Below are 72,089 nucleotides of genomic sequence, written 5' to 3' on the forward strand. Positions count from 1 at the left end.
CGTCGTCGGTAGGCGTGTTGTAGGGAAGGATTCTCTGACATAGCTACTAAGCTCAAAAAAAAAAAAATAAAAATAAAAAATAAAAAAAAATAAATAAAACCCTTGAAATGTGACATCTTCGGTGAAATATGTCCAACATTGACCGGGGGCAGCAACGAAGTGGGCGCTAGGATATCGGCCAACGCACCTGAGATATTGCGAAGTTGACCGCGCCACTGTCGTAAAATCGTACTGACGAATAACGCCCGTGCCTTTTCATATACGTTCACTAGACCAAGTCCGCCCTCTCCAGGTGGTAGCGTAAGCGTTGTGTATTGTATCTTAAACAGGTGTCCCACACTCACGTAGGTTCCGAAAGTTGCTTGTATCCGTGATGCCACTGTGCGCGTTAAAGGAAGGACATGCGCTACGTGAGTGAGTCTCGGTGCTAGGTATACGTTAACATAGGTCACCCTCTGAATCATATCCAACGCTCTTAATTTCTGTAACAGCACCATTGTCCGCATCAGCTTCAATATGCGTCGGTAGTTATCCGCTGCTGTCCGCTGCACATCCGTGTGGAACGTAACACCGAGACATTTTATGGTCTTAACTAACATGAGCGGGCCTTCCTCCCCCGGTGGTGATCCTCGACCGACATTCATGCAGCGTGACTTCTGTAGATTAAGCACGCTTCCTGTCGCCATCCCGTATCGCTGTATCCATGCCAACGCCGTACGTATTTCGTCGCCTGTCCTTGCCACCAGCATCACATCGTCAGCATAAGCGCGGCAATGAAAGGTCAGTTGAGGCAACGGCACTCCTTCCAACCGTCATCGGAGACCATATAGACAGGGTTCCAAAGCCATTGCATACAAAAATATCGAAAGGGGGCAACCTTGACGAACTGACCTGGAAATAACAATGTAGTCAGTGCCCCGCCCATTCACCGAGACCTTTGAGCGCACGCCATGTAACAGTCGCATGATCACTAGAATGAAGGCCTGTGGGATTCCCAATCTGCCCATCACTGCGTGCAAAAAGATATGATCCACTCTGTCGAGCGCATGATCGAAGTCAATAGCGACGAGTGCCTCACGCACTCAGCATGCCGCTGCTAATGCGATGATATCTCGGTAGTCACCGAGCGCCGTATGTACGTTACTCTTACCGCCGAGGCAAGTTTGATCTATGAGGAGTCTATCAGAAATTGAAGACCGCAGGCGAGCCGCAAGGATGCGCGCGAAAATCTTATAGTCGCAGTTCAAGAGTGTGAGTTGTCTATAATCTCCTGGCCTTCTGCCACCGCGTGGTTTGGGTATTGGGATGATGATACCCTCCGTGAATTCGGCAGGTATCTCAGTCTGCGGTAACAGGAGTTCGTTGTACACCTGAATCCAGGTCCGTCCCATGAGGTATGCAAAGGCGCGGTAAAATTCAATTGGGAAGCCGTCCTGTCCTGGGGATTTGTTCGGAGCCCCCCTGGCAATTGCGTCTGTCAGCTCGTCCTCTGTTATCGCTGTGATGAAAGTCTCTGCATCCAGTGGTGGTCCTCTATCTGACATTTCCGAGATGACATCATGTAGAGTCTCGTGGTTCACTTGTACAGGTCCATATAACTGGCGGAAATAGTCAGTAAACACATGCGCAATATCACGCTGGTTCACAACTTGCTGGCCAGTTGCAGAGATTAGTTCCCTGATCAATGTCCTTCGCCGTCGTTGGCGTTCACGTTCTACGTCGTGCATGGAGGGGGTTTCGGCAGTAACTGTGTCCGCCAATCTCGCCCGGACCATTATGCCTTCCATTCTTAGTCTCGTCAGCTGTAATAACTTGGCTTTTATCCTGCGCATGGCCGTGTGCCTTTCCGGCGATGGTTGTTGGGTCATCAGCTCCCTCAGGGCTGTAAAATAAAAATCAGCCGTCGTGCAGTTCCACTGCGATTTGTCCTGCCCGTATCGTATCAACGTTCTCCGTAAGGTTGGTTTTGCGCATTTGACCCACCACTGGAGAACCGAGGTGTATGCTCATTGGCGGCGAACGCAGGTCTCCCAGACCGCTTCTATCGACCGGCGACACGCAGCGTCACGTAAAAGCTCACTATTCAGTTTCCAGTGATCCTTACTCCGCCATATCTTCTGATGCGTTAGTGAAATCGTACAGACGTGCGCCATATGATCCGTAAATGCCGCTGGCCATATTTCGGCGTCCAGTATCGCCGCCCGTAGAGTTCGTGTCACATACACTCTATCAACTCTACTCGCCGAGTGTCCCGTTACAAACGTATAACCCGGTCTGTCGCCATGCTGCAGTTCCCAGGTATCCAGAAGCGCCATTTCGGTAATCAAAGCACGCAGTTCCATGCATGGCACATAATGAGGTACTTGGTCCTTTTGGTCGACGACACAATTAAAGTCGCCGCCCACTATATCATAGCGTCCAGCGAACAACGGTGCTATCTCTTCGGTGTAAAAGGTCGCCCTTTCTCTTCGTTTTGTGGAGCCAGATGGCGCGTATAAATTGATGAAACGAACGCCGTCGACAGTGATCGCTATGCCACGTGCCGAAGGGAGAGACATGACTTCCTCCAGTCCTATTCCTTCGCTGGTGAGGATCGCCACACCGCATCCACTTTCATCGTGCACTGAATAATATGCTTCGTAGCCGTAGAACTCTGGCGGCGATGTGAAACGCACTTCTTGTAGGAGTACAATATCCACATCTGCAGCGCGTAACATATCTTTCAGCATTTGAATTTTAAGCAGTGTTCGAATGCCATTAATGCTTTATCGTTGCAATGCGGTACGCCTGGCGTGTGTTCATCAGTTGTAGGGGGTTCAAATAAGAGGGGACGTGCTTTCGCAGTTCTATTGAGAGGCACCCACATACCTCGCTCATACTGTGGCATCAAGCAGTCAGGCCTGCAAGATGAGTGGTCTGCCAAGCGAGTGGATTCATTCTTATTTATCGAGTAACATGAACTCTCGTACTCACAATTAAGTCACAAATTATCCTCCTGTATGGATAATACGCAACGGAAACGCACATCTGACTATCAGTAATTTACAGAACTCTGACTGTTCACTACGCACTGGCAATACCACATTTTCTTTTTTCTTTTATTTAACGGCTTTTATCAACACGTGGCCATCGCACTGAATATGAATGGCACACACATTATAAATTCGGGACATCATGACAACATACAATTCGAAGGATAAGTCCACCAATCTTTTTCTTTTCATTATCTTATTTATTCCGATAAATTCTATAACCTAAACACACAAATTCTATAACCTACAACAATAACACATGAGAAATTCCGCCCAGTGGGCATGGCTTTACATTGGTGATTCTCTACCTTATGGTCTCATAATTATTTAACGCTATAGTGCACTTTCTGGATAGGATGGTGGATCTTTTTGCTATATCTCACACTTCGACTCTCACAACCATCATCACGAAACGTTCCTCCAGACCGAGCGGTACAAAAGGAACACGCATAACCCACTACCTCTGCAACTACCTAGCTACTCTCCCATGCAAACCACACATACCCAAATTACATGACATACACCACACTACAACATGGAATACAACACAATAAATAGTCACAACACTATCACTTTCAGCTTTCCCACTTCAATTAGTATTTATCCCAGTTTCACACGACACTGCCCCGCTTCGTAATTCTTCTTTCCTACTATGAACTCTGGAGATATATGCACGTCTTCCTGTGCAATGCAAGCCAAGTGGCGTTGCTGGATAGACGGCTGACTCACCTTGCTTCTCTCACAGAGTATTATAGTATGAATAAAGCGTCACACGGAAACATAACATGCAAAGTAATATTAACAGCATATTCATCACACACGCGAGTCCTCAACTGATACCATGGACGAGTACTTCTCTTTATCCTTTGTCTCATACACAGATTGAGACTCACACAGTACTCACCACGTGGAAGTACTCATCTCTAACTTCAAGTCCTGCACACGATATTTCTTAAATATTTCAACTTACAGTACACACGCTAGTAATTCAGCTTAACTTAATCACACAGAAGTATTTCAACTTATTGTACACATGCTAGTAATTCAGCTTAACTTAAGCACACGGAAGTATTTCAACTTATTGCTACACGTGGTTTCATTGTGACCGTTGGTCACTTCCGAAGATTACTACGATCCCATTAATATTACGTGCCTGACATTTAATTCTCCCCACAAAACTTCCTGAAATAGAGAAATTATTATCTCAAACTACTCTTAAGTATTCCACATGCATACCATGTCTCCACTCTTTTGTCTTTACGGAGCACACCTAAGACAGGTCTTAACAACACAAGATCCAGCGGCAGAGTGCTGAAACATGGCTGTTCATCAGGTTCTCTCGCACCTCTGCCGAAGTGGGGGAGCACCTTGCTACCGTATTGGTCAGCCACATTTCAGGCGCTCAAAGCTCAGGTAAATTTCATCTCTTTGATCCCACCAAAGGTGGCCAAAGGATCGTCTCAAAGATGATCATATATTCTCATTCACTATCTGCGGTTAGCAGACGACCATACATTCATTCATTTCACAGATCTCACCAAACTGGATGTAGGGATTTATTTTGTGGGAGTGCACATGTGATCAATTAAATAAATAAATTGTCATTCTTTCCCACACTGGTATCCGGCTTCGCTGTATTAATTGAAATTGAGTTATTTTTACAAAAAAAAAGTGTTGTTGTGACAAGAATAATGAACTATGTTGTACCTATTTTCAGTGTTGGGCGGTACTGTACCCTTTCACTATACGTATTTGTCTCACCGCATTTACGACGGAGTACTTGGTAAAACTCGTCCATTTTTCGGCCACATGGGATAGAACTGTACCGTATGGTCGAAAGGCGTCGATAACAAGTTCAGACGGGGCCTCAAACGGAAGTTCGAAGACTCGTATAGTGCAGATCCCCATTCCCGCGTGATCGACCATAACCGCACCAACATTCCCGTCAGCATGACAGAAACGATACCCGTTCGGTGATCGTTGTAGAAGTCTTTCGCAAGCAGCCTCGTCAACAAGCTTGACATAGACGACGCTGGAAACGAGCGATAAATGGATTCCCACGATTTCCTATGGATCGATTTTTACCTCTTCTCTTAAGAAACGTTCAATCTCGTGTACCTTTGGTAGTGTATAGTCGTTCGCAAAGTTGAACTTCAAAGTCGTTTTCCTGTACGAGTGTGCCATCTCGTTCTAGACTCACAACACCGCACACGCGAAGCCGCTCCGGCGTAAACAAACAGGCGCGCGCACCACAGCGCGGCCGGCAGGCAACACGGTCGGCACTGTGTCACTGCCGAAGGCAGACGCCAACTGAGCTACTGAAGCACGACTCACACCCCGTCCTCACAGCTTTACTTCTGCCAGTACCTCGTCTCCTACCTTCCAAACTTTACAGAAGCTCTCCTGCGAAGGAGGCGAGGTACTGGCAGAAGTAAAGCTGTGAGGACGGGCTGTGAGTCGTGCTTGGGTAGCTCAGTTGGTAGAGCACTTGCCCGCGAAAGGCAAAGGTCCCGAGTTCGAGTGTCGGTCCGGCACACAGTTTTAATCTGCCAGGAAGTTTCATATCAGCGCACAGTCCACTGCAGAGTGAAAATCTCATTCTGAATAGAAATACTTGTTTCCGGAGATAGTTAAAGAGACTGAAATTATTAACCGATAAAGAATATGGACAATGAACAGCATTGAAGTGATAGTACTTGATATTTGCTTTCTGAAATTTTAACGCAGTGAACATTACGCTTATTGGTAGTCAATTGACAGATTTTCGAAGAAAGTGACAGAATCTCTGGTTTGTCCTCCAATCAAGCAACCTGGGACAAACATTATTACACTTCATAAGATCACTAACGGTATTCCGAAAATATAGGCTAAACACAGTTGGCGGTGACGTGTTTGCTGCTGTTAGACGTACTTTATTTTAATGCAATTTTGTCATATGATGACATGGTTGGATACCGTGGCTGTTATTTGAAGACAAATGTTAATGGTGTTGAGACAGCAACCAACCACAAATCTATTTTAAGTTTCTTAATTCAAAAGGTACCGTTACCGGTTTCGAATCAGAACAATAAATCGTCAGACGGCTTTCATGCTTTCATTAGAACATGCGGTACGTTTTTTACTGACTAGTTGTCCTAAAATATAAATAATACATAATTATAAGCACGTCACACACGTGGTTGCTTTACAAATTTGCATTGGGATGTGACTCACGTAAAATTTCGGTTTGGAATACTTGTTTTCATAGTTTTCATCCAGCAGACGACGTTCGTAGTTTTCGCCACATTCTCATCATTTCATACATAAACTGGTATAATAGAGCGCTTCAGATTTGTCACTGAGTACATTTTCACCACATTCCTACCGTTGCACACGGAAATTTGTGTCACTGAGCATTTCAAATTTTTTCACAGAATAGACTTCTAACATGCACCGCATGTTTTGATAGATACAAAGTGTCTACAAACATATGAGTTTCAAAGATGTGAAAAATGTGTGTGAAATCTTATGGGACTTAACTGCTAAGGTCATCAATCCCTAAGCTTACACACTACTTAACCTAAATTATCCTAAGCACAAACACACACACACCCATGCCCGAGGGAGGACTCGAACATTCCCCGGGACCAGCCGCACAGTCCATGACTGCAGCGCCTGAGACCGCTCGGCTAATCTCGCGCGGCTGTCAAAGTTGCTATGACATATCGTAACAGTATAAAGATGTCCCTCGTTTGGAAATAGATCATATATTCACTTATGCAACTGAAACGAATTTTACACCAGTATAGAGAGACATTGATTTTGTGAATATTAGCATATTAGAGCGAATACTGCTACTTGAAATTAGATACAAAGAACACATTGATACTTTTAGGCTTGGCAACTTGAACAAATCAGCATTTGCAGCCCATATTGCTGAAGAAAACCATTGAGTGAGAAACATTGAAAAAATCTTCAAAACTTTACATCTAGCAGAAAAGGGAGCCACTATGAATATATGGAAAGAAATAGAAATACACACAACACACACAAACAGCACCGCAGACTATATTCTTAATGAACAAAGTTGGCTAACACCTCTTTTCTGAAAAAATTCCATAATTATTTTCCACCCTCTAAAGCAAATAGTATTCCTACACCTTTTTGCAGATAAAGTATCAGATTTATATGTTACTACTATTCACAGGGTACCAAATGTAAATAAATAATGTACTGTCTCATATATATACATATATATAAATTTTTGACATCGAACATCTTCATAATTAGTGTAGCAGTATTCGCTCTAATATTCTAATATTCACAAAATCACTGTCTTTCTATACTGGTGTAAAATGCGTTTCAGTTGCATAAGTGAATATATGATCTTTTTCCAGACATGGGACAACTTTATAATGTTACGATATGTCATAGCATCTTTGACACTCATATATTTGAAACACTTTGTAACTATCAAAACACGCGGTGCATGTTAGAAGTCTTTTCTGTGACAAATTTGAAATGCTCAGTGAAACAAATTTACGTGTGCAAGGGTAGGAATGTGGTGGAAATATACTTAGTGACAAATCTGAAGCGCCCGATTATACAAGTTTATGTGTGCAATGATGGGATGTGGGGAAAACTACGAACGTCGTCTGCTGGATGAAAACTATGAAAACAAGTACTCCAAACCGACATTTCACGTGAGTCACATCCCAATGTAAATATGTAACGCAACCATCTGTGTGACGTGCTTCTAATTATGTATTATTTATATTTTACGACAACTAATCAGTAAAAAACGCACCGCATGTTCTAATGAGAGCATGGAAGCCGTTCGACGATGAATTGTAATGATTCAAAACCGGTAACGGTACCTTTTGAACAAAGGAACTTAGAATAAATTTGTGACTGGTTACTGTCTCAACACCATCTACATTTTTAGTTTATCTTGTCGCGAAATTGAAGTAGATAGTTCCTGTGAGTTAGTACTGGCAGAGGTCATTTTTGGCAACCGGAATAAAATAATAAATGGATCCTTTTAGCGACCTCCCAATTCAGATGATACAGTTGCTGAAACGCCGAAGAAAACATGAGTTTGATTTGCAACACGTACCCGACACATACGAATATAGTTGGTGGTGACTAATTTACCCTCGACATGTTGGCGAAAATACATGTTTAATTCCGGAGGTACACATAAAACATCATCCGAAATTGTGCTAAACGAATTCTCTGAAAATTGTTTCGAGCAGTTAGTTCATGAGCCTACGTGAGTAGTGAACGGTTGTGGAAACACACTTGACCCCTTAGCGACAAATATTCCTGAGTTAATAACGAGCATCAAAACAGATACAGGGATTAGTGAACATAGGATTGTCTTAGCTAGACTGAATATTGTAACCTTCAAATTCTCCAAAAATAAACGAAAAATGTACCTATTAAAAAAAGCAGATAAAAATTCACTTGAAGCTTTCCTGAGAGACAATATCCATTCCTTCCAAATTAATAATATTAGGTCTACAACTTTGCTTCCGCCGTTTTCCAATAGATGGTAGTAGAGGCAAGTGGTCGTACAGATGGTATTTCGTAAGTGTTATAGAGTAAGCTTATGCATTTGTAGACATACCGACATCAAAGTATTAGTCGATTCATGTTTGCATCTTGAAGGTATTCTCGATTGATACTGTGAACTTACGAGCCCAGTCCTCGTCATTTGCGGGAGTTTTTAATTTTCTGCTTTAACATGAAGAAATCTGCTGCTGAGACTCATAAAATGATGGATGGGTATGACTTGTGGTGAGGCAACTGTTAGTGAAAGAATGTGCATAGAATGGTTTCAACGTTTTAAGAACGATGATTTTGGCGTCGAATGGCATAGTAGTGGAAGGGAGAAGTTTTTTGAAGCTACTGAAAATGACGGAATCGATCACAGAAGATCGTTATAGATAGTAACTGATGCGTTTGAGCCGAGCACTGAAACACAAACGGCCGCAATATACCGCTAGACGTGAACAGGTGATTTTTGTAGCATGGCAATCTCGATCCCATGTCTCAAAACCCGTCAAAACATTCTTGGAAACATTTCAATGGCAAGCCCTAATCGACCCACCGTATTGTTCAGACATTCCTCCCTCTGACTACCACCTTTTCCGATCAGTGAGTGACCAGCTCTTCCAGACAAATGAAGAAGTGCAAAATTGGATCCATCTCCTCAAAAGACGCCCAGTTCTTCCGCCTCGGGATTCGTATGCCACCCGAAAGATGGGAGTAAGTAGTGGCCGGCGATGGCCAATATTCCAGAATTCGAATCAAGAGCAGCTGCCAACGTGAGTAACGTAGACGTAAATATCCTCGGAGTTGTGTGTAACACCAAAAATGCAGGATGCATGGCACCCACTACCGATGTATAATTTCTTTCAATTGTATGTAAATATTTGTAATTTAAATGCTTTCTTTTAATAAGCAATGTATGTGTACATTTAGGTAGAAGTCTGTTGACGTTTCATTGTATTTATCTGTGTTTTACTGTGAAACTTATAAGCTCTGGGGAAAAAGCCAGAGGAATTGTTATTTGCATCGACTAGCAATGATAAAAGCAGTGCTTGTGCATTGTAAAATCTTTGGGTAGGGAGTTGTTGCGCAGAGCGTGCGGAGAGAGCGGGAGACGGGTTCCAGCGCTTGTAGTGTGCGAAGTGTAGTGTTAACGCTCTCGCAGTATAGAGTACAATTTCGGTATTTCGGTGGCATCATGTACGCGCGCCGGCCAGATGTATAGTAGCAGGAGTACGGACAGTGGATGGGCGGAAGAGGCTGCATGAATTACGATTGCCCGTTCCTGTAATTAACCGTGGCCCCACATGATGCTACCGTCTTCAACAACAGCAGCAGTTCCAGCAACACATATTCGTCGTCGGCTCCGAGTTTCGTCGCACGCACAGCACTGAAGTAAGATTGTTCATTGGTAGAAAGTATTAACGACTAGCCCAGCAGCACAACTGAATGTGATTTGATTAATGAACTTTATTTAAATAATAATCAGTTAAATTCAGGGCGATTGTGTCCTCATTGCCCCCCGACCTTGTTACCAAGCAGGGTCCTTGTTCCTTTTCTTCATTATATGCTAACCGAAGTTTGGGAATCTATCAGTGGAAAACATCCAAATCTAATGAAAATGCACAGATTAAGAGTGCGGAAGTTTTATTTATTTTACATATAGCTTGGAGCACATGGTTGATTGGTTTGGTATGTATTCTAGTATTTAATTCTGTTCAAGTCAGAAAAAAAGCCTCAGTTGTTCAGACAATAATGTGAAATCCAATTTGAAAATTAATTAACTGCAAAGTAAAAAGTGCTTACCTTTCTCTAAATTTCTTTGATGACGTCATGTTAAGGTCTCTGAAAGTCATTGTTCAAGTAATGAAGTTCAGTACTAACATACAGTTTAAGTGCATATTTTCAAACCATTACTCGATTGCCTTTTTCAAAATTTAATGACAAACTTAACGTAAAAGTGACATCTCAGTTTTCTTTATCGTTACATACTCACTTCAAATTAGTGTCAAAAAACGCGACAACCTGCAGTTCCCACGTCAGTATTTAATAATAAACGTTTATCTTCCCCGTCATCTTGTACAGCATTTTGGATGTAAATCGCCCCAGTGGGCTGGCGACCGTAATTATTTCCTTTTCGTTCATTAGTGTAACTTCTGATTCATGATCAGTGGTACACATTTTCTTTCCAGTGTTGTTCGTGAGTGAACGCACAAAATAACTTTTATTTTTCCAAATTGTAACCCTGTTCGGTTTAATTACTTTTTTATTTTTAGTAGACTTTTCTATCAGAAAGATCGGTTGTACACTTTCCCCCTACTTACCGGTATTACTTCTTCGGCAAAGATAGCCTTATCCAATAAGAAAAATTCCATTAGGTATACGATAGATCCACGGTCATATTTTATATCGCAGGCAGAATAGGCAGATTAGTAAGGGGGAGGTTACAAGTGAAGAAACTTAGATCACTTAATAAACAAGTCTTCTGGTCCAGACTGTATAGCAATTAGGTTCATTCAGAGTATGCTGATGCATTAGCTCCATGGTCCTGACTGTATAGCAATTAAGTTCATTCAAAGTATGCTGATTCATTAGCTCCATAATTAACAATCATATACAACCGTTCGCTCGACGAAAGATCCGTATCTAAGGTCACACCAATATTCAAGAAAGTTAGTAGGAGTAATCCACTTAATTACAGGCCCTTATCATTAACGTCGATATGCAACAGGATTCTGGAACATATATCGAGTTCGAACAATATGAATTACCTCGAAGAAAACGGTCTATTGACACACAGTCAACATGGGTTTAGGAAACATCGTTCTTGTGGAACACAACTAGCTCTTTACTCGCATGAAATGCTGCGTGCTATTGACAAGGGTTTTCAGATCCATTCCGTATGTCTGGATTTCCGGAAGGCTTTTGAAACTGTACCACACAAGCGGCTTTTAGTGAAATTGCGTGCTTATGGAATATTGTCTCATTTATGTGACTGCATTTGTGATTTCCTGTCAGAGAGGTCACAGTTCGTAGTAACTGACGGAAAGTCGTCGAGTAAAACAGAAGTGATTTCTGGCGCTCCCCAAGGTAGTGTTATAGGCCCTTTGCTGTTCCTTATCTATATAAACGAATCTGGGGACAATCTGAGCAGCCATCTTCGGTTGTTTGCAGATGACGCTGTCGTTTATCGACTAATAAAGTCATCAGAAGATAAAAAAAATTGCAAAACGATTTAGAAAAAATATCGAAATGGTGCGAAAATTGGCAGTTGACCCTAAATAACGAAAAGTGCGAGGTCATCCACATGAGTGCTAAGAGGAACTCGTTAAACTTCGGTTGCACGATAAATCAGACTAATCTAAAAGCCGTAAATTCAACTAAATACCTAGGTATTACAATTACTAACAACTTAAATTCGAAGGAACACACAGAAAATGTTGTGGGGGAAGGCTAACCAAAGGCTGCGTTTTATTGGCAGGACACTTAGAAAATGTAACAGACCTACTAAGGAGACTGCCTACACTACGCTTGTCCGTCCTCTTTTAGAATACTGCTGCGCGGTGTGGGATCCTTACCAGATAGGACTGACGGAGTACATCGAAAAAGTTCAAAGAAAGGCAGCACGTTTTGTATTATCGCGAAATACGGGAGAGAGTGTCACAGAAATGATACAGGATTTGGGATGGACATTATTAAAAGAAAGGCTTTTTCGTTGCGACGGAATCTTCTCAAGAAATTCCAATCACCTTCTCCTCCGAATGCGAAAATATTTTGTTGACACCAACCTACATAGGGAGAACCGATCACCACGATAAAATAAGCGAATCAGGGCTAAGATATAGGTGTTCGTTCTCTCCGCGTGCTGTACGAGATTGGAATAATAGAGAATTGCGAAGGTGGTTCGATGAACCCTCTACCAGGCACTTAAATGTGATTTGCAGAGTATCCACGTAGATATAGGGCACTAATTTGCCTATTGCAAGACATGCAAGGGGGATAATTCAGTTCAGAATCTCATTAATCCAACTTGAAAGAAATGAAGTGCTCCATTTTACCTTAGGCTTGGATAATCATCGATACAGCTTGTTGTGTAGCGCCGTGCATTGTGAGTTTTTGAACGATTCGGACGCATTTTAATTTTTTTTTACGCCACAACCGAAAGTGAAAAACGACGATAGAGCAGACTGTGTCTACCTGTGCCGCGGTTCTACACCGACTACACGGAGAACAGCGTGCCCACAAATACGATAGTAACTCGGCGTCGTTAGTAAGAGAGCAAGAACTTCATACATAAAATTTCACCATAGTACTACTACTACAGCAAGGAAAAGGAGGACCCGGAACGACTGAGGACGGTACGAGCGAGTGAGTAACAGTTCTGTTAAGTAGTTGTTTGGTTGACTGACGTTCGGATAATTGACATTCCGCCGTAGTATCAGAACTCTTCTTACCTCAAATAATCTTAAAATTATGTTTTAGCCTGAGATTCACAGAGCAGAGCAGGCTTTATACTAGGAGCGTAGTCTCAATCGACTTAACGGACGAAATTTTCATGTTATGTCACATAAAATTTGAGTGTAACGTACAAAAATCAAAGATATTTGAGTTAGGAATTGCTTTTTTTGAAACAATGAACAGGTATGGTAACATAAAGTTGTCCCACATTGTGAAGTCCTCATTAAAGTAACAATGTCTCATTAATTAGCAAAGATTTGTTAATTTTTTTACAAGTTATATCACACATTGCTCTGATTAGAAAAACACAAAAAAAGGGAGTCCAGTGGCACCTTAAAAACCCAAATACAATTGGCATCCAGTAGTTATGACCTAGTGAACAATATCTCTTGCATGATCAAATGCTGGCGTGTGGCAAGTGTATACAATGCAAAATAAATGAATATGGAACATTATTTACAGTACTTCGGGCTCCTAAGAGTTTTTCAAAAAATAAATTGTCTGTACATGAAATTTTTTTTACACAAATGGATTGTCTTTATGTTGGCCTAATATGCAGATTTAACAGGGGAAACTTTTTTCTCTGAGATGCAACTCAATTACATTATGTCGTTGCGCGTAGCTGCGTTTCTTCGAAAGGGCAGCCACATCTGTTACTTAAGTTCGCCGAAGCTCCTGTGTGTGTGTCAGTACCTGTAATGCGCTGGGCAACACGGCGTCAACAAAAGGTGCGTGCGAGCAGTTCGTTTGTGGCTTTGGCCGTGAGGCGGTCGGTGATCTGCTCAAGCCCAAGGGACAGGGACGACCTCCACTCTGCCTGCTTCCTGAGAATTTCCTCGCGTCTGTCTGCAGCCTGTCTGCTTCTATAGCAGTCACAACACGCAGACTGCATGGAGAAACTGTAATATGGTATCTTTATTTGAGTATCTCACGAATACAGAAATAATTGAAACAGTCACAATACTCACATACGGAAAAAGATACTAACACAGAAAGATAATTAACGTAGAGTAAATAAATTTTTGAAATACACTCTTCCAGGCAACATACTTAAGTGACTAACATTGCAGGATCACTGGATAATGTAAGAGAGAGATGGGGCATTGCAAATGTGAAATGCTGGAAAGTCAATAATCATTGTAACTGACAGAATGTTCAATGCAAGCATGCAAACGTGCATGCATTGTGTTGTGCAGGTACTGGATGTCAGGTTGTGAGATGGAGCTCCATGTCGGTTGCACTTTATCAGTCAATACAGGGGCGGTTAACACTGGTTGTGGATGACGTTGGATTTGTCGTCCGTTGATGTACCATGTATGCTCGAAAGGAGAGAGATATGGTAATCGAGCAGCCATGTCAACATGCCGACACTTTAAAAAGTGGAAAACACCCCCTGGAAGCCTGTTCATGAAATGCAGAACAGTTGGTCGAATCACCAGAGTGACGTACAAATTTGCAGTCAGGGTGCGAGGAATAACTACGAGAGTGCTCCTTCTGTCATATGAAATACACACCCTAGACCATGGCTCCCTCTGTAGGTCCAGTGTGTCTAGCACGCAGACACGTTAGTTATAGGGCCTGCACTGGCCTCCTAGCCGGCCGAAGTGGCCGTGCGGTTAAAGGCGCTGCAGTCTGGAACCGCAAGACCGCTACGGTCGCAGGTTCGAATCCTGCCTCGGGCATGGATGTTTGTGATGTCCTTAGGTTAGTTAGGTTTAACTAGTTCTAAGTTCTACGGGACTAATGACCTCAGCAGTTGAGTCCCATAGTGCTCAGAGCCATTTGAACCATTTGAACTGGCCTCCTACTAACAGACGGCCGTCACTGGCACCGAGGTATAACCCGCTTTCGTCAGAAAACACAACAGACTTCCATGCTGCCCTTCAATGAGCTCTCATTTGACACCTTTTAAGTCGCAAATGGGGCTGGTTTTGGGTCAGTGGAATGCACGCTACAGGGCGTCTGGTTCGGAGCTGGCCTTGAAGTAACCGATTTGTAACAGTTCGTCGTGTCACTGTGGTGCCAACTGCTGCTGTAATTGTTGACGCAGATGCAGTACTATGCGCCAGAGACATACGCCGAATACGACGGACAGGCCGCTGTGGCCGAGCGGTTCTAGGCGCTTCAGTGCGGAAACGCGCTGCTGCTACGGTCGCAGGTTCGAATCCTGCCTCGGGCATGGATGCGTGTGATGTCCTTAGGTTAGTTAGGTTAAAGTTCTAAGTCTAGGGGACTGATGACCACAGAAGTTAACTCCCATAGTGCTTAGAGCCATTTGAACCATTTGAATATGACGGTCTTCCCTCTCGGCAGTGTCGCTTGGCCGTCTGGAGCCCAGTCTCCTTGTGACCGTATAGTCCCATGACCACCGCTGCCACCAATCATGTACAGTGGCTACATCCCTGCCAAGTCTTCCTGCAGTATCGCAAAAGGAACATCCATCCCTTCGTAGCCCTAATACACGACTTCGTTCAAACTCAGTGAGGTGTTGAGAATGGTTCAAATGGCTCTGAGCACTATGCGACTTAACTTCTGAGGTCATCAATCGCCTAGAACTTAGAACTAATTAAACCTAACAAACCTAAATAAATCACACACATCCATGCCCGAGGCAGGATTCGAACCTGCGACCGTAGCGGTCGCTCGGTTCCAGACTGCGGCGCCTAGAATCGCACGGCCACTCCGGCCGGCTGTGTTGAGAATGACATCTTTGTCGCCTTAAAGGCATTCTTGACTTCACCAGTCTGAACGGTACGTAACGCTCACGACCGTTACAGCGTGTATTTAAAGCAAACGCGATTTGCATCCTTACAGTGGCGCTACTAGCGGCACTTCTATCCGAATAGCGCGAAATTTGAATACACGTAATCTTTATGATGTTGTGACACGCCTACAAACTTCCGTTTATGTCGAATATCTCCTTGGGTGTGTTGCTATTTTTTTCCGTCAGTGTATAGTCAAATAGGCAACTCAAGTTGTGTGTCAGAGCAGTTAAGTAGCTGACTGGACAGAATATGGACTGCAATGCTGCAGAATGCTACACTTATATTTCTCCAAGAAGAGCAAAGTTTGTGCCCATCAATACCAGATGTCGGGTGGGAAACGCAGTAGCATGACGGCCAGGAGATGAATGGTCGCTAATCGTCCTTCTCCGACCTTAGTTCATATCTTTCAAACCCCGTATGGAGGGACGACTCACTGCTCTTGCTAGTGTAAAAGATGATAATAAAGAAGAAAACAGTGGTTGAAAAATGGCTCTGAGCACTATAGGACTTAACATCTGAGGTCATCAGTCCCCTGTAACTTACAAGGGAACCTCCCCATCGCACCCCCCTCAGAATTAGTTATAAGTTGGTACAGTGGATAGGCCTTGAAAAACTGAACACAGATCAATCGAGAAAACAGGAAGAAGTTGTGTGGAACTATGAAAAAATAAACAAAATATACAAATGAGTAGTCCATGTGTAACATATGCAACATACAGGTGTATATGTACCTATGCGCGCCGTGGTCCCGTGTTTAGCGTGTGCAGCTGCGAAACGAGAGGTCCTTTGTTCAAGTTCTCCCTCGGGAGAAAATTTTAATTTTTTGTTTTCAGACAATTATCAAAGTTCAGGCTCTCACATATAATCAACTTCGCTCTCCAAAATTCCAGGACATGTTCAGATTTGCTTGGACATATGCAGGATTTGACGGTCTGCACACGGAAAAATTTGAAAACGTTAAAAACATATGTTTTGACAGAGCACAGACAAAACTGTGCGACTGTGAAACTGTTGCATTCATTTGTTGCAGATTATGTGACAAACTCTTGTGTTTTCACACTTTTTTGGGAGTGATTATCACATCCACAAGAAAACCTAAATTGGGCAAGGTAGAAGAATCTTTTTACCCATTCACCAAGTGTACAAGTTAGGTGGGTCGACAACATATTCCTGTCATGTGACGCACATGCCGTCACTAGTGTCGTATAGAATATATCAGACGTGTTTTCCTGTGGAGGAATCGGTTGACCTATGACCTTGCAATTAAATGTTTTCGGTTTCCATTGGACAGGTACGTCCTTTCGGCTACTAATCGCACGGTTTTGCGCTGCGGTCGCAAAACACAGACACTAAACTTATTACACTGAACAGAGACGTCAATGAACGAACGGACAGATCATAACTTTGCAGAAATAAAGAAAGTAAACTTTTCACTCTAGGGAAGATCTGAACCAAGAACCCCTCGTTCCGCAGTTGCTCACGCTAACCACGGGACCACGGCGCTCCTGAACTCGGACTCTCCTAGATGTTGCCTATCTTGCACGTGGACTACTCAGTTTGTATATTTTGCTTAGTTTTTTCATAGTTCCACACAACTTCTTCCTGTTTTCTCGATTGATATGTGTTTAGTTTGTGAAGGCCTATCCACTGTGCCAACTAATAACTAAATCTGAGGGGGGTGCGATGGGGAGGTTCCCTTGTTAGAACTACTTGAAACTAACTAACCTAAAGACATCACACACATCCATACCAGAGGCAGGAGTGGAACCTGCGACCGTAGCAGTCGCGCGCTTCCGGTCTGTAGCGCCTAGAACCGCTCGGCCACCGTGGTCGGCTGAAAACAATGGAATGGAGCAGAAACGTCCCACTCCTGGCTTACGAAGTGCGCTTCAACAAACACAAATTTGGTACTGGCCCGAAGCAATCTCTCCTCCGTTGGTTGGCTTCTTCTCTGCAAGAAAAGTGGGAGCGTGAAACATTCTATTGAATAAACAAAATATTTGAAGCAAAAGGAGCCGACTTTTTCACCCTGGGTGGGCAGTTTTGAGACGTCTTAACCTTTGATGTTCGTGCAGAAAAGGCAACAATGTCCTGCTCAGTTATTTTCTGGGGACGACAGTGGCTGCAAGGCATCTTCTGTCCTCAGTAAGGACATGTATTGGCTCTGCCCACAAATGCAAGAGGCAGGCCGCAGCCCCACTTCTGAAAAAATGTCCATCTACCCGGGGAGTCTCGTCTCTCCTAATAAGATTCACTAAGTGCTTTCTGTCGACAAAGAGGAACCCGAGACCACACCGTTAGCACACATTTCCAGTGAGAAAAAAGCAAAGTCTTGCGAGCTCACATGTCCAGTACTCTCAATAAAAAAATAACAGAGCAGTAGAAAAACAATTTCACTTAGCAACATGTGGCAGCTATGTCACAACGGATACGTTTACGTATTGCGAAATACTAAACTATAATCATTATACACTAAGTTCATCTCCTAACTGATCAATGTTCGCAGAAAGCGAACTTGGGATATGTGGGTGTGCCTTGATACAAACATTTCATTTGCTCAAATTCCATTACGCATGGCAATACGTAAAAATCAAAGAGTAACAAATTGTTGATTAGGATGGATGTATCACCAACTAGCACTTCATATCTCTGTTTCCTGTTTTGGATGCACCTCTGTGTATACTACTGTGAATGAAATCTCATTCGTTTTCGTTTTGCAATCCAGATGTCGTAAGTTTTCTTTTTCTACACCGAACTATTCCCCAGTTGTTGTTTCACCTCTGGCAAGTTAAAACATAAGAAATATCTTTGCGCTCAAAATTGATTCACCTTATTTAGTGCAGCAACCACGGTCTTTCGTGGAATGCTTTGGTTACGGTTTCATGTTTATCGTGATGTGGTATGCCCACGAATAATGCGCATTAAAAACCTGCTCGGACGTAAATCGTTGATAGTCGAATACCAACAAATTTAAAACGATCCGAACAATACTAGAAATCTTTTTTTCCGTTCTTGCTTTTGATAGATGTTTAACAAACTTGGTACCCACCTTGCACAAAGATTTCTCATTCATAATTTTTAATGTGACATGTTAGATTGCGTCTTTTTCTTTTACGTTTATGTATGTAACAATTTCGTGCATTTCAGCCACTGACCCTCCAGTAAGATATTATACTCTTTCTCGGTGTTTTCATCTGTGGTCGTAGTTCCCAGCTGCCCTATGAAAAGACCCAAGACTTTTGAATTCAGCTTCCCATTACTTTACCTTTTGCAACTGAGCAACATACCTAATCTTATTCTTGTGTATATGTATATTCTCCAGGTAAGCAGGCTGCCCGAGTAATTCCTATTACAGTCATTGATTTTTCAGCCAAATACCAGGCATCTGGTAGACTGGCAGAGAGAGTCACAATTGGAAATATTTGGGAGAGGATCTACATTTCCGCTGTTTGCCCAACGATCAAGGGAAATCTCCCGAAAATCTCGATCTGACCTGGGGGAATAGAAACTATTCTTAATTTAATTCTGCGACACTATGTCCAAGATAGCCTAGCGTGCCTGATGGTGTGTGTGTTTGTGTGGATATAGACATGTACAGAGTGCTGTATCTGTCTCGCTGAAATATATGACCAACATAGTGAAACAAAATTTCATATGTATCATCTTTCCACATAGCCCTCGATGGCATGCTAAACGACATGGAAACGGTTATCTAGATCAGTGGCAGTTTAAGAGTACTGGATTGATATTGATTCTGTATTGAGCGCCTTCTGTTGCTGCAATGAATGCCATGTTGATATATCTTTGTGTGTCAAAGGATGTATTCAGCGGCAGAAGACCACCAGCCGCAGCCGCAGCCGCAGCCGCAGCCGTTACACGGGGCTCTGCCGCCTGCCTACGGGGTTGGTGGCCCCTCCAGTTCGTCTCCACACACAGCTGTTGTGTTTACCACCGCGTGTAAGTACGGCTTCATAAGACCTCGGGTCACATAGGTGTGCCAACTAATTTGCATTATCTGTATATGCATGTCTGTGTGTGTGTGTGTGTGTGTGTGTGTGTGTGTGTGCGCGCGGGGAGGGGGGGGGGGACAAATGAACTAATTCACTGATTTCATATAATGTGAATTTAGTATACACCATACATCTAAACCGTTAAACAACATATACACCTATAGTGTGGGATGGTGTGTTAGGCAGTCAGTGCCTCTATTGTGCTACAAGTGAAATAATTCATTAGGGATGGCTAGAGGACAAATGTAAGGATGTAGAGGCTTATCTCACTAGGGGTAAGATAGATACTGCCTACAGGAAAATTAAACAGACCTTTGGAGAAAAGAGAACCACTTGTATGAATATCAAGAGCTCAGATGGAAACCCAGTTCTAAGCAAAGAAGGGAAAGCGGAAAGGTGGAAGGAGTATATAGAGGGTCTATACAAGGGCGATGTACTTGAGGACAATATTAAGGAATGGAAAAGGACGTAGATGAAGATGAAATGGGAGATACGATACGGCGTGAAGAGCTTGATAGAGCACTGAAAGACCTAAGTCGAAACAAGGCCCCGGGAGTAGACAACATTCCATTAGAACTACTGACAGCCTTGGGAGAGCCAGGCCTAACAAAACTCTACCATCTGGTGAGCAAGAGATATGAAACAGGCGAAATACCCTCAGACTTCAAGAAGAATATAATAATTCCAATCCCAAAGAAAGCAGATGCTGACAGATGTGAAAATTACCGACCTATCAGTTTAATAATTCACGGATGCAAAATACTAACGCGAATTCTTTGCAGACGAATGGAAAAACTAGTAGAAGTCGACCTCGGGGAAGATTAGTTTGGATTCCGCAGAAATATTGGAACACGTGAGGCAATACTGATCCTACGACTTATCTTAGAAGCTAGATTAAGGAAAGACAAACCTACGTTTCTAGCATTTGTAGACTTAAAGAAAGCTTTTGACAATGTTGATTGGAATACTCTCTTTCAAATTCTGAAGGTGGCAGGGGTAAAATACAGGGAGCGATAGGCTATTTACAATTTGTACAGAACCCAGATGGCAGTTATAAGAATCGAGGGACATGAAAGGGAAGCAGTGGTTGGGAAGGGAGTGGGACGGGGTTGTAGCCTCTCCCCGATGTAATTCAATCTGTATATTGAGCAAGCAGTAAAGGACACAAAAGAAAAATTCGGAGTAGGAATTAAAATACATGGAGAAGAAATAAAAACTTTGAGGTTTGCCGATGACATTGTAATTCTGTCAGAGACAGCAGAGGACCTGGAAGAGCAGCTGAACAGAATGCACAGTGTCTAGAACGAAGGATACAAGATGAACATCAACAAAAGCAAAACAAGGATAATGGAATGTAGTCGAATTAAATCAGGTGATGCTGAGGGTATTAGATTAGGAATTGAGACACTTAAAGTAGTAGATGAGTTCTGCTATTTGGGACCAAAATATCTGATGATGGTCGAAGTAGAGAGGATATAAAATGTAGACTGGCAATGGCAAGGACAGCGTTTCTGAAGAAGAGAAAGTCAGGAAGTCGTTTCTGAAAGTATTTGTATGGAGTGTAACCATGTACGGAAGAGAAACATGGACAATAGCTAGTTTGGACAAGAAGAGAATAGAAGCTTTCGAAATGTGGTGCTACAGAAGAATGCTGAAGATTAGATGGGTAGATCATATAACTAATGAGGTGGTATGGAATAGGATTGAGGAGAAGAGTAGTTTGTGGCACAACTTGACTAGAAGAAGGGATCGGTTGGTAGGACATGTTCTGAGGCATCAAGGGATCACCAATTTAGTATTGGAGGGCAGCGTGGAGGGTAAAAATCGTAGAGGGAGACTAAGAGATGAATACACTAATCAGATTCAGAAGGATGTTGGTTGCAGTAGGTACCGGGAGATGAAGAAGTTTTCACGGGGCATAGTAGCATGGAGAGCTGCATCAAACCAGTCTCAGAACTGAAGAACACAACAACAATACTGAAATTCCTAAATATGGGCCCAGTTTTGTAGTTTCTGCTTCCTGTAAACAATTTCGTTCTTTTAATGTGGAAAAGAAGTCATTTAGCTGGGAAGAAATTGGTCTAACTTTGCCCTAAGACCATTTATGACCAGTGATTCAGATCGGTGTAGGCTGCAATAGCAGTCGGCCATAGATTAGACTCTAATTATTATTGATATGTTACAACCACTATGCATCACATGTTAAGGAAAAAAGGTAAACATAATAACTTTGAAAAAGAAGGAGGTATTTGTTTAGTTTCTTTTTAGACTCCAATAATTTTACAAATAATTTGCGAATGTTTTTTCTTTCTTCATTTCTACAGTTCTGGAACAAATCCTTTCATGTGATCCATAAGAATTATTTTTCCAGCCCTTTCTTTAACATGGAGAAGTAGAGCATTTCTCAATATGAGGTGGTTTTTAAGTCTTCTTAAATCCTTGAATGACCTCTTAGAGGATGTTGATGATAAACTGCCATACTCAGAATGAGCTATCGGATAACTTCATAAAACAGTTCGTCAGCCCTAGAATGTTCAGGATGAAGTCTTCTTTCAGTGGAGAATACATTACACCAGTCGTAATGATTCGCAACATTTCGAACTGTGCCTGAAGACTGTCATAGCCTTCAGTTCGTTCTTCAAGCGACTCTACCAAACGTCGTAGAGCGGGAGCATACATTTGATAGGATGTAACAAGTATCTCTTCAAGATGGGATAGTCACTTTAGATCCTCTATACTCAACCAACCATCAGTCTCAATCAGAAGGAGATCAAAACTTACAAACACGTCTTCCTTAAATATTCGTGTATGAAATAATTCTTCAGGAACAGGCAATGTTATTCGTGCTTCAATCTCACTGGTATTCTTTTTGGCAGTGAGATATGTGGGGTCTTCTTATTGAGGTTCTTTGATAATTTTTACATTTCTCTGACAGCATATCAATTGCTTGTAGAAATTTTCTGGATTATTGCCTTCTGTTTGAAGCTCCTCCCCCAAAATTTGGCACGCTAGGTGGCGATGGTATAGTTCGCTCTACGATAGAGTCAGCCCTCCCAGCTCGATTAGTCTCAACCACTGTACAGATGTTTACACAAAAGTGATATCCGAAATTTGTTGCAAATACTGAGAGAGCTTGTCCCCCATTATCATTCTTTCTTGTGGGGATCAAAACGCACAGACTATAAATCAGTCGAAGCGAGAGAGAAGGAGAAGGACAGGACAAAATGTAGTCGGACTTGAAGTTTAACATTGCCTGACAGCTGATGATTGTTCCGAGGATACGATAGTTTGATTCATTCATAAAATGAATAAACCAAAATACTAATCGAATATTGGCTGACGTAAGTCTATTTTTTATCGCTTGGCTTTCCCATTAGATATTATGTACATCGATAACGATAAATGAATTTGCCCATTTGACGCCCCTCTCCATGTTCATAAGCATTTTCCGCGTAACGTGTTTGTGTATGAGGGTACAGGGTGGTCCATTGATCGTGACCGGGCCAAATATCTCACGAAGTAAGCGTCAAACGAAAAACCTACAAAGAACGAAACTTGCCTAGCTTGAGGCGGGAAACCAGATTGCGCTAGGGTTGGCCCGCTAAATGGTGCTGCCATAGGTCAAACGGTATATCAACGGCGTTTCGTAAAATAGAACCCCCATTTTTTATTACATATTCGTGTAGTACGTAAAGAAATATGAATGTTTTAGTTGGACCACTGTTTTCGCTTTGTGATAGATGGCGCTGTAATAGCCACAAACATATGGCTCACAATTTTAGACGAACAGTTGGTAACAGGTAGGTTCTTTAAATTAAAATACAGAACGTAGGTATGTTTGAACATTTTATTTCGGTTGTTCCAATGTGATACATGTACCTTTGTGAACTTATCATTTCTGAGAACGCATGCTGTTAAAGCGTGATTACCTGTAAATACCACATTAATGCAATAAATGCTCAAAGTAATGTCCGTCAACCTATATGTATTTGGCAATACGTGTAACGACATTCCTCTCTACAGCGAGTAGTTCTCCTTCTGTTATGTTCGCACATGCATTGACAATGCGCTGACGCATGTTGTCAGGCGATGTCGGTGGCTCACGATAGCAAATATCCTTCAACTTTCCCCACAGAAAGAAATCCGGGGACGTCAGATCCGGTGAACGTGCGGGCCATGGTATGGTCCTTCAAAGGCCAATCCACCTGTCATGTAATATGCTATTCAATACCGCTTCAACCGCATGAGAGCTATGTGCTGGACATCTGTCATGTTGGAAGTATATCGCCATTCTGTCATGCAGTGAAACATCTTGTAGTAACATCGGTAGAACATTACGTAGGAAATCAGCATACATTGCACCATTTAGATTGCCATCGATAAAATGGGGGCCAATTATCCTCCCTCCCATTAACCCGCCAAGGTCGCTGATGTTCCACTTGTCGCAGCCATCGTGGATTTTCCGTTGCCCAATAGTGCATATTATGCCGGTTTACTTTATCGCTGTTGGTGAATGGCGCTTCGTCACTAAATAGAACACGTGCAAAAAATCTGTCATCGTCCCGTAATTTCTCTTGTGCCCAGTAGCAGAACCGTACACGACGTTCAAAGTCGTCGCCATGCAATTCCTGGTGCATAGAAATATAGTACTGGCGCAGTCGATGTTGATGTAGCATTCTCTACACCGACGTTTTTGAGATTCCCGATTCTCACTCAATTTGTCTGCTACTGATGTGCGGATTAGCCGCGACAGCAGTTAAAACACCTACGTGGGCATCGTCATTTGTTGCAGGTCGTGGTTGACGTTTCACATGTGGCTGAACACTTCCTGTTTCCTTAAATAACGCAACTATCCGGCGAATGGTCCGGACAATTGGATGATGTCGTCCAGGATACCGAGCAGCATACATATCACACGCCCGTTGGGTATTTTGATCACAATAGCCATACATCATCACGAAATCGACCTTTTAGGCAATTGGTAAACGGTCCATTTTAATACGTGTAATGTATCACGAAGCAAATACCGTCCACACTGGCGGAATGTTACGTGATACCACGTACTTATACGTTTGTGATTATTACAGCGCCATCTATCACAAAGCGAAAAATGTGGTCCAACTAAAACATTCATATTTCTTTACGTACTACACGAATATGTAATAAAAATGGGGGTTCCTATTTTTAAAAAAACATAGTTGATATCCGTTTGACTTATGGCAGCACCATCTAGTGGGCCAACCATAGCGCCATCTGGTTTCTCCCTTCAAGCTAGACGAGTTTCGTACTTTGTAGGTTTTTCGTTTGATGCTTATTTCGTGAGATATTTGGCCCGGTCATTAGCAATGGACGAACGTGTATATGTGTGATAGGCGTCATTACAGTTTGCTCTCACTATTTGTAAGGGGAGCATTCAACATGCTGAAAAGGCAGCAAGAGTACTTGACACTGCTAAACTTTGCTAAGGACAGTCCACTCTCTGCACCTTTACGTGGTGCACCTTTGCCTTGCGTCTCCATGTCATGTGTTATGTTTGAGACACCCAGTGGAAGACAATGTGTGACACCAACTTATCAGCTGCTAACCAGATCATACATTTACGCGGAGAATACGAGTTACTAACATTCCGACGTTTCTTAGTTATCCGCCCATACCGTTGAGCGCAACTGGGCATTGTCACCGCGGATCGGTGGCACTCCCGGCCAGCCAGTTTTGTGCAAGAGCTTTCCCTCACGGTTGTGGCCTTCTTTGACGCGACAACTGTAACGGTATTCACCTAAATGGCGTACGAGAACAGAGGTTTGTTGGGATTTACGTTATAGATGGTAACATTGTTAAAAGGCCCAGATACGACGATGCTTGTGTAGATGTCGGAATATTTTTAAAGGTTGGCATGTCTTAAAACACAATATTTTGCAGGATACCACTCGATAATCGCCTTGAACAGAAATTTCAGTAGTGAAAATTCATAACCTCAACAGTCAATGGCGATTGTAACGTCTTCCAAAAAGTGTTATGTGAATGAAAACCCCAGCCATGAGAAATTTAACGAACCGTTTTCTTTAATGCGCCCTGCGTGAGGTTCAAGTACACGGGCCACCCGTGTAGAACGGTTTACAAAATTCCTAGCACGAATATGAAGTCGCTAACTTCGGTATTCTGTAAGCGATTAGGACGTTACGTGTGGACGGCCTACCCTTCACATTCCACTTATGCCACATATTGGCGTTTTGTTGCCCATTTGTACAGTACACAACTGGCCATTAAAATTGCTACACCACGAAGATGACGTGCTACAGACGCGAAATTTAACCGACAGGAAGAAGATGCTATGATATGCAGATGATTAGCTTTTCAGAGCAGTCACACAAGGTTGACGCCGGTGGCTACACCTACAACGTGCTGATATGAGGAAAGTTTCCAACCGATTCCTCATACACAAACAGCAGTTGATCGGCGTTGCCTGGTGCAATGTTGTTCTGACGCCACGTCTAAGGACGAGAAATGCATACCATCACGTTTCCGACTTTGATAAAGGTCGGATTGTAGCCTATCTCGATTGCGGTTTATCGTATCGCGACATTGCTGCTCGCGTTGGTCGATATCCAATGACTGTTAACAGAATGTGGAATCGGTGGGTTCAGGAGGGTAATACGGAACGCCGTGCTGGATTGCAACGGCCTCGTATCCCAACGGCCTCGAGATGACAGGCATCTTATCCGCATGGCTGTAACGGATCGTGCAGCCACGTCTCGATCCCTGAGTCAACAGATGGGGACACTTGCAAGACAACAACCATCTGCACGAACAGTTCGACGACGTTTGCAGCAGCACGGACTATCAGCTCGGAGACCATGGCTGCGGTTACCCTTGACGCTGCATCACAGACAGGAGCGCCTGCGATAGTGTAATCAACGACGAATCTGGGTGTACGAATGGCAAAACGTCATTTTTCGGGTGAATCAAGGTTCTGTTTACAGCATCATGATGGTCGCATCCGTTTTTGGCGACATCGCGGTGAATGTGCATTGGAAGCGTGTAATCGTCATCGCCATATTGGCGTATCACCCGGCGTGATGGTATGGGCTGCCATTGGTTACAATTCTTGGTTACCTCTTGTTCGCATTGATGGCACTCTGAACAGTGAACGTTACATTTCAGATGTGTTACGACCCGTGGCTCCACCCTTCATTCGATGCCTGCGAAACCCTACATTTCAGCAGCAAAATGCACGACCGTATGTTGCAGGTCCTGTACGGGCGTTTCTGGATACAGAAAATGTTTGACTGCTGCCCTGGCCAGCACATTCTCCAGATCTCTCACCAACTGAAAACGTCTGGTCAATGGTGGCCGAGCAGCTGGCTCGTCACAATACACCAGTTACTACTCTTGATGAACTGTGGTATCGTGTTGACGCTGCATGGGCAGCTGTACATGTACACGCCATCTAAGCCCTGTTTGACTCAATGCCGAGGCGTATCAAGGCCGTTATTACGGCCAGAGGTGGTTGTTCTGGGTACTGATTTCTCAGGATCTATGCACCCAAATTGCGTGAAAATGTAATCCCATATCAGTTCAAGGTTATTATATTTGTCCAATGAATACCCGTTTATCATGTGCATTTCTTCTTGGTGTAGCAATTTTAATGGCCAGTAGTGTATTTACACAACTGAGAATTTCTGATCGAGTGGCTCTGAGCACTAGGGGACTTAACATCTGAGGTCATCAGTCCCCTAGAACTTAGAACTACTTAAACCTAACTACTTAAACCTAACTAACCTCCATATCGGAGGCAGGATTCGAACCTGCGACCTTAGCAACTGCGCGGTTCCGGACTGAAGCGCCTAGAACCGCTTTCAGATCGATTTAGCGATGACAGACTGATCTGAAGCACAGCGGGAGGTCTATGTTTTATTGAAGGCGAGAGTCTGGATGTCAGATGGCGAAGCCAACTAATGAAAATGTGAATTTTTCGTTTTATAGACAGACTGACGTAGCGCGAGTTTCAAGTTGGGCTGTAAGCTGATAGCTTTAGTGGAAATAATATCATGTAACACCTTATGCAGCTGTACGACTAATACCTCATTTTCCGATTGGTTTCGGTAAAAGACCGTTATCTAACTCTAACTTTTGTTAACAACAAGAGCTAAAAAAATGTGTCAAAAATATAATACTCATAAATAATGTTCAACTATGCAGACACTCCATGTATCTACATCTGCTTGAAAAAACATTTTATAGATATATACTAGTTAGTCGAGTTCAGCTGCACTTCATTAAACATGTACATTGCGAGATTGGTCTGACGTTCCATGTGACTATGTATCATGTGTGTACTGCCAATGTGTGAACTATTGTCGTCTATCCAAGCACTGTCAGTGCAGCTTTAATAGGCCTGGCCTGAAAATGACCTTGGTAGTTCGAAACTAGTTGACAGCTCAATAAAATGCAACTGTGGCGGTATTACGATGAAGGATTTTTTATTACTTTTGAATACATTATGGGCACAGCAGTGATCAATGTCTTATAAATAATTACTATTAAAAACAGTCTTGATCACAATTTATTTAACAAGGTGACCGGTTTCAACCACTACTGTGGTCATCTTCAGACCATTGAGTAGGAACCTCTTTCCTTGAAGAATCACTACTACAAGGAACTTCAAGGAAAGAGGTTCCTACTCAATGGTCTGAAGATGACCACAGTAGTGGTTGAAACCGGTCACCTTGTTAAATAAATTGTGATCAAGACTGTTTTTAATGGTAAGGATTTTTTACATTATTGCTCTGCTACACACCAACAAATAATCAGTAAGTGAAATAAAATTAAGCATTAGTATCATAAAAAACCAGCTGCAAGTTAAATACGTTTTGAAATAGAAGCTGTTGGAAACACACACATTTCCATTTCCAAAACGGGTAAAACAGTTAAGACGTTAAAGAAACTCAATTCATTTGCAAGTATCGCAAGTTCTATGGTAAAAGGCCTTCTGTTTCAAGGTAGACGACGATACACAACAGAGCAAGTATGGCTTAACTGTACTATTATTATATAAATATAAATATATATAAATATATGAGATCCACATCGCGGTGGACAACGGCGCTCAGACTGATGCCGTGTTCCTTGATTTCAGTAATGCCTTTGGCACCGTCCCGCATTGCCGTTTATGAAATGAATACGAGCTTATGGAGTATCAGAGCAGACTTGCGATTGGTTTCAATACTTTCTTGCAGAAGAACTCAACACGTCGCTTTTAGTCGAACAACATCGACAGATGTAAAGGTAATATCCGGAGTACCACAGGGAAGTGTTATAAGACCGTTGCTGTTCACAATATATGTAAATAATCTAGTACAAAGCGCCGGATGCTCTTTAAGGCTATTTGCGGATGATGAAGCTGTCAATACCAAAGTAGGAAAGACAGAAGATTGCAAGAATTTGCAGAACGACGTGCAGAGAATTAATGAATGGTGCAGGCTCTGGCAGATCACCCTGAACATAAATAAATGTAACATATTGCTCATACATAGGAAAAGAAATACACTGCTGTACAGCTACACTACCGACGACAAACATCTGCAGACAGCGTCGGCCGTAAAATATCTAGGCGTAACTATTCAGAGCGACCTTTAGTGGGAAAAGCAGACACCAGACTCAGCTTCATCGGAAGAATCTTAAGGAAATGTAAATGCCACGAAAGAAGTGTCTTATAAGGCGCCTGTTCACCCTACTCTTGAGTGTTGTTCATCTGTTTGGGAACTCTATCAGGTAGGACTAATAGAGGAGATAGAGAAAATTCAACGAAGAGCGGCGCGTTTCGTCACGGGATCGTTTAGCTGGCGAGAGAGCGTTACGGAGATGCTAGACAAACTCCACGGGCAGACGTTACAAGAGAGGCGTTTTGCATCATGGAGAGATTTACTATTGAAATTTCGGGATAGAACTTTTCAGGAGAAGTCGGACAACATATTACCTCCCCCCACATACATCTCGCGTATTGACCACGAAGCGGAAATTCGAGAAATTAGAGCCAATACAGAGGCTTACCTACAATCATTCTTCCCACGCACTATTCTCGAGTGGAACAGGGATGAAGGGATCAGATAATGGTACCGAAAGTACCCTCCGCCTCACACCATTAGGTGGCATGCGGAGTATAATGTAGATGTAGACCCCAAAGGTAAAGACCTCAAATCAGTACATGGAATCGTTGGTTAGGCGGAGATGGTATTAACTTACTTTTAGTTCTGGCCTTCTGACTTACCCTGTTCTGTCCTGACGGAGATCGTCTGTAAAATTTGCAAGGAAACAGGTGGAGACGGTGCACTGAATGTTAGAGCTGTATGTTATCCAACAGACTGCGTGTACTCCGCAATCTTTCCTAATTCACTGTGATTGCTATAGGGCATTAATAATGGTTTTGGAGCAAGATACCCCTGTCCTGCAGATCAAAGCGTAACTTTAGATCCTTTGTAAGATTATTTCGTAGGCAGCAGCACAGTGAATTGATCCGGATCCGCCAATAAAAGTTTTCTACTTAACCCTCGGAGCAATATCTCGCGTAATTTGTCTTGCACGGCTACGACTCCCAGTCAGACTCCAAGCGATGCACCGGGAACTCCGAGACGGAGGCGTAACCAATGTCTCACACACTGAAACGAATCGGCGAGCCGCGCGACCTTTACGGTCGCAGGTTGGAATCCTACCGCCGGCATGGATGTGTGTGATGCCCTTAGGTTAGTTAGGTTTAAGTAGTTCTATGTTCTAGGGGACTGATGACCTCAGATGTTAAGTCCCACAGTGCTCAGAGCCATTTGAACCTTTTTTTTTTCTTTTTTGAATCGGCGAGAAGTGAGCTATATGAGTCGATAGGACGCATTTTGAGACATTAGGGAATAATTAATTTGGTGATTAAGGAAAGTATGGTGTGGGGGAGGGTCAGAAACTGTGTCCGAACACTAAGGTTCAAATGATTCAAATGACTCTGAGCACTATGCGACCTAACATCTGAGGTCATGAGTCCTCTAGAACTACTTAAACCTAACTAACCTAAGGACATCACACACATCCATGCCGGCGGTAGGATTCCAACCTGCGACCGTAGTAGTCGCGCGGTTCCGGACTGAAGCGCCTAGAACCGCTCGGCCACCTCGGCCGGCACGAACACTAAGGCTCCAAATGTAAATACATGTATGTTGCACTAGCTATGCAAATAGATGTAAAGATTTGAAAGAGTATGCCGAGCAGGAGGAAGGGATGGTGATCCCCCTACCTACCTACAGAAAAAAGTAGTCGTAATTTGAAATCGCATTGTGTGCAGCCAGTGACGCAAAATTTGAAGGTACAATCATAGTATTGTTCTTGGGTGAGCGATATGAATGTGTTCAATGACTGTGCCGCTACACAAGAATAACTGTTTTATTCATACCCTCATTTCTTGCCTAGCTGTGTTGCTTTAATCTGTCGATGGTATCGTTGTATCTACAGAACGATACTGATACAAGCGTTGATCATGGTCAATTTAGCGAGGATTTTTGTAAGTGGTACACTGTCAGAAAAATGCAAAGCTGTCAAAGGCAACGTTATTTTATTGATAAGAGATCTTACACGTAATTCATCTTTGTAGAAGTATAAGAGAATAAATTCAGACAAAATGACACACACGCCACAATAAGCGGTGTCCAAAAAGTCACATCAGCATACAGTTTACCCCCGTCTGGCGGCAACACGGGCATGTATTCTCAGATGTAAATGACTATAAAGGTGCCGAATGGCATCCTGCGATAGTATGGCCCACGCCTCTTCCCCTTTTGTGCAATTTTGCAATGGTTCTTGCAGGCTATGGAGAACGAGTAAGTTCCCTCTTTCATCTCCCACACGTGTTCAATTGTTGATCTCGCTGGCCATAGCCTTTTGTTCTCCATCACGAAAAGCACAATGCGTCTTAGCAGCTGCATGTCGGCGTGCATTGATTGGCCTGCTGAAAAAGCATTTCGCCTTCCTTTCGAAGAAATGACAGTAGTATGGGGAAACAGCCTGTGGTATGTAGCGGACACTAGTGGTTTGAACACTGCAGAAACACCATATCACCGCGAGTTGAAACTAATGGCCTGTACACAACGAAGCCTGGAAGCCTGTAATGTCTACAATCCTCCCTACTCCACTTTTTGAATATAGGGACCATTAGTACCGTCTTCCAATCGTCTGGAGTCTTTTTCTCATATGACACCACCGTCATCAGGCGATATAGTCACTATGTCCCAGCCTTCCCTTCGTCCATATTTTGTGCTTTTCCCCCTTTCATGTTGTCCAATGCCATTTCCATTTCTTTCCATGTCAGGTCCTCACCCTCTCCTTTAGTCTATTATCCTCATCTCCAAGTCCAGAGGTCGGATTTAGCAAGTGCTCAAAGTACTTCTTCTACACTATCATCATTGTCTGTTTGTTACTAACGTCTTTCCCATTTTTATCCATCATTGTTGCACCCGTTCTCAAACCTCTCCTCTTACTTTGACCATTCCATATAGTACTTTCTTACTTCCTCTTATATCTTTATCCATCATATTTGCCCATTCTACCACCCACTTTCTTCTCTCTCAGCCTCTATTTTACGTACCTATTTTTCCTTCTTTCTTATTTTCCTCTCCTTTGCTAATTCGCTCCTTTACATGAAGCCACTGTCTGAATGTCTTGTTCTTCCTTCCCACTACCTCCTTGAGTCTTTCGTTTCATCATGGCGTCTCCTTCCTCCGTTTTCTACCACTTGTTCTTCCGCATGCTGCTTCTGCCACTTCCACCTTAGCACTTTTATACTGTCCCCATTCCTCCTCTCCTGTTTTTGTTCATCCTTTGGTAATCTTTCCCTTATAATCTATTGGTATTCTCCTTGACTTCCTTTTCCTTCAGTTTCCACACTCGAAGCCTTCTTTCCTGATTCTTTGTCTTCTTCAGTTCCTCCGTGATTCTCTTGCTCATCAGCAATAGCTGGTGGTCAATATTCAATACTTTAGATGATAGCTAAGACGGTAGCACCTTTCTATCTGTTACAGTCCTCTTCGTTTCCCAATCACAGAGCATGTGACCCATCAAAGATTTTTGTGCTAGATTCCTAATTTCTTCCGAAACTAGGTGTTACATATCACTGAACCATTTCCCTTGCAGAATTCCATCAATCTGTTTCCTTCTCCATGTCTGCTTCCCAATCCTTCTGTTCCCAGAACATTTTCATACCCTTGTGTTCAGTCCCCGTATGTGCACTCAGCTCTCCTATGACTATTAACTTTTGTCCATTCAACTAGCCCAATTTCGGGGCACGCATCTGAAACACTTCCATACTTCTTCCCTTTGTCACATTCTGATTTTCATTATCCTATCGCTTATCCTCTGTATCTCTTCTTTTAGACCACCGCTCACAACAAGTCCCACTCCCTTTTGTCTTCCTTCTTGATTTCCACCCCAATACAATCTGCAACTTTCCCTCAGTCCCCTACAGCTTTCTCCTTTCCATTTTGTCCCTCCCATGCCTAACACACCCACCGTTCTCCTTTCCGTCATATCCACTATCTCCTCTGTCCTTCCTGTCAATGTTCCAATGCTCAGAGTTACAATTCGTAGTCCGTTTGCCTTGCCGGGTCGTTGTCTTTTATATTCCTCCTTTCCGAGGCTAGTTCCATTGTTGAATGCCTTTTTTTGATTCATTGACGGCAGCTAGGCCTATCACACCTTTGCCTGAGAGAGCCGCCACTTTTCGGAGTTCCTACAGGGCGTTCACAGCATAATTCACTCCTGTAGGCCATACCGTACTTTGCGGCGTTGCCTGCCTTCCATGACGTGCACGAAGGGTTGTTCTTCGGATCGTCGATGAACGAAAATTTATCATTAACATTACAACTCCACAGTATACACATATTATACCTGGGTGCCACTGAACATTGCCCTTCAGGATGTTGCTCATTTTACTCCGGCAGTGAATTTCCGCGAGGACAATGCACGTTTGTAGCTTTGTAACCTCTGTTATACCAAATTAATTCCCAGCAGGGTTAAAATATTAAAACTACAATTATGTAGAAGAAAAAATATTTACATGTGTCTGCACAGTCAATAATTTTGAATCACATACATAGTGTGATTGACTGATCTAGTCCCGTGTACATGTAAAACATTTTGATGTGGAGAAACCAAACTCTGCCAACGAGATATGAGGGATTACAGAGATGGTCATAGCACATCGACAGATTTACCGAGAGACAAACGGTCCTACAGTGTTTCATATGGTGTAAGTTTGCTGCTCAGGTATGGCACACAAGTCTCATGTCAGTAAATAGTCGAAGTTTGGCTTACAAGTTACAAACGGCTTGCACATCTGCAAAGGGAGCGCGTAATGAAGGACTAGAAAATTACTCTAAAATTTACCTGCAACAGCGTCAGAAACAGAAAGAAAACAATGTGATAGGCGAAATTCTCCGTGTACTCTTTTTATTTAACGTCTAACTGCGTGTTCTACTTTCTCAAACCCAATATTTATATAGAAAGACTGCAACCTGGTTACTAGTACGGTTGGTAATGTGGAAAACTTCAGATCTACATATTAATTTTTTATTTGGTGGAGATTGTTGTACCTAAAGGTGATTGTATCTACAAACAAATGGTGGTTTTCGTGGTATTTCAGTCAGGTGACTGATTTTAGAATCACATGAAGCAACGCGCGCTAGAGACCGACATAATTGGTGTCATTTTGTACAGTTTTGTTGTTGTTAGATACGAGATCGTGTTTCATGCACCGTCTGTCAACGTTTTACATTATATACCTTTAAGTGCTGTATAATATACTACTGGCCATTAAAATTGCTACACCACGAAGATGACGTGCTACAGACGCGAAATTTAACTTACAGGAAGAAGATGCTGTGATATGCAAATGATTAGCTTTTCAGAGCATTCACACAAGGTTGGCGACGGTGGCGACACCTCCAACGTGCTGACATGAGGAAAGTTTCCAACCGATTTCTCATACACAAACAGCACGTCTCGATCCCTGAACCAACAGATGGGGACGTTTGCAAGACAACAACCATCTGCACGACGACGTTTGCAACACCATGGACTATCAACTCGGAGACCATGGCAGCGGTTACCCTTGACGCTGCACCACAGACAGGAGCGCCTGCGATGGTGTACTCAACGACGAACCTGGGTGCACGAATGGCAAAACGTCATTTTTTCGGATGAATCCAGGTTCTGTTTACAGCATCATGATGGTCGCATCCATGTTTGACGACATCGCGGTGAAAGCGCATTGGAAGCGTGTATTCGTCATCGCCATACTGGCGTATCACCCGGCGTGATGGTATGGGGTGCCATTGGTTACAATTCTTGGTTACCTCTTGTTCGCATTGACGGCACTTTGAACAGTGGACGTTACATTTCATATGTGTTACGACCTGTAGCTCTATCCTTCATTCGATCCATGCGAAACACTACATTTCAGCAGGATAATGCTCGACCGCATGTGGCAGGTCCTGTACGGGCCTTTCTGGATACAGAAAATGTTCGGCTGCTGCCCTGGCCAGCACATTCTCCAGATCTCTCCCCAATTGAAAACGTCTGGTCAATGGTGACAACTGGCTCGTCACAATACGCCAGTCACTACTCTTGATGAACTGTGGTGTCGTGTAGAAGCTGCATGGGCTGCTGTTCCTGTACACGCCATCCAAGCTCTGTTTGACTCAATGCCCAGGCGTATCAAGGCCGTTATTACGGATGGAGGTGGTTGTTCCGGGTACTGATTTCTCAGGATCTATGCACCCAAAGTGCGTGAAAATGTATTCACATGTAAGTTCTAGTATAATATATTTGTCCAATGAATACCAGTTTATCATGTGCATTTCTTCTTGGTGTAGCAATTTTAATGGCCAGTAGTGTATATTACAGCTATTTCGAATATATTTGTGAACTCTTCAGGTAGAAAATTTTATGGTGGGTAAAATGCTATATATTTTTATAAATATTTACATCTACATCTACATTATACACGTGCATTATGGGCACGTGCACACTCACTAAACTGGAACACTCGTCTAGAAAATGGGAAAAATGACTAAACAGAATTCGAAGTCCATGTTTAGGAATTATTCTAACCTTTCAGTCTCAGAAAATTGGCTTTGTTGATAGTGAAAGATCACTAAACCCAATTACAGAAAAATAACATTATTATGAAATACCACCTCCATCAGACAAGGCACACGAATTATCCCTTACTCCCAGGAGAGCTACCATTAGACTCCAGGCGTCAGGAGCTCCAAGCAGCTCCATGTCTTTCTTTTTATTTATTTAGACGGTTCAGCGAATCACTCTGACGAACGGAATGCCAGCGTTCTAGCTGGTAATTTTCTTTCCCCACTGATAGCACTTCTCTTGAAACAGCTGCTTGCTGCCATAAAGTGTCAAAAGTTTGGTTATAACAGCAGCTGGAAGATACCTGCCTTCGTGGGAAAGTCACTATCATCAAGCCCGCCTCTTAAGATGGAACACTGGAAATGGCAACCCTTTAGTTCCAGAGTGGACAAAGGCACATCTCCCGGGTGCCACAAGCCGGCACTTGTATCCCCCATAACTGCAAGAACACAAGTTCCACACTACACAGGACACCCAAGAGTAGAGGAAACTTCAACACAAAGGGATCTCCTTACTCGCTAGATCGTCTGATGAATTCTTTCCCGGCAATTGGAATTCAGCGTGAGAAAATGTAAGATGTGAACTGTGTTGAGCAATCGATGGTCAGCAAGAGGCATACCATTGGGGTAGTCTTGATGTAGTCGATGCACTCTTTGTCACGGGAATTTGTACGTTCAGGATATTGGGATACGGTACATACGGAGGACTGTCTACAACTCCTGTCAACATTCATTCCTCATTGTTTTTTTAATATTCTCTTCCATTTCCACCGTAAAACGTGTATCACGTCGTTTAAATGGTACCTATGCAATCTAAAACGCCAAGGTTTTCTCTGTGATATAGAATTACAGTTCTGTCAGTACTCACCTCCCTGGCAAAATAGCTAGCGCTAAAACCCAATTCATAAATAGAAAAAAAGAAAAAAAAATACCAAGAAGACGACCCACTGCGCTACGGTGAGTGATAAGTTCAAACGTTTCTTTCAAGTTTCCTCGGAAATCCTACTCGTGCCCGCACTGTAGGGCTTCTTATCGATATGTGGTGCGTGAGGCAGTTCACGCGACGTGTTTCCCTGCAGATTTAGTCAGTTTCTAGGTCACGAAGTCCACCAACCTCTGACTTCAGATACTTGAACACTGTAAAACAGCAACTCTGCCAAAAGAGTTTGAAAGTCTCCTACGCCTTTTTATGTTTAATTTACGTACGTAGCAGATATGACATCTGTATCAATGCCCTGAAAATATTATCCTTCGTATACAAAAATGTGGCACATAAATGAATATTAACGTAGCTTCTCTTCATTTTATGTAGGAGATTTTGAACAAACAGATAATACATCATTATGACCAGTACAGCTAAGCCTGTTAACACAACTTGGAAGTGTACTTCATCTTCCCTTTTAGTGATGGAGCTTGCGATGGAGAAGTAAACGCAACGTTGTGTAGTCTCGCGCCTACTTGTATAAAGCGCTAGTCGCAGTTGTCGCTCTCAGCCTGCTCAGAATAGGCACGTGTCTTAGCAGTTCAAACCTACTTCATACTTTGTTGTAGTATGCATACAATCTACCGATGCCAGTTTATCTGAATAACGACTCCACTGAAGGCGGAACTTATTTACTTCAACGTGATAGCATCCGCTACGACTTTTGGCAACAAGTGAATGAGCACAAAGGAAGCTTGGTGAGTTATTTTGCCTTTGAGATCAGAAATAATTGAGGAGCAGTTGGAATAATTCTTGATTATTGCTCTAGAAAACCATTATGTATCTCATCACAGAAACTACAGATGCCCGCCATGGTATTACCATCACTATACATGACGAAAATTAGAACAAATGGTATCCCATAAAATTTATAACCCCTGTAGTAATACATACAGAGTGACCATTATTGAACTATATGAAAAAACGCAAATTAGTTACTGTAGTGGACTGTTAAGGCAGCCAGTCCACAGTGAAGTAGCCGAAAGGGCACGCGTCAACACACGCCGTCTGGCGTTAAGTCTGGAACAGGATTCGTAATGAATGTGATAAAGAAAAGAACGTAGTTACTAGAGCACTTAACTTTTATATTGTCCTTTGGTATACAGCATTCTGGATGATACAAGTGAGACTCTACCTTGAGGTACATGCAATGATACAAATGGCGCCTTGCTAGGTCGTAGCCATTAACTTAGCTGAAGGCTATTCTAACTGTCTCTCGGCAAATGAGAGAAAGGCTTCGATCAGTGTAGTCGCTAGCAACGTCGTCGTACAACTGGGGCGAGTGCTAGTACGTCTCTCGAGACCTGCCGGGTGGTGGCGCTCGATCTGCGATCCTGACAGTGGCGACACGCGGGTCCGACATGTACTAATGGACCGCGGCCGATTTAAGCTACCACCTAGCAAGTGTGGTGTCTGGCAGTGACACCACAGTTACATACTACGGCGTGCACACACTTTAACCAACAAGTGAACGTCACTTCAGGTATTCGGATTTAGGCTAAGACATCTTCGATGTGCCTACCATCATTGGCGATGATGTGGCGCAGACGAAGAGCGAAATTCTGCTTGACCCGTTGAAGTGTCGGAACATCGATGCTGTCGATGACCTCCTGAATGGCTGTTTTCAGCTCAGCAGTGGTTTTAGGTCCGGAGAATATGGCGGCCAATCGAGGCCAATGCCAGTGCCCTCTGGGTACCCCAGAGCCAGAAATCGGTCCCCAAAGTGCTCCTCCAGGACACAAAAGACTCTCCTCCTTCGATGGGGTCGAGATCCGTCTTGGATGAACCACATCTTGTCGAAATCAGGGTCACTTTGGATAAATCATCTTCCAAAACCCTCACGTACCGTTCGGTAGTCATCGTGCCATCAAGGTATATCGCACCAATTGCCCCGTGACTGGACATTGCACACCACACAGTCACCCACTGAGGGTGAAGAGACTTCTCGGTCGCGAAATGCGGGTTCTCAGTCCCTCAAATGGGCCTATTTTGCTTATTGTCGAATCCATCCACATGAAAGTGGGTTTCGTCAATAAACCAAACCATACCAATGCACAAATTTTGCTTACTGACGAACACATCCATATGAAAGTGGGTTTCGTCAATAAACCATACCATACCAATTCCCATCATGCCCCACGGCCAACCGTGCAGTTTGAACATCCTAACCTAAACCGTTCATATAGTTCAATGACTGTCACTCTGCGCTAATTAAGTGGGGTAGCAAAGTGAATCATGACCTACATTCATGAGAGAGTTAATGAAAGTCCGCTGTTGATATTTCAATGCAGAATTTTTTTTTCGCTTTGAACAATGGATTTTTGTCTTCGTCACAAAGAAAGCATATCTACAAAGCAGAAAATTACGCGAATGGAACATTACAGAAGCAACGCTCTCACCATAAACCCCATATTTTGCAGTGTCGAAATGACCATCTATATCAAACTTTAGACAAAGTCATCGAATGTGAACCAATAGAACTACGAAAAGTGCAGGCAGCATTGACATGATGCGAATAACCAATCAGTCGGCGAAAACGTAAGTGTGCTTTGTCTCTCATCACTCACCTCATAAGACTTCCTGCAAACGTTACGTCATTTTGACTGGGTCTACAAGAAATACGAGCCCCACAAAGTTCTTGTGACGTCACACTAGAAACCAGTAGGTAATTGGAAAGGTACCTTTGTCGTGTGCTAGCGAGAGCCTGCATTCATCTAAATGCGCAGTCAAGATGGAATTACATTTTCCTTGAGACATAGGAGTCCCAACTTTGTCTTCTTTAATAATAGAAGCTGAAGAAATGAATTACAATTTGTGCAACGGCTGGGGCTTTAACCCAAGGCACATCTGCCTAGTAAACAGGAGAGACGGGTTTTCCACAGGTTGGGCGACAAGTGCCTAGTATCGAATGCTAATTGATTTTATTTGTTTTAGAACACGTGCTTATTTATGTATTTAGAGTCCAATATATCGATATATTCTCCATGAAACTGTAATCACATTTCATTATGCCACCATGTTCTTCTTGTCATATTTTTGAAAATGTGCTGTGCTATAGTGCGAAATGCATCCTCAACAACATTGCACATTTTTCGTTTGCAGCGTAACGACGTACAGATATATGCGCCTTAATAACTCCCCATAACCAGCTGTCAGGTGTGGTGAGGTCAGGACTTCTTTGTGGCCATTTCAAGGGAGCTGGTATTTCCGATGGACCAAGACCTGCCCGCCGTCCTGCGAAATGTTCATTTAGGAACTCAAGCGTTACCATAGCGTAGTGAGGAGGTGCTCCGTCCTGCTGCAACCATATGCGATGTGTGAGGCCCTTTTCTTGAAACTGGGGTATTAACCATGTTTGTAACATGTGTAAATAATTTGCACCATTCACAATCGGTTCAAAAAGTACGGTCCAAGCAGATGTAGTGATGTAATCGCTGCCCATATCACTACATGAGCCGCATTCTTTCTTTAACTTGAATGTGTAATAAGGGTGCGCTTTGTTCCAAACGACAAGACTTTTAGCAGGTGAGCTGCTAGAAACGGCACATTCATATGAAAACATAAACTTGGCCGGTTCACTGTTTTTGGAAACTGAGTTAACGAAGCACGACATGTTAAAACGTGCTCATTGTGGTCTGTATCCGATACCTCTGTACTAACGTTGGACTAAAAGTTCTGATGTTAAGTTATTTGTTTCTAGTGATCTCGCATTGTTATCCTCGGCATACCGAGTTAAATAAAAATTCCAAAACTGATTCTAACAACTGATAAGAAGTAACATAGCTACCAATCTGAATAATATCGTATGATACTAAGCAGGGGTTACAGGGGTACGGCGACTTTTCACCCACACTGTAGCTGCCTTCGAATTGAAACTTCCTCTTTGAAAATTAAGAATGACAGTGCTGGAAAAACTCTTGCGATATTTGATACTGAAACAGCTGAGTAAAACTGAACGTACTCAGACAGTTTTCTCTTTACTTATTCTGATCATCACTAGACTGACACACAATATTTTTAGCGCAACGCAGTCCGACTTTCAATAATCCCTACAAGAGAATAGCCCTGATTAACAGTAACATGTACCTTTCATGAATCACTTTCCTCACAAAAATCTTCGTTACTCGAACTACTGAAATACAGCGAGCGCCAACATAAAAACCTAAACAGCCTGTTTTCAGAATGTCTGTCAGGAGACAGGCATTATCAGGGTCGCAGACCAGTCAGGTTGTCGAACGCTAACGGTTGCAAGGTCGTCACAAGAGTTTTGAAAAACAAAATAAATCAAAAGACTTTATTCAGTTATTGTAGCCCACTTTCTTGATGACGACAATAGACTATTGTGCACTACAGGCCATTAAAATTGCTACACCAAGAAGAAATGCACATGATAAACGGGTATTCATTGGACAAATATATTATTCTAGAACTCACATGCGATTACATTTTCACGCAATTTGGGTGCATAGATCCTGAGAAATCAGTACCCAGAACAACCACCTCTGGCCGTAATAACGACCTTGATACGCCTCGGCATTGAGTCAAACAGAGCTTGGATGGCGTGTAGAGGTACAGCTGCCCATGCAGCTTCAAGATACCATAGTTCATCAAGAGTAGTGACTGGCATATTGTGACGAGCCAGTTGCTCGGCCACCATTGACCAAACGTTTTCAATTGGTGAGAGATCTGGAGACTGTGCTGGCCAGGGCAGCAGTCGAACATTTTCTGTATCCAGAAAGGCCTGTACAGGACCTGAAACATGCGGTCTTGCATTATCCTGCTGAAATGTAGGGTTTCGCAGGGATCGAATGAAGGGTAGAGCCACGGATCGCAACACATCTGAAATGTAACGTCCACTGTTCAAAGTGCCATCAATGCGAACAAGAGGTGACCGAGAGGTGTAACCAATGGCACCCCATACCATCTCGCTGGGTGATACGCCAGTATGGCGATGACGAATACACGCTTCCAATGAGCGTTCACCGCGATGTCGCCAAACACGGATGCGGCCATCGTGATGCTGCAAACAGAACCTGGATTCATCCGAAAAAATGACGTTTTGCCATTCGTGCACCCAGGTTCGTCGTTGAGTACACCACCGCAGGTGCTCCTGTCTGCGATGCAGCGTCAGGGGTAACCGCAGCCATGGTCTCCGAGCCGATAGTCCATGCTGCTGCAAACGTCGTCGAACTGTTTGTGCAGATGGTTGTTGTCTTGCAAACGTCCCCATCTGTTGACTCAGGGATCGAGACGTGGCTGCACGATCCGTTACAGCCATGCGGATAAGATGCCTGTCATCTCGAGGCCGTTGGGATACGAGGCCGTTGGGATTCAGCACGGCGTTCCGTATTACCCTCCTGAACCCACCGATGCCATATTCTGCTAACAGTCATTGGATCTCGACCTACGCGAGCAGCAGTGTCGCGATACGGTAAACCGCAACCGCGATAGGCTACAATCCGACCTTTATCAAAGTCGGAAACGTGCTGGTACGCATTTCTCCTCCATCACAACAACGTTTCACAGGCAACGCCGGTCAACTGCTGTTTGTGTATGAGAAATCGGTTGGAAATTTTCCTCATGTGAGCACGTTGTAGGAGTCGCCACCGGCGCCAACCTTGTTTGAATGCTCTGAAAAGCTAATCATTTGCATATCACAGCATCTTCTTCCTGTCGCTTAAATTTCGCGTCTGTAGCATGTCATCTTCGTGGTGTAGCAATTTTAATGGCCAGTAGTGTATATAAAATGTAGTTTGTGTGAATCTCCGTGCTAATCAATTTCTTTTTATGTTTCTGCTATTGTCGCTCTCGCGTTAGGTGAATACCCATGCGCTGCTCAACGTGTAGCTATCAAACAGCGCATTTTTCCAGTCTTAACGGAGATTAAATGAAATTACTGTCTTAACGGAGGTTCACTATGTTACAAGAGCAACATGTTGTTTCGCGTTGCAGCTGTGGTGGTCCCGGCTCCGGCAGTGGGGCCTGGCCCGAGCCTCGTGCTGTGCCCCACGTGCGGCAGACACGTGCAGTCTGACGTCACGGTGAAGGCTAGCACCCGGACGCATCTGATTGCCATCCTACTATGCATCGTCGGGTGAGTCCGCTATCTGCTGCAGAGGGCGGTGGCAGGTGCTGTGCAAGTGTCGCTCGTCTTCCATAAAGTCCCATAACCTGGCTGTATATACCAGTTCTAAATGGTTTATCCACCATTGGTCGTGTCACAGATGTTACGCAGGCGAGATCGCTAACGTACACAAGTTTATATTAAATTGCACTGTCTGTGTTGTTCTGAAGTAATTTGCAATGTCCTTTACGTCTGGTAAACAGGCTTCGACTTCAAATCATACGTCTCTTCCTGTACGGGACTCACAGTACCTGTGCGAGTATAGGGTACAGGCGAAACGGTAACATATGGAAGTTTGGTCGGTCTGGGGAGTCTTCTCGGGTCGCGGTAACAAATCGCAAGCGGAAGATCCAAGTTCGAGCCTTGTTCTGGCAAAAATTTTCACTGTCACCAATACATAGAGCAAAGATTTTCCATGTTAGCAAATGCGAATGCGATTCTCATATAGCACATAAACGTGCAGAATTTTTTGCAGTTGTGAGTATTTAACTGACGAGACTAAGCTGAATACCATTTATTAACAAGGACCTCGCGGTTACAGAACTATCAGCTCAGAAGAAGACGCTGGGCACCACGGTTTCTTCAGCCAAATGCATCGATCTCCACCCGCAACTAAGACGGCCATAGTGCAGCGGGCCACTTACAAAGTTCCCAGAGCCTTAACCACAATGAGCGGTAGTTAATCCAGCAAGGATACCGAGAGACTATCAAAGTACTGTGGATAGTTAAAATTAAAGTCAAATAACAAAAGCAATAACTTAGTCAAAAAAAAAAATTAAAACGACTGTTCTGACAGACTGATTGAACATACTATCTTTAAAGTACATACACTCATTAATAAAAGTTTTACTCAAGAAAACGTTACTTAACAAAAATGATCAAAAATAAAAATTAAGTTTAATTAATCTTGCCCTGTGGATAAGGATCACTCACAATACACGTCAACCAAATACAACGAACGTACACACACATTGGCCATCAACCACTACAAACCACACACGCACAGCATAATTAGTAATGCCCACTGCACCGCCTTATCATGCAGCATTGCGCTTTAACTAGTTGCTGCCCAAACACCACAACCCAAACAAATCGTGCAACGGTATTTAATGGCTCAAAACAGGTTAAGATAAAGTTATGCTAAAGAATTCTTGAATGAGATTTTCACTCTGCAGCGGAGTGTGCGCTGATATGAAACTTCCTGGCAGATTAAAACTGTGTGCCGGACCGAGACTCGAACTCGGGACCTTTTCCCTTCTCGGGCAAGTTTCATATCAGCACACACTCCGCTGCAGAGTGAAGATCTCATTCTGGAAACATCCCCCAGGCTGTGGCTAAGTCATGTCTCCGCAATATCCTTTCTTTCAGGAGTGCTAGTTCTGCAGGGTTCGCAGGAGAGCGTCTGAAAAGTTTGGAAGGTAGGAGACGAGATACTGGCAGAAGTAAAGCTGTGAGGACGGGGCGTGAGTCGTGCTTAGGTAGCTCAGTTGTTAGAGCACTTGCCCGCGAAAGGCAAAGGTCCCGAGTTCGAGTCTCGGTCCGGCACACAGTTTTAATCTGCCAGGAAGTTTCATATCAGCGCACACTCCGCTGCAGAGTGAAAATCTCATTCTGTAAACATCCCCCAGGCTGTGGCTAAGTCATGTCTCCGCAATATCCTTTCTTTCAGGATTGCTAGTTCTGCAGGGTTCGCAGGAGAGCGTCTGAAAAGTTTGGAAGGTAGGAGACGAGATACTGGCAGAAGTGAAGCTGTGAGGACGGGGCGTGAGTCGTGCTTAGGTAGCTCAGTTGTTAGAGCACTTGCCCGCGAAAGGCAAAGGTCCCGAGTTCGAGTCTGGGTCCGGCACACAGTTTTAATCTGCCAGGAAGTTTCTTAAAGAATTCTTGCTTCCTCTCATTAAAATTACCTAAAATTCAAAAAAAGTAAACGCAGAAACTTAAATTACCCCGTTGTACCACTTCTAAGATTAAATAGCTATTCTAATTTTATTTTATTTTTATTTTTATATTTTTTTTTTACACGCTGGCGCACCGCGCCTTAAGGACTCCATTTTACTTAAAATCGTACGGGACACCTCTATCACTGAATCTTTAATCCCTGTAGTCCTTACGGCCTGTAACGGTGTATACGGAATACCTAGCCTAAGTGGAAGTAAAGGGACAGGCAACGGTACCGAGACATCAATACCCCGGACTGAATCCGAAATCGCCCCTTGGCCCCTAAAGGAAAGTGTTTGTGTTTCTGTCCGTGGCAATCCGTCTTTCAGACGGACATGTTACATTCGGTGGTCCCTTCGAGGTGTTCGAAGGTAATGGACAGAGTACCGTCGCGGTATTTCGCCGCTTTCGCTCAGTTAGCAGAAATACTGTAAGCCGACTCAATATGCATTCATCACAGAGACCTCTGTAAGTTAAGACAGCCGAAGTGGCGCCAATTAAAAGATTTGCGCCAAGCTGTGAGCTTTACGCGGGGTAATAAGGATTCATTGTTGTATACAATACTTCTAATATGCCATTTGTCGATTACTTACTGATATCTAATGCAGATTTGTACCCTGTATGAGAATTCCAGTAATAGCAAATGTTCATCACTGACACACTCAGACGCAATCTGAATTAAACGAAAACACCAACACTTCCCCGCCTTTTGGAAGACGGGGAAAGACCACAGCCTCCCACAAAATTACCGACCCATCAGCGTTCTGACCTCGCTCAGTAAGATTGTTGAGAAGGTGATTCTCAAACGCATCACTAGGCTCTGCATAACAAATGACATCCTGAGACCGGAGCAATTCGGCTTCAGGAATCACCACTCCACAACGCAACAACTCCTACGGGTCATTGAACATATAACACATGGCTTCAACATAAACAAAGCTACAGGGGCAGTGTTCCTGGACATCGAAAAGGCTTTCGACCGTCTATGGCACAACGGCCTCATCCGCAAACTCAGCGACGCGGGATTCCCCGACGGGCTGCTGCGTCTAATACACTCATACCTCACAGACAGGAGTTTCAACACTGACGTGCAGGGAAAACAATCAACACGACACGGTATACACGCGGGAGTACCCCAGGGAAGCGTCTTAGGGCCCCTACTGTTTAACCTCTACATAAACGATCTCCCAACCACACACAGCACAATGATGGCAATCTACGCGGATGACACAGCCATCCTTGCGCAAGATTGGAAACCATCAAACATTACGTCACGCCTACAGACTGCACTCAGAGTGGCCGAGCCTTGGTTGGAGAAATGGCGTGTTAGAGTAAACGTCGACAAGTGCGAAGCCGTTCTGTTCACTAGAAGACCGAAGCAACTGCGCAAACACCGCTACTACAGACCAATAACTCTACATGCACGCCCAATACGTTTCCACGAGAAAGTCAAATACCTCGGTGTCTGGCTGGACCGGAAATTACTCTGGGGGGACCACATACAACACATGACCAACCGAGCTAGCGCGAGGCTCAAACAGCTCTATCCTATGCTCAACAGGCGTAGCACACTGAACAGAAGGGTGTCGAGGTCCATGTACATGACACTTATCCGACCCCTGATGACGTACGCAGCTCCTGTCTGGGGATACGCTGCGCCTACACGCCTGCGCCGTCTGCAGCTCATACAAAACAAAGTACTCAAAATCATAAGCAATGCTCCACGATACACACGCATCGCGGACCTTCACCGGGAATACCGACTTGAGACTCTCACGGAGGTAATCCACAAACTCACCACAAGACTATACAGAAACTCCAGACATTCGCAGAACCCGTTTATTCTGAATCTGGGGAACTACGACCACAACCATAGATGGAAACATAAAAGACCAAAAGACATACTTGTAAGGACATAACATCTATGGCCAAACATACGCAAACATAACGGCACAGGCGAGCCCCTGTTAATCAGACGCATTTACTGGATATCCAGCTGAAATACACTGCCGAATAACTGGCACCACACAGGGAAGCCGTACCATACACTGCATGCAAACCAGCTCCACAAATCCCCCACACAGTGAGATGATCTACGGCCGATCTCCCACTACTGTATAACGATCTTGATTGTTCCATGAATGTAGCAGCTGCAGCAACTGGGACACATCGCCATCGCTTGTCACGGTAATGATGCATGATACCTATACTAACAAATCCAACCTTGCATGAGCTATCACAGCTAGTAAGTCACTACTGCTCTTACTACCCATCCCACTGTCGCAGAGGCTTTTTTCCCACGGCACGAGCCATGGCACTTTTTTCACTCTGCTCTTCAAATCGCTACCCTCACTCGCGTTTCGTCCACTATCTATCACCTGATGGACCGTGTTAATGCGTAGCCTTACCCAGACGCACGGACAACATCACAGCCCAGCATCCTGTGATCCACTTACTAGATAACTAACATGTTTTGCGGAGGTGACAGTAGAACTTTTGGTTTGGTCACCACGTTGGTGCGGGCGTGGAGGGGCCCCATCTCTATTAAAACGCAATGTTTTTGAATAAAACTGAGATTCTTCCCGACTGACAGTCTTCACATTAAGTAAAAAATCCGACTTTGATTAGTACAAAAATAACGATTTAAAGAAAGATTTTAGACAAAATATACCTGCACATACCTCGGACCAGACGCTTGTGATATATGTCTACCTTTTAAGACTTATTTTCAGAAGAGGCATGCGGACGTTTTCCTATTCAAAATTATAGCATCCTGTTGGGCACTGGAGATTGTTTCGCTGTAACTCTAGGACTGAAGGACAATGACATTGGAACTCAAGAGTAGGATTTTAAAACCAATACTGTCCACACTGCCATAGAAAGTAAATAAACTAACCTTTCGATGCAAATTTGCAACGGCCTTGCCGCAGTGGATACACCGGTTCCCGTGAGATCACCGGAGTTAAGCGCTGTCGGGCGTGGTCGCCACTTGGATGGGTGACCATCCAGGCCGCCATGCGCTGTTGCCATTTTTCGGGGTGCACTCAGCCTCGTGATGCCAATTGAGGAGCTACTCGACCGAATAGAAGCGGCTTCGGTCATCATAACGACCGGGAGAGCGGTGTGCTGACCCCACACCCCTCCTATCCGCATCCTCCACTGAGGATGACACGGCGGTCGGATGGTCCCGGTAGGCCACTCGTGGCCTGAAGACGGAGTGCTTCGATGCAAATTCCCAAATTACAAGGCAGTAGATTACAGTTTTTTTTGTCTTCTTGTCGCACTGAAGAAACGGCCTGTGGCAAGCATGATGCTACAATTTTAAGTAAGTAAAGTTTTGGATATCTCATCTGCAGATGACCCTAAGAAGGCGCGAAAATTAGTTCACGAAAATAATGATTATTCCGTTAGTTCCCTGTAGTCGTATTTCATTTGATGTACAGTCATGGTGATCTACGGGATCCATATCGGATGAGCTTAATTTAAAGTCTTTATAGATGAGGCACAAAGACATGTAGCTCAAACGCTGAAATGATCAAAAGGCTGGTGGCGAGAGAACTCTTCTAGATCTGTTCGGCGTATATAAGTAGTGTATTTCTGTGGATTAATGTGTATCGCTGAAGAAGCAGATGAGATATGGTGAAATCCAATTCTGGCACATATCCTACTCCCCCTGCACTGCACCAAGCCAGTTCCGAACTTACCGTCCCATTCGACGGATATATTACCACCAAGTGTTGTCCAACGCCCTAGTACCATAACGCGGATCGGATGGGTTCGGAAAATATGCCAGCGCATCGGTTGGCATTCTGGTGATCAAGAACTGCTCGCCGCAACTTCTCATCTACTCATCGGCCAACAGACTGTTATGAAAGCTTCACCCTCAGTATTCTCACCGTCAATCTCCTCTAGGTCATACTCAAACACTCGAGACTGGACATATCATACATAAAATTTTATATTCTTCTTCCGCGTACGTTATTGCTCTCACTTTATTTTAAGAGATATGAACGAATTGTGATTTAACTTTTGACATCTATGCTGAAGGATCACGTACTTGAGGGTACGTACTGAAGTATCCTCCACTGGAATTTCTCTGTGCCTGTTTTTGCCAGATGTTCAAAGGGTTCAAATGGCTCTGAGCACTATGCGACTTAACTTATGAGGTCATCAGTCGCCTAGAACTTAGAACTAATTAAACCTAACTAACCTAAGGACACCACACACATCCATGCCCATGCCCAGAACCGCACGGCCACTCCGGCCGGCTTTGCCAGATGTTATCTGGACTTAATGCTCAGAAGTACTACGCATTTAGTAACCAACACCATCGTCCTTTCACGGGACATGAGGTACCCAGAGGGAAGGAGAAGTTTGACACACCTTTCCCTGGAAACTCCTCTATTTACTTCTATGCTCTGTGGCCGCCTTACCCCCTCGTACTTCAACTATTGCCATGCAAGATTCTGACTGGGTCACTAATTAAAGGTCAAACTTCTCAAACGTATTCTGTTACCTCTCATTTCCGTCCTATGTGGTGCAGTTTGCTGTTGTTAAGCCAGCCATATACCGCCTTGATTAAAAATAGATACTCCTCAATGCAACTTGACGAAACTACAACCATTTATTTGAATTATAAGAGATGTTGCTAACCTATTTTTCACCTGCAACGTACTGCAAGTTCGTACTTAATCAATTAACGTGTTTTTCAGCTAATTACCTTTTGTAATTATTGTTCTTAATTGTTTGATTCGTTTAATTATCAACTTGAGTGTATGCAGTATTATGAGAGCACGCAGATATTCCTTTACGAACTTTGTTTGGCCAACTACCATTCAGTATTAAACTTGTCAAGGACTTTTTGTAACGGTTTTGACTGAGACAGAAGCTTCTGACTTTTATTGGTCTGGTTTTATTGTGTATACTTTCACTTTTAAAATCATTCCTTTGTGTGTTTTTTACATTATTGCCCGATAACATTTTCATTGAATTTAATGTTTCAGCTGTTGTTACCTTTACTTAGTGTAAACGTAAATATAAGTCATTCCGTATAGGGGGTTACACTGCTACACTGCGTTGTCTGTAGTCGTCTCGCGGCTTGTTGCAATTATGTCAGCTGTTATGTAACCTGACCTGTAAAATATCATAGCGAAGTTCTGAAAAAACTTAACTTTGTTACTAACTTTCATTTCAGAATAATACGCTGCCTCTAATATTTACCGAGCGAGGTGGCGCAGTGGTTAGCACACTGGACTCGCATTCGGGAGGACGACGGTTCAATCCCGTCTCCGGCCATCCTGATTTAGGTTTTCCGTGATTTCCCTAAATCGCTACAGGCAAATGCCGGGATGGTTCCTTTAAAAGGGCACGGCCGATTTCCTTCCCCATCCTTTCCTCACCCGAGCTTGCGCTCCGTCTCTAATGACCTCGTTGTCGACGGGACGTTACACACTAATCTCCCTCCCCCCCTCTAATATTTGAAACTGTCCATCTAACTGTACAATATATACTTGCCTTAACGCACTGTAAATGTGCCTATCTTGACCTTTATTGTTACTTTTTGGATGTTGTGTTCTAAATTCAATTTTTATTTGATTCTACATCACCAAAAGATTAAAAAAACATTGTACTGGACTGTCAGTTCACTTTTTGACCTTGCTAATCTTTAATTGGCATGGTTTATGCTGGGCTAAATTTATCAGCCACGTTATATGGCCTTTTACAGCCATTATATGTAACGTATTTTGATAGTCATAATTCTCATGCTTAATGTATTATCTCTGAAGTAGATATATTACACACTGTGATCAAATTAGTAGTAGTACTTTGACAAAAGTCTAAATTACACTCTTCTATTCGTAACATAAAGGAGCGAAGTTACATAGAGAAAAATAAATTAATCAGACTAGAAAAATGGATTGAGCGTAAACACTAAAACAAATTTATAGTATTTAGAATGATCCTAGAGTTCATCAAGTACAAAAAATATATAATAATTTTGAGTGTGTTGACTGTTTCAGGTGTTGGCTTTGCTGTTGCATTCCATACTGTGTAGACAGCTGCCAAGCGAAGAATCACTATTGTCCAGACTGCAAGACATTCCTCGGAACATATGATTAATAACCAGAGCGTTAGCTCGCGTGAGAAGTGCATTAGTAATGTATCTTTTGCAAATATGTGACTGGAAACTATCAAGGGAGTGTATGACTGAGTTACTAATTATTACCGTACAGTTCAGTGGTTGGATGCTGCTGGTTTTCAGTAGGAAAATATTCAACGAATCATTTTAAAACGACTTTTTTGTCTAAGTAAGGCATTAGCGTAACATGATCTTATCAACCTTTTTTATTATCTGTGCCTTGATTAATTACGTTATTTATTGTTAATTATTTATGATTTTATATTGTACTGAAGAGTTTTATTAAGTGTAAAACATTACCTACAACATAATACTCTATAAGCTGACATTTAGAAATGTTTCTATTAAATACAAAATGTATTAACTAATGTCGTAGAAACATGTAACTGAATGATAACAAATAAATGTACAAACTGAGCCATATTAAAATAAAAGTATTTACGAATTTCATTTACTATGGCAATGAAGAGCCCAATAGTCCAAGGGTAATAGTACTGAGGTGACTCTAACGCCTGCTGGAACAAATATTACTAGTCAAAGTTGAAAATAATGATTCCCGTTCTTCAAGTGCAGAATTTTCGTAATATTTATGCATATACATTCACATGTTACGTTAATCCTAACTTCGACAGACGTCACTTTGTGAGAACCACATGCTTTCAGGACTATTCTTAAACTACTTCCTGCAACTGCAACTGCACAGTGCTTTCGGGCTGATCCATATTAAGGCTTTCAAATGAAGATGATATTGCTTACATCTGACTGTCACAGTTTGCCTACCCGTTACTCAGACTTAACTAAACAGACAGATCTGTTTGCCTCTTGAATCTACAAAATTTTACCTTTTATCTGCCACTGGCGTTTCCGTCGCAGTTAATGTTCTGCAGACTTTGTTTGGATCTCAATAACCTTTTGGTTTCTTCTCTGTTTTCGAAGCTTACGTAGTAGCTGACACATTAGAGATGTAAATGAATTACAGAAAATAGGATACATTTAGTGCCGTAAGAGTCACAAATTTTCACTGGCTAATGGCGCTATAGGTGCACTGAGTTATACCTATAGACATTGAAATATATTTTTAGGCTGGTACAAATGGAAGACTATGTAGACCAATAGTTATGCGTCCGCTCGACAGACGAGACGTACTTTTCCTTTTGTGTCACTCCCGGTTAAACCACTACAGAATAGAAACAACCGTCTTGTCTGTAATGCAAATTGCCTATGAAATACTTATACTAACAATAACTTCCTTCTTATGAGTTTATGTCTTTCCCAACATTTCCAGAAAATTACATCGCACTACCGGCAGTACTGTTCGAATAATTGATTTTTCATATTTTGTAATAGTTTCGAATCTCCTGATAGCCAAGCACTAAAAGCTCAGACATATACACCGCATATTAGTACATCCTTTTAGAGGTTTATAGTTCACTCAAAATTTATTGTTGCATATGGAGTGCATGTATGATTACATTTATAAACCAGTAGCGCGAGTTGTTATGGGGTACAACGTATCAACCCATGCTGAAACACCCATATTAGTATGTGGTGTAGCTTCCACGGGCGGCCGGCCTGGGTGGCCGAGCGGTTCTAGGCGCTACAGTCTGGAACCGCGCGACCGCTACGGTCGCAGGTTCGAATCCTGCCTCACGCATGGGTGTGTGTCATGTCCTTAGGTTAGTTAGGTTTAAGTAGTTCTAAGTTCTAGGGGACTGATGATCTCAGATGTTAAGTCCCATATTGCTCAGAGCCATTTGAACCATTTTCTACGGGCGGCAGTGCAGGTGCTGACTCTGGCATCCAGTCGATCTTGTAATTGGTGAATATTGTCCTGGGATACGTTATTCCATGCCTGTTCGACCTGTTCACGTAGTAAGAGTTGTTGGTTGACGAGCCTCACGAGTCACTTCTCCTCGCATCACATCACGCACGCGCTCAATTGGAGACGAGTCCGGAGATCATCGTGGCCAGGGAAGTTGCTGCACGTCTTGCAGAGCGCTTAAAGTCCCAGGGGCAGTGTGTGGGCGAGCCTTATCCTATTGAAACAAGACAGCACCTTCATGTTGCAAGAACGGCAAAAGAACAACAACATTCTGCATATACCAAGCTCTCGTTAGTTTCTCCTCCAGGAACACCAAAGGAGAACGAAAGTTGTAGACTATGATTTCCCCTAACATAAGGTGTGAGGTGTGACTAGTGCGTCTTGGACAAATGCACTCTACGAGACAGCGCTCACCAGGTCTACGCCGTACGTGCAAAAGACCATCACTCGTGTCCAGGCAGAATTTGTTTTCATCGCTGGAGACCACGGCCCGCCATCCCATCTTCCAAATGATCCTACTGGAGCCGTGCACTTCGATGATGTGCCTTGAGTGGAAGATGGGCTAGAGGTGTGTGTGCCCATAGTCCCACTGATAATAACAGCTTCGCAACAGTTCGTGTTGATACATACGGGTTCACAGACCCTCTTATCTGTGCTGTGGTAACTGCACGTTCTGCCACTGCTGCCTTAAAAATACGGTGATCCTTGCGGGCATCTACACCGGATGGACGTCCAGAAACTCGTTTATGGTGTGAGAATGTCCATGTGACAACTGATAGATTAGATGATTAGATTAGGTTTTCGTTCCATAGATCCGTGCTGGGGAGATCCTCGTGGATGTGGAACATGTCAATTTTTTTTTTAGCTGAAATAACAATACTAATAGTATGAGTAGATACAATACATCATTTGTTTCTATTAAAAAATTCGTCAGTGGAGTAGAAGGAGTTCGCCACTAGTGAGTATTTCAGGCTCCTTTTAAACTGATCTTTATTTGTAACTAAATTTTTTATGTTTGCTGGAAAATTATTGAAGATGATTGTTCCTGAGTAGTGGACCCATTTTTGAACTAAAGTAAGTGCTTGTAAGTCCTCGTGCAGATCATTTTTGTCCCTGGTATCGTATGTATAAACTGAGCTGTTTGTTGGAAAAAGAGATATATTATTTAGGACTAATTTCATTAAGGAGTAAATATACTGAGAGGCAGTAGTTGGTATACCCAGTTCTTTGAAGAGGTTTCTGCAGGACGTCCGTGAATTTACTCCACAAATAATACGTATTACACGCTTTTGGGCTCTGAAAACTTTTGTTTGACTTGAAGAGTTACCCCAAAATATTATACCATATGACATTATGGAATGAAAGTAGGCAAAGTATGCAAGCTTTTTCATTTTTATGTCGCCTATGTCTGCTAACACTCGAATTGCAAATACAGATTTGTTAAGGCGTTTCTGAAGTTCTGTGGTGTGCTCCTCCCAACTGAATTTATTATCAAGTTGTAATCCCAGGAATTTAAGACTGTCAACCTCTTCTATCTGTTCTTCTTCAAACTTTATGGAAACCTCTTACAGGTTCTGAATTGCATATAGTGAGTCTTTTCGAAGTATTTGATACCAGCATCGTTGCACAACTGGCGCAACACGTCCAACTTGTGTGAGAATTCTCCGAAAGGACCAACTCGCTGTTCGGAAGGCCACAATTTAACCCCTTTCAAGCTCACTCAGTTGGCTATAGGAAGCACGAGTGCGTCTCCGTGGGATGGTTGCCCGCTTGTTTCATACGTTTGCACCACACTGCGCCTTCTGGCAGCGTGCATTTCCTATTAAAGGGTAGACACAGATGGTGCTGTGCAACTCAATATTTGTTGGCGGACGACTTTGAAACCGTTATCAGTACACCTAATATCTCCTAGGTGAGGTGTATCGTCATCGGATCAAAATCGACGTCATCTTTCCAGGTGTACTTTTTCCGGCAGTGTATCATGTGAAAATCTGAGAAACTAATAAAGGAAATGGAAAATATTTTCATCGCTGATGCCTGTAACTCTGAAGGGAAAATGTAAATCAGTATACAAATGTAGTGCTCTACACTTCTGTAGTTGTCGTTTGCCCCTTGGAAGATGATGAACTACAAGAAATTAACGAAAAAACGGATGGAGAACATATGGATGGTTAGCAATGATACGAATTTAAAAGGAAGAATTTCAAGCGACTAAGACAAAGCTCTATAACGAAGTTGAAGATCTTTCAAATCTGTATCAATCATCGAGACACATGCAGCTGCTGCTGCGGAGGACATGCGTACCACACAAGAGGTGCACCTGAAGATTACAAACAAAACTGCATAAAAGCGTACAGAGCACACAGCACAGAAGATTTCTGTGAAAATACACAGTATTATATAAAGGTTACAATCTCTGAAAACTCCGGATTATTTGTAAGATGTTGCATTTTCTAATGCAATGATAATGATAATAACAGGTAACTAAAAAGATATAAAAAAGAATGAACTTCGTGAAGTTACCATTACAGATACTCAGATGCGCAATTTCTAAGACGCAGCCAAACGCGGGACGATTAGACGCTCAAACCAGTAATGAAAAAGGGGAAGGGGTGAGGGAGGAATATGAAGATTAAGCTTTCCGAAACCAACAGTTTATTTTCTCACCTTTCTTATCTGGAAAAATCCGTTTCGAAGGGAGAAGGTAAGAAAATATTACCACGAGGAATATTTAAATACACTCCTGGAAATTGAAATAAGAACACAGTGAATTCATTGTCCCAGGAAGGGGAAACTTTATTGACGCATTCCTGGGGACAGATACATCACATGATCACACTGACAGAACCATAGGCACATAGACACAGGCAACAGAGCATGCACAATGTCGGCACTAGTACAGTGTATATCCACCTTTCGCAGCAATGCAGGCTGCTATTCTCCCATAGAGACGTTCGTAGAGATGCTGGATGTAGTCCTGTGGAACGGCTTGCCATGCCATTTCCACCTGGCGCCTCAGTTGGACCAGCGTTCGTGCTGGACGTGCAGACCGCGTGAGACGACGCTTCATCCAGTCCCAAACATGCTCAATGGGGGACAGATCCGGAGATCTTGCTGGCCAGGGTAGTTGACTTACACCTTCTAGAGCACGTTGGGTGGCACGGGATACATGCGGACGTGCATTGTCCTGTTGGAACAGCAAGTTCCCTTGCCGGTCTAGGAATGGTAGAACGATGGGTTCGATGACGGTTTGGATGTATCGTGCACTATTCAGTGTCCCCTCGACGATCACCAGTGGTGTACGGCCAGTGTAGGAGATCGCTCCCCACACCATGATGCCGGGTGTTGGCCCTGTGTGCCTCGGTCGTATGCAGTCCTGATTGTGGCGCTCACCTGCACGGCGCCAAACACGCATACGACCATCATTGGCACCAAGGCAGAAGCGACTCTCATCGCTGAAGACGACACGTCTCCATTCGTCCTTCCATTCACGCCTGTCGCGACACCACTGGAGGCGGGCTGCACGATGTTGGGGCGTGAGCGGAAGACGGCCTAACGGTGTGCGGGACCGTAGCCCAGCTTCATGGAGACGGTTGCGAATGGTCCTCGCCGATACCCCAGGAGCAACAGTGTCCCTAATTTGCTGGGAAGTGGCGGTGCGGTCCCCTACGGCACTGCGTAGGATCCTACGGTCTTGGCGTGCATCCGTGCGTCGCTGCGGTCCGGTACCAGGTCGACGGGCACGTGCACCTTCCGCCGACCACTGGCGACAACATCGATGTACTGTGGAGACCTCACGCCCCACGTGTTGAGCAATTCGGCGGTACGTCCACCCGGCCTCCCGCATGCCCACTATACACCCTCGCTCAAAGTCCGTCAACTGCACATACGGTTCACGTCCACGCTGTCGCGGCATGCTACCAGTGTTAAAGACTGCGATGGAGCTCCGTATGCCATGGCAAACTGGCTGAAACTGACGGCGGCGGTGCACAAATGCTGCGCAGCTAGCGCCATTCGACGGCCAACACCGCGGTTCCTAGTGTGTCCGCTGTGCCGTGCGTGTGATCATTGCTTGTACAGCCCTCTCGCAGTGTCCGGAGCAAGTATGGTGGGTCTGACACACCGGTGTCAATGTGTTCTTTTTTCCATTTCCAGGAGTGTAATTCGGGAAGGTCATTCACGTAGAAACTTGCTCAGACTGTCAGTGAAAATGGGTCGTTGTTAAGAAACAACTAATTAACACTGAATTAGCTGCGCATGTCGTCATTAACCGACTCATTAACCTGTGCAAGCCTGTACTCGGAATATTTCTGCATATTGTAGCATCGAAACCACAATCAAGTTCAACAGAATCAAGTCCACAGCCGAAGGCATGGTTGCCAGTGAAGTAACACGCTTACTAACATCCGTAAAAGCACGTAGCACGTTTATTACTGAAACAGCCGGAAAAGAACTGAACACCTGAACAGAGAGATCAACTTATTTATACATATATCAAATATTTCAGTGTATGCAGACGTTACAAACACAAGATATTTCAATAGCCTTCCATAAATCACAATTACGAAGTAACAAATAATTGCTACTGGTAAGGTTTGAACTGCCGACCCACAGCACACAAACCGGCAGTGCCAATCACTATGCCACACATCATGCACCATACCTCTCGGCATTGCTCCTCCAAATAGATGCTTATTAGACCCGGCTACAGATCCCTCGATCTAGATCTTTCCAGTGATCCTCCGTATGGCGGCATGGGTGAATCCTCGTGTTTTGGTCGTATTCACTATGATGAGCATCCAAGGTAGGCCCTTCTGTCGCAGCTTCGTGATCGTGGAGTGGGCCTTCGGTTTCCTTGAACCTCTCATCATCGGTATGCGCTTCTAGACTGTAGTAGGGTTTCATACTGAGGACGTGGATGACTTTTGTCTCCTTGATGAAGGGTCATATTCCTCGACTTCATATGTGGCGTCCAATAAGTGAGGAAAGATACGATACAGCCCAATGTAGCCCTTTAATAGTATTCCAATAGTACAGGAGTATGTCACAGACTGGTGCTTGGCGCTGAAGCACTTTCGTTCTCCTGGGCGTCCAGTGTCCTTATGCGAGCCAGCTGCCTTTCTTGTACGGTCATGGTGATGAGATGTTTCATGCAGTCATCCTAAACATTCTATGCCTGAAACGTTTTGGCCACTCGACTGTGGAGCGTAAAGAACTGCGTGAAGCCTGTAGTGTCTTGCTTCATTGCAGTACATGGAAATGTCAAGATGGGTAGTTTTGATGCCAGTACCTCTGTTCGGCGTCAGAGTACTTATAGAGCATACCTGCCCGAGTATTATTAAAGCATTCTTTGAGGCCATTCGCCTATAGATGAAAGGCAGTTTTCATCCTGTGGGTGACGTCGGAAGATGAAATTACTTCTGATACTAATCCGACTGGAAAATTTTCCATTGTCCAGCGTCATCACTGGGTTGTTCTGTGCTTCAAAATGTTGTCTTCTACAATTAACTTCGTAATTTCTGGAACTTTGGCACAGCTATCATGACAGCTTAGTAGGTGAAGATTTCATTGCGGACTATTATCCAGCGATTCCTGTTTGTCGACCTTGGAAACCTCTCCAAGAGGTCGATTCCAATTCGGTTGTATGGCGTTGCTGCAGGCAGGACTCGTACCAGATGCCCCAGAGTTAAATGTGACACGCATTTCTTCTCTGGCATCCTTTATAATGGTTCACGTAGTGTCAACGCATCTGGCCAGTGGTATCTCCATCTAGTTTAGAGTCTTCACGAATCCCAAATAACCAGCTGTTGGAGTGTATTCGAAATATTTCAGGATATCTAGCCGTAGATGAAATAGGATGATCAGCAACTATTTGTGGCCATTGAATGATGGTTCCTTTGATACTATGTTCGATTTATTAACTGGAATTTCCTTTTGGTCAATTCCTACTTCTTCAAGGCTCTTTTGCTTTCCAGTAGTGCTGTGCTTCCCTTTTTGTTGAGCAGCGATGTCTGAGAGCAAATGGACACTTCTCTGTTCTGCCAAAGGATTCCTTGAAAGACACTCGGCGTCCTTGTGTTCGTGTCCGCTTTTCTATGCCACTGTGACATCGTACTCCAGTAGTCTCAGTGCACATCTCACCAGACGAGCTGACGAGTCCTTCAAGCTAGTCAGCCAGCCTAAAGAATAGAGGTGTGTGACAACAGTGAACAGTTTGCCAAATAAATACGGCCGGGATTTGTTGGCGGCCCACGCAACAGCATGGCGGTCTTTCTCAGTTGCAGAGTATTTTATCTTTGTCTTGGAGAGTAGTCTGGAAGCATAAGCTACCACCTTATCAGCAACTTCATGAATTTGTACTAGACCTGCATCCACCCCATATTCTACAGTGTCGATATGAAGTTCTGTCTCGGTATTTTCGCCATACAATGATAGGACAGGAGTAGATGCTAGTGTTTTCTTAATGACAAGGATGATCATTATTGCACCTCATTCCAGGAAAATTTGGTGTCTCACTGCAATATTTATTGCAATGGGTGTGCCTTGGTACGGAAGTTCTATATGAATTGCCATTTCCAGAAAATTTCTCGCATCACGAATGTGCTGATGAATCAGAAATATGCGTAGGCTTTTTTTTCTTTTTTTTTAAATGGGACAGACTCCGTCGCCAGTGGATAGATGCCCCAAGATGTTTATTTCTTGTGTGATAAAAAGGCACTTTTTGGGATTCACCGACAGGCCTGGAATCTTTGATGTTCTCCAAATGTCTTCGAAAAAACAACAATGTCATCCAGGTAGCAAATACACGTAGTACATTTAATGTGTCAAAGCTAGTCGTCCAGCATACGTTTGAAGGTGAACATTACACAGTCCAAACGGCATAACTTCCACCACATAGTGGCCATCAAGAGTTACGAAAGCAGCCTTTTACTAGTTGCATCGTCAACCTGATTGCCAGTAATTTGTCTGCATTTTCATAGTGGAGAAATACGTTGCTCATTTCAAGCAGTCTATCACGTCATCAGTGTGCAATAACGGATAGACATCTTTCTACCTAATTTTGATCAGTCGATAAAGAAATGACATGTGCCGCCGTTCTTCTTCACGAGGACCACAGGAGAGGACTAAGGATTCTCTGAAGGTTAATGATATCATCTTGCAGCATATCTCCATTTCCTACCTAATTAGCCATCGTCCAGCTGGCTACATTCCACATGAGTACTTCAATCTTGATACAGTGTTTTACCATGAGCTGCCTGGCCTGTTCAATCTCCACTCCGAATTGAATGTACCCGAGAATTTACAAATGGTTCAAATGGCTCTGAGCACTATGGGACTTAACTTCTGAGGTCATCAGTCCCCTAGAACTTAGAACTACTTAAACCTAACTAACCTAAGGACATCGCACACATCCATGCCTGAGACAGGATTCGAACCTGCGACGGTAGCGGTCGTGTGGTTCCAGACTGAAGCGCCTGGAACCGCTCGGCCACTCCTGCCGGCTGAGAATTTACAAAGAGGGGCTATCATTTGCCGACATTGTTCCTCGATTAGGCCAAATTGTGTTGACGGATGGAAGGAAGGAAGAAAGGAAGGAAGATTGGTGTTTGTTAATCTATTGACAATGAAGTCATTAGAGACAGAGCTCAAGGAATAATGTGGAAGAGAATCAGCTATGTCCTTTCAAAGAACCTTCCTGGCCTTTGCCTGAAGTGGTTTATGTGAAGCTAAATCTAGATCGCCGGTTGGTCATTTCAACCGTTGTCGTCCTGAATGTGGGCCCTGTATGCTAACTATTCCGCCATTTCGCTCGGTGTATTGACAGGTTGATATTAGATTTCTTCCCTGCGTTGCTGTAGTGGTGGCAGAGCATGATTCTTCGTCAGTGACACTAAGTTGCACCGGTCTGGACTGGTCCAGCTGTCCCTACACACATACCTTTAGGGCTGTTCGTAACTGTTAGTGATCCAAAGTTATCCTTCAGTACCTAATAGGTTTATGGTCGTTTCTGGCATGTAAATACCTTTTTGGAGACTAATTAGCTTTTTTGCAATAGTCAGAAACTTCAGAATTTAGCTGAGTATCTCGACTGACGGTTGGGTCTCTTCTCGCTGATGATGACAGGATAAGCACGTCTTCAGCGGCAAACTACCGCCCGGAGCGATTTCTGTTATATGTTCGTGTTGGAATAGCTACAACGCTCTGCATTTCTGATCTTCTACAGTCTTTGACCGCTTCTGATACAATTAAGAAGTCCCATCCAAGAAGAGAATTATGACTACGTTTTGTTGAAACGACAAATTAGAAGTGCTGCGTACTGTCATTGATTTTTATTCTTGCAATACATTTTCCTGTCGGCTGGGCGTATTTCCCATTTGTAACTTTTGGCACAATCCTTTCCTTATCACGGAACATAGCCTTCTTTAGTTTGCGATGATAAGCATTCGTCTTTACAGAAAAGGAAGCCCCTAAGTCAATAGCGCCTGGAATGGGCTGTTGACGTTGACGTCAATAAGATATTGTAACATCTAGGTGAGTGTCTTCTGTCGAGGATTTTCGTCTTTGGTGACTTCACCTTCACGGTTGCCTCGCTTAGTTTTTCTGAAGTCGACAGGTAGGCGAGTGGCTGGTACCTCTGTTGGATGACGGGAAATAGTTTTGGCGTATTGGGGAGCGACATCGTCCAGAGTACGGTGATGGACTTCGTTCCGCAGCTCGACTTTGATGCCTGTATTTGAATGGCTTGAATGGAACGCTTGTGATGGCTGTCGTATGTCGGCGTGATATTAGTCGAAAACTCGCTTTTTTTCTCACTTCCGTCTGTCGGTCTCTTCATCTCCTCTCACTGGAATGTGTCCGGTGTGCTTCCTCCTGCCACCCTCCGCCCCCCCTTCCCCACCTCCCCGGGTGGTACCTAGACCACGGATTAGGACCGGCCTATTCTAGGGTCTTAAGATCTCTGTTACCCCTATGATATTCCGGCGTCTTGTACGTTCCATCCTTAAGAGTTCCAGGATGCTACGAACTTCTACACTGATGGGTCTAAAACTATAGATAAGGCGGGATACGCTTTTACGTCTCCTACTGGCATAGAACATCATTTACTGCCGGGTTTATGTACAGTGTTAACAGCACAGCTGCTAACCATTAAAAGGGTTCTCAATTTTGTTACTCAGGCCTCGCTTCACAGTGTTTTAATACGCACCGAATCAACGAGCAGCCTGCGGCCTACAGACCGATGCTACTCTCGTCATCCTTTGGTCTCTCCTATCCACGACCTTCTCTCTGTCCTTGGCCGTACCGCCTGCTCCGTTGTTTTCCTCTAGGTCCCAAGTCACTTGGGCATCCCAGGGAATGAATTAGCTGAGCGTTTGGTTAGAGAGGCAGATACATACTCCCCATTCCTTTTCATCATTTCAGGTGCAGATATGCGGGTATACATCAAATCTCTCTTTGCTCAAAAGTTGAATAACATCTCGTGTGCTACTGCTATAATAATAAACTCCACACAGTCAAGGAGACTACTGCAGTTTGGCACTCTTCCGTCTGCTCCTGTTGAAGGGAGTCTACTGTCTTATGCGTCTAAGCGTCGGTCATACTAGGCTCACCCATTGTTTTCTCTTGCGTAACGAGCCGCCCTCAAAATGTGGCAGTGGATCCAGACTGACGTATCACATATATTGGTGGGATGTGCCATTCTCTTTGGCTCTTCGTGCTCAGTATAGCCTTTCAGATTCCTTGTCTTTAATATTAGTAGACGATTCACGCATGGTTGAACTGTCCTCAGTTTCGTACGTGAAAGTGGTTTTTATTTTCAGTTAAGGTTTTGCTTTGCTCCTGGAGCAGGGGCAGGTTAGTTGTAGTTGGGGCCTCTCTTCATGTTTTCTAGGTGTGGGAGCCGTGACTACTCCCCCATGCAAAAACCGCTTTTCTACCCCTCTGGTTTTCCAGTTTTTAGATATGAGCTGCCCTTTTATGTCTTCTACTGTATGTCATTTAACTATTTCACTTTATAGTTTGACCCCTCTGACTGAATCTGCCCACTTTTAGTGAACCCCCTATCTTACACAACTTTTGAATCGCGGGACTGATGACCTCGCCGCTTAATTTCATAACCCCCTCAATTAATCAACCAGTCAGTCTGTGCTGCAGCGTGCAATGTGTCCTGGGCACCCACAGTGTAAACACACGAGCCTGCATTGGTCGGGTGCTGAGTTGTCATTTGATGGCTGCTGCGTCCGAGTTGGCCGAGTCCATTCTTCCTGGCGCATTCGGCTGATGGCGGAGATTGGTGATAAATCTCGGTACACCACTTTTCCAACATTCTTGACTACACCCAGACGTATGGGGTATCATTCGTGACTGCTCTCTCTAATATAGCCTCTCCGACATTTCTGGCAGCCATAAACTGCCGTATCTCTTCACTTACTGCCTAACGTTTGAGAGAGGCGACCGTATAGTTATCTCCCACAACTGGAACAGGGACCGCTATCGGCAGTCGGTCATACCTCTTCCGTGCGACTTTTTTTCTGTTGCATTTCCTCGATTCACTCACACACTTGATAAATTCGTCGTTGTGACATCCTTTACCAAAAGAGCATGTCACATCATGGCACTTCATGAAGTGTGAGATTTTGTGCACTTCTGTCGTATTCGAATTCCTGATGTGGCATAGGGCCAAACCGTTCTGTACCTACGATTGTGTCGTTTCGCCGCGACGTTGGACTCTATCTTCTAATTACTCTTCCGCTAAACAGACTTGCTAGTTGTTGCCAGTAGTTTTCTTTACTTCGGCTTGAAATTTGTCTCACTGTTGAGCTCCTCTTCGTGACTCTCGAACAATTTCTGGGCTGTGCCGCCCATATGAAAAGCACACGTTTGCCAGACACACAATTTCACCACATCTATAGTACTTGGCGACTATCTTGAATCCTTTCAGTCATTTCCCAGGTCATGACCAGCGTCTCTGAAAAACATTGATGTATGCTTTACGTGCAGCTGACTTACAGATGTTTTGGAATCCATCTGTCTCCTGAAAATAAGGGTCTTAGGAACGGTGTACAGCTACTATTGCGGTTCCTGTCCGTGTAGGCGAAGGGTCTTACGTTGCCTTATTCGATGATGTAGAGATTTTGAAGTGCCCGGTGTCACTATCAAACAATGTCGGGTCGAAACTGTTATAAAGTGCAAAGCCCAAGCCGATCGTTAATGAAGTAAGTCACTTACTGCTAAAAGAACATTTATTACTGACACCAACGTACAGCCCGAACATATCTTACAGAAATGATAATTACTAAATGACAGTTGAATGCTGGTGGTTTGAAATGGCGACCCGCAACTAATCGGCCGGCGACGTTAACCAGTTCGCAATAAAGCATGCACCTCAGCTGTCTGTTATGAGCTGTAGATACTTAGAATGGCACTGATAAATTAGGGACGTTGCCACATCGAATCAATATCTACCGATAATATAATGAAGTGGAGCGCATTAAAATCGGTATCAGGCAGAACAAATGGAAGACTCGATATTATGTGGCCGAAAAGTAGCGCGTACGATAAAAGGTCTGCGTACTATACTGCGGTGCGGTTCAACCGATTGAGATGTTGGGCTAGTCTGTAAAGACACAATTCTAAAGAATTCAGGTACGTACCGCTAAGTTTGTAAACAACCGGTTTCGCAAATATGAAGGCGGTAGGAACATGTCCAGGGAAGTCACTTGGGAATCATCGACAAAAGCAACATCTTCTCGCTAAACGTCTTTAAGTAAGTGAATGTACTGTACGCACATTAAAGAAGGCGCGGAGGCAAAGACAACCTGATTTTTCTTCCATCTCATAACCATATCGACAGTAAAGGAGTATGAACAAAGGCACTAAATATTCTTTTACATGCTCTGTACAACGTTTTGTGGGACGTTAATGAAGATGTACATCGTTGATACACGAGAGAGCAATGGCAATGAGATTCTAAGTCGACATCTAGGTCAACTATTCGTTTATCTAGTGGCACAATACAGTCGGAACGTAATTAGAATATAGGGGAACAGGTGGTCAGATTACGTTATCACGCCAAACACCGAAACCAATTTCAGGGAATTCCTAGAAACATTTTTTCATTCTTCTAGGTTTAATAAATTAGTTGCCGGCCGAAGTGGCCGTGCGGTTAAAGGCGCTGCAGTCTGGAACCGCAAGACCGCTACGGTCGCAGGTTCGAATCCTGCCTCGGGCATGGATGTTTGTGATGTCCTTAGGTTAGTTAGGTTTAACTAGTTCTAAGTTCTAGGGGACTAATGACCTCAGCAGTTGAGTCCCATAGTGCTCAGAGCCATAAATTAGTTGTATGTTGCATCTATAGTGAATAAATGGGAGATGCAATCAAGTGCCGTCGTTAGTTATTCAAAATAGTAATTATTTTCACTCACCAGGTAATCTCACCGAAAAAAACATTAGTTACCCTGTAAAAGAGCAGAGTGATCGCTTTGGAATGCAGTAGACAATGTTGAAATGATACCGAACGGTCATGTGACAATTCACTGCTGACGTGTCACGAAAGAGAAGTGTTGTGTATGTGCCAGTCGGTTGGATGGAACCAGTGCATTAAAACAGGGCAACGTAGAGACGTGACAGAAGGGCGGAAGTTAGCTGTCGTGTTTGGTCTTGGCCATGACAACACCGTGAATGAAGGTAATCGATTCGTTGGTGTATCTGGACTGTGTAACGATTCTGCAAGGAAAGAAGGTGTATCACACGCAGCCGTGTAACATGACATTTGAGCAACGATGGTAAAAATATCCAACAAGCCATGGATCACGGACGGGTGTCTCGTCTTCTCAATACCAGTCATATTCAAACCGGACCGGAATTGCTGTTGTTTGTATTGTATTGTATTGTATGTTGACCGGGGACCTAGAAACGACGGAGAGGCTCCGTCGTCGCCATAACCGCAGTGGTCCACAACCCCAAGACGACTACCGCAGTCCACTTCACCCCTCCGCCGACCCACACCGAACCCAGGGTTATTGTGCGGTTCGGCCCCCGGTGGACCCCCCAGGGAACGTCTCACACCAGACGAGCGTAACCCGTATCTTTGCGTGGTAGAGTAATGGTGGTGTACCCGTACGGGGAGAACTTGTCTGCGCAGCAATCGCCGACAGAGTGTAACTGAGGCGGAATAAGGGGAACCAGCCCGCATTCGCCGAGGCAGATGGAAAACCGCCTAAAAACCATCCACAGACTGGGCAGTTCAGCGGACCTCGACAAAAATCCGCACGGTGGATTCGTGCCGGGGACCAGGCCCTCCTTCCCGCCCGGAAATTGCTGTTGTTAGTAAACGCAGGTCCAGTTTCCGAGCGAATTGTGCGAAGAAAACTGTATTCAATAGAAGTTTGGTGTCGGTTATCTCACAGCAGCACATACTACTGCACGTCTTCAGTGGTCCAGACAGTCAGAAACTGGGCATAGATAACTGGAGGCGTGTAGTGTGGTTCGACCTGTCGAGATTTTGACTCTCTTCCAATGATGCGAGGCGTCGAATGGTCCGACGGCACGGCGAGTCAACTACTCCGCAGTATTTGCACGTTTAGTTCAGGCTGGAGGTAATTCTGTGATGCCTTGAGGGTGTTTCTAGTACCATGACTTGTGCCCACTCATTCAAGCTGGTGTGAAAATGAACCAGGATGATTATTTCAGCGTTCGATGACTAAGTGTTGCCATTTATTCTACAGGGTGTTTCACAATGTTTTGATGATTTCAGATTTGAATAGCACACAAACTAGTCGCGAAACAAAATTATTTTACGCAAGGTACAACATTTATTCGAGTTCCTTTTGAAACGTCCGCTTAGAAAAATTTATGAGTGACTGTGCTGATAAACCTCTTACATCATTTGATTTTCAAACAGCTGAGCAAAACTGAACGTACTCAGACATTTCTCTCTTTACTTATTCTGATCATCACTAAACTGACACACAATATTTTTAGCGCAACGCAATCTGACTTTCAAAAATCCCTACAAAAGAATGGCCCTGACTAACAGTAACCTATACCTTTCATGAATCACTTACCTCACAAAAATCTTCGTTACTCGAACTACTGCAATACAGGAGCGCCAATACTGCCAGCTAAATAAAAGATTATAACTACTGAAGGCATAGTTAGCAAATGAAAGATTTTAATAGAGAACAAACAATGTATTTACCTTAATAGTGTTCAAAAGTCATAATATATATGACATCCAGTCTTACAAAGTTATTGTCTCTGATGGACACACGTCCAGATCATCCGCTCTCGAAATTCTGCCATTTCTCTCCCCCCATCCACCACTGCTGGCGGCTCACCTCCAACTGCGCAAAGCTACGCGCTGTTCACATCAAACTGCCCAACACTACAATAGCGAATATTACAACAATGCCAACCGGCCACAGACTGCACACAGCACAGTCAGTGATTTTCATGTAGAGTGCTACGTGGCTTTACCAACATAAAAACCTAAACAGCCTACTTACACTTTAATAAATATTAAATGGAAGAAATGATGACCATTCGCGGCCAGACAATACTCGAGGCGTTTCACCCAGTTTTTGAACATATCTTTCGTAACTGCTGAAGGAATTCTGGAAATTTCATCGTGAATTAAATCTTTTAACTTTTGCAAGCTTCTCGGCTTCCCCTGTCTTCAAGTAATGTCATAGGTAAAAGTCTGGCGCGATTAAATCAGGCGAGCGAGGCGGCCATTTGAGATAAGCGCGTTTGGAAATTATTCGATTAGCAATCGCTTCACGGAGATCTTGCAAGACATTGCTGTATGTGTGGCATGTGGCGCCGTCACGTTTTCGTAAAGAATGACAAGTGCTTGGCTGTAAACTGCTACGCAAGTTCTTGGGAGTTCGGACTGTTTTCCGAGGGACAGTTCACTTTCAATTCAGTGCGCTATCGGTTGAGCGGAAGTTTCTTATCTAGTTCAGTATCTTTCACGAGCAGGAATAGCATATCGCGGCTGAATCTTGAAATGCTTACGAAAGGCACGTTAGACGCTCACGACAGATTCCCTGTAGCGAATATAGCAGTTCACTGCAAACTAACGGTCTTGCTTCGACCAGTACGACATGACTGTTGACCTGCATATGGGATGAAACTTGACTCTCTGCAGTACGATTAAACGATGCCACTGTCGCTGTATCTTGTTTTAGCGTGCATTATTCAAATTTGAAATCGCCAGAGGTGGTGAAACACCTGTAGATCCTCGTGATGAGTTTGTAGTACATCCTTCCAAGACAAAAAATAGGGATGTGCGTAGGCTGCTGTTTTGTAGCAAAATTCAAGTTCTCTTTATGGAAGAAGCCTGTCTTGAAACCTTGACTTTCACTAGCCATATGGTACTTGTTTCCGATTGGACCGTACATTGGACGGTACCAGAGATTTGTACGTTCCCAAGGGTTCGAATGGGAAGTAGAAATGGAAGCTATGCAGTGAATACGCAAAACACAGCCCTCGCACAAGAACACATCACTGAAGTTAGCAGAAGTGCATGGACTATCTAAGTGACGAATTTTAGTTGGTCAAATGCGCACACGCAAAGGTAGGAGAGACGTTCAACAAGTAAAATAAAAAAATTGTTCAAACGGCTCTGAGCACTATGGGACTTAACTGCTAAGGTCATCAGTCCCCTAGAACTTAGAACTATTTAAACCTAACTAACCTAAGAACATCAAACACATCCATGCCCGAGGCAGGATTCGAACCTGCGGCGGTAGCGGTCGCGAGGTTCCAGACTGTAGCGCCTAGAACCGCTCGGAAATAAGTAAAACAACACATTTTTTTCTCGGCAAATTTAGTTTGAAAAAATGCAGAATTGTTGCGGGACGTCGTGCAATATTTCCGCTTCGGCCCATATATTTTCATGAAGTATCGATAGGTAGCGGCGCTATACGAAACCATCAAAACGGTGTCTCTAACCGAGTGTGCTCCAAGCAGAGAGCTGTCATTGAGTTCCTTTTGGCAGAAAACCAGAGCATCTCAGATATTCATAGGCGCTTGCAGAATGTCTACGGAGACCTGGCATTGAACAAAAGCACGGTGAGTCGTTGGGCGAGACGTCTGTCATCATCGCAACAAGGTCGCGCAAACCTGTCACGTCCCGGGTGCCGAGTAGCCGCACAGAGCAGTGACTCTTGTAGTGCTGGAACGTGCGGAAACTCTCATTAAGAGGTGAACGACGGATCGCCATCAAACTCTTAGCTGCACAACTGGACGTCTCTGTTTGCAGTGCTGACATACGCTAGAGGTGCTCACAAAACAACATTGGAGTGTTCTTCCTCATCCACCTGCAGCGCGCATGTCGCAATTTCCGACTTACATTTGTTTCGCCCGATGAAGGATGCTCTCCGCGTGAAGCAGTACGTCGATGACGGGAAGGTTATTGATGCAGGAAGATGTTGGCTCCGAGGTCGATCATTAGAATGGTACCATGCGGGCATACAGGCCCTCCTAGTAAGGTGGCGTAAGACTGTCGCATTGAACTGAGATTATGTTGAAAAATAGGATTCTGTAACCAAAGGAGTGGGAAATAATATGGTGTATTGGAATCCTGAATAAAATCAACCTGCTTTAAGAAAAATAATATGTTGCATTACCTATTGATCGCCTCTCGTATTACCCACATAAGGAAAGGGAATTTACAAACGAAGCAAAACAGCGACAATAAACAGCATACAACTAGAAAGATAGATAATAAAAAAAATCGTCAATTGTAAACAACCTTGCTGAAGGCAGCGTTCAGTGCTGAGACAGAGACAATTGTACTGGTCACACTGTTGGTTGATTTGGGAGAGGGGACCAAACAGCGGGGTCGTTGTTCCCATCGGATTAGGGAGGAATGTGGAGGGAAGTCAGCCGTGCCCTTTCAAAGGAAGCATCCCGACATTTGCCTGAAGCGATTTAGGGAAATCACGAGAAACCTAAATCAGGATGGCTGGACGCGGGTTTAAACCGTCGTCCTACCGAATGCGAATCCAGTGCGCTAACCACTGCGCCACCTCGCTCGGTCTGAATGTTAGTATCACACGAGCACGCAAAGAGCTGATTGTTCGTATTGGGTACTGTACGGGTAACTTTGCCGAGAAATGCGTGGGCAAAACATGATCCACTAGGTTAACTAAAGTCGGAAGTTAAAAGAGAGGCTTGTCGCGATGCTACAAAAAATTATGCTTTCCCGTTAGATAATTCATACAATTTCTATCACCAGCTATCATTTATGTTCTGTTTCCCGAACCTGTCAATCAGGGGCCAAAGCAGCGCTCATAAATGAAAAGACGCCTCCAGGTATACGAAGCCGTGGTCTGCTGCCCTCAGAACAACACTCTGGAGGCGATGTCCTCTTCCGTTGGAATCTGACGACAGTCATCAGTTATTTGTGTCCTCCATAATCTAACAGCCACAGTATTCCTGTCGCTGATGAAACTACACTGTTCTTGTCGAAGACCCAAGACCGAAAGCTTCTTAAATTTTACCCTCTGTGTACTCCTCAGTACCTCCGGTAGGAGAACGACCCAAAACAGCGCTTTAACTAATCGGAACTGCTAACTCGTGGTCAGCCAACGGCGAGAGGAGGTCGGGACCTTGTAGCACCCTCTTAATTAGAGTTCGATAAAAAAATTTTAGTGGAAAATTGGAAAATTCCATACAGGAAGGAGAGAGAGAGAGAGAGAGAACTATTTTAATAGACAAGGTGGCGTAAGGTCGCAGCGGCATTTTGGTATTCAGAAAGCCTCAACATTCCTTCTTCTATTTGTATCGGCGAAACCAAAAAGACTACGAATCTAGTAGAGAGCGTCTTCCTTCGCGATGCCGGGATAACGACCACAGACATCAAAAACTAACTTCACCTAGGGCGAGTTGTGTTCCCCACACTGTCTCTTCAAAGCCATTCCCTTTGGGAGTTTTAAGAATAGCAATGAAACTGCCCAGCACCGAGTGCCGCAGAACAGGTCCGTCCCTTCATCCCACTCCGAAAACAATTCCAATATCCGCAAGTTCTTTTGTAGGCACCAGAGGAAACTGACGTTCCCTGGTCTGGCTAGCGACAGAGCGGCGCCAGACAGAACACACCAGTGTCTACTCCTCGGCTTCCCCAGCCAAAATTTTTCGAGAGCGTAACGAATGTAGGCTACCATAGTAACAAAGAGGTCCCCTAAGGCGACTCTGAGGGCACAGACGTCCGTCCACCGGCCTTCCACGTTGCGTTGACGGTCTAACTTGCGTATCCTCATGGTGAGGAGAGATTTCCCTTTCCACGGTCTTACAAAGGAGGCCCACGCAACACCGCGGGGCGGCCGATTCCAAAACATTTAAGTCAAAACAACTTGACATATTCTCACTTTCTTACGTCTTAGTATTAGTACCCACGTCATGTAATACAGTGCATCGTGTCAGACCTCTGGGATACTGCCTCTTATAGATTCACCCCCATGTTGCACATGCATCCCACTCTGTAGAAGCACATACATTTGTGTATATTTGTCCTTACACCCTCACCATATATGTAATGTGGGGATAGGTCTGGGTGAAAATAGTTCCCTTGGGGAGAAAACCCCCTCCACTCAAAGTCCCCTGAAACAAATCCACTCCCATATATTTTATCCCTCATAAAACCTTTCTTAGCTATTACATGTATTGTCGTCAGCCACAAGATATTACACCAATATTGTATACTTTGCCTGGCGAATCTTCTGGATTTTGGGCGCAGAATAAGAGATTTTAGCCAATGAATTGCAGCACACAGGTGTGCCAATACTTTACAGCTAAGAGAGCTCACTGCACTGGACGAATAGGCTTAACTCGAAAAAAGCTCGAATACATCAAGATGTTTTGATTTAAATCTCTTTGAAGCTGCCGGATTAGTCAAAAAGTTAGTTCCCTTCTTTTACATCCCTTGCTCTGCCCAAGACATATCCGGCTTTCTTGAGCTATGGTAGGAGGAGCATTTCTCATTCTGGTTTCCCGTCTTCATTCTACCATAATTTTAACATTAAACTCCCACAGCTTGGAACGAAATGTAGATTTTTGTTGATCCAGTATAGGTTTTTTTACTGCCTTTCGATCCATTTTCCTTATAT

At 43.7% G+C, this 72,089-nt stretch overlaps 1 protein-coding gene across 1 annotated transcript; it reads left to right on the forward strand.

Annotated features, from left to right (window-relative positions):
• Positions 1-19,605: 19,605 nt before the first annotated feature.
• LOC126260058 (lipopolysaccharide-induced tumor necrosis factor-alpha factor homolog) lies at positions 19,606-51,367 on the forward strand. Its single transcript, XM_049957290.1, has 3 exons — positions 19,606-19,744; positions 42,907-43,048; positions 51,037-51,367. The coding sequence occupies exons 1-3, from the start codon at positions 19,606-19,608 to the stop codon at positions 51,134-51,136; spliced, it is 381 nt and encodes a 126-aa protein (XP_049813247.1). The 3' UTR covers positions 51,137-51,367.
• The last annotated feature ends 20,722 nt before the right edge of the window (positions 51,368-72,089 follow it).

The sequence above is a fragment of the Schistocerca nitens genome, chromosome 1 (genome assembly GCF_023898315.1).
Source record: "Schistocerca nitens isolate TAMUIC-IGC-003100 chromosome 1, iqSchNite1.1, whole genome shotgun sequence".
Classification (NCBI taxonomy): domain Eukaryota; kingdom Metazoa; phylum Arthropoda; class Insecta; order Orthoptera; family Acrididae; genus Schistocerca; species Schistocerca nitens.

Coding starts and splice junctions, on each gene's coding strand:
- LOC126260058 (XM_049957290.1), top strand. CDS start 19,606: ATGTATTCAGCGGCAGAAGACCACCAGCCGCAGCCGCAGCCGCAGCCG. Junction 19,745..42,906: donor TGTTGTGTTTACCACCGCGT/GTAAGTACGGCT, acceptor TTCGCGTTGCAG/CTGTGGTGGTCCCGGCTCCG. Junction 43,049..51,036: donor ATCCTACTATGCATCGTCGG/GTGAGTCCGCTA, acceptor TGACTGTTTCAG/GTGTTGGCTTTGCTGTTGCA.